The sequence below is a fragment of the Mytilus galloprovincialis genome, chromosome 5 (assembly GCF_965363235.1).
Source record: "Mytilus galloprovincialis chromosome 5, xbMytGall1.hap1.1, whole genome shotgun sequence".
NCBI lineage: Eukaryota > Metazoa > Mollusca > Bivalvia > Mytilida > Mytilidae > Mytilus > Mytilus galloprovincialis.
Genome location: NC_134842.1, coordinates 87436328 through 87508416, shown reverse-complemented (window position 1 = coordinate 87508416; position 72089 = coordinate 87436328). Strand labels below are relative to the sequence as shown.

Genomic DNA, 72089 nt, shown 5'->3' with positions numbered 1-72089 from the left:
CGCAAGTTCTTAACAGTGATCTTTACATAAAGACGAAAAAGAGACAATCCATTTAAAACCAAACAATTTTTTATTTACCAAACCGAATATCGGAATGTAACATGTGTTAAAGCAGAACAGAAACGCAACGAAGAAAGAATTGGTATTTTTTTTTACTTTCGCTTTTAACTGTATCAACCCATGTTTGCTCTTTGTCAAAATAAATTACTTCAAAACTAAGAAAACATACCTGATTGATTTTAGGACGGTCTACGAATTCAGAATAAACCACGAATGTTCTACTGATTAACTTATAATACTTGTTCTGGAAGACAAAACTACGTCAACAACTGTGTGGTGTATGACGATTTTAAACACTACGTGGCGCTGTTATCCGCCTAGTTACACTTCCTGGTTAAAAATAAATCACACAAATTGAATAATTCATGCAAAACGATTTTGAAATATTAAAATCAAATTGTTTATTGCTAGAGTTGTATATAGAAAAATCATAATGAAAATTACAATAGATAATTATGCTGGCTACAGAGCCTGAGGAATATTTTTCGATTTTATGATTCAAGGATTTTAATATTGACACAGACAGCTTATTATATCTTTCTATTAAGAATCATGTGGACTGCAAAATTTAATTAGAATTTTAATTTTCCAAAACAACAAGAATTTTATATATCTAGGACATGCTATGCCTTAAAACTTTTCCTGATGAACAGGTTGGTTTGTACTCAGAGTAAATTTGGAAGTGAAAAGGCAGACATTTTAATTAAGCCAAGGGTCCATATATGAACCTTAAGGGACCGGTCATTATTTATCTCCAGGGGGCGGCAAAAAAGTAGGGGTGGGTCATGAAAAAAATTGAATCTAATAGAGGGGGGTCATTCGTTTTCATGTTGATCAAGTAGGGGGCAGGATTTTATTGGCCATATATTCATTGATCGCCATATAGTCTAGTCAATCTAGCATAGATTTGACCCCAACTTTGAAGTAATTGCAACAGACGATTTTTGAGTTTTAATCTTTAGCATTATACCCCAAATATACAAAGAAAGAAGTCGAACAAAATCTACCTTGAAGAAAACTAAAAAATAACTATTTTAAAATTCCTATGGAGATTTGCATTGAAATGTGAGATAACTCTGCAAAAAAGCAGAAATAGTAATATTAATTGATACAAAATTATAACTTTACCCCTTCTATTCAACAGAATGTATTGATTCTTGATATTTTAAGACGTCTTTAGAGTATAACAAACAACTCTACATGTGTTTTCATATCTTTTATCAAGCTACAACATAAGATTCATAATACATTAGTTGACATTTTATTAGATTTTTCTGCATATCAAGGTAAAGAATCTCAAATTTAATAAAACTAATTAAGCATATATTCATTCTTTTCTTTTTGTGGTTTAAAGTTTCATTAAAACGGTAGATGCTGAACAAATTTAATTTACAGATATAACCAATACCAAATATTCACATTATTTTTTTAATGGTCACAAAGCCATAAATTTGCAATTTCTTTAATGAAAAATGTGCAAAACAAAAATACCCATAACACTTTGGTTTCGTACATTTCAGGAGGTGAATATTCAATACTAGTAATATAGTCAAATACAAACTCCATCCAAGTATCATGCTTTACACGAATTTTAAGAAAATCAACCGAAAACTGACCCCAAAAAAAATTCTCTTAAGAAATTAAAAATGCTGATTTTGAGTTTACCTCAAGTAAAGATTTTATGGGACTTTTTTCTGTGTATATTTGTGGCTAAATGCTATAGATGAGAACTAAAACATTTTCTGTTGCAATTAGTTTGAGGTTCAAACTAAGTTGGACTGGACTAATATACTATGACCAAAGACTGTTTGGGCCCTTCAGAGCTAACTTGTCTCCTAGTTTGACTCTTTAACAAATATCAAACTGTCACTATCAGTGATCCAGCTATAGCTAGTCACTTTACTCTTTGACTAAATTTATTGTCAAGTGAGTAATGACTATTACCAACAAATGTGAAAAATTTGTAACTTTTCTTATGTTTTTCTTAGCCATAATGTTGTAGGACTATGAAACTAGGAATAGAGACTATAAAATTTGTTTCATAATCTTGGATTCGCCACAGCAAAAGTAGACTTTGCTTTTTGAAGGTAACACCATTTTTATTTTTCAAGATGAACTCATATATTTTACAAACTGTTGTTTTATGTGTACAAAAAATATTCTTAAAGACATTTTCAAAGCATTTTCTTCTTATTTTTATTCCATATCTGAAATATACCTCATATAGATTTCTAATATAAATAAATATATGAACGATTTGTTCATTGTTGAAGACCCTCCGTCTTCTGTCAAAGTGGAGAGGGACAATGTGGAAATGCATCATTTATAATACAAGATCTTGTATTGAAAGGCCAAGAAAAGCTTCATTTCAACATCTCTAACTTGAGAAAAGACATCCTGACATTCTGTATCAATACAATAAAAAGTTATGCTCAGATATCAATCAAAGTTCAAATTTTTTACTCTTTAAAACTGAAAATGACGAAATCATAATTGAAAACCAGTAACCAACTTAAACTCCAATTAGTTTTGAGTTTGACGAGATGGTGCATACCATTGGCTGAATACCCAGCTAAATATGCCACATTTTAAAATCTGATTTTATATAATATATTTTGTAAATTTTGACATTTTGAAAATACTTTTAGTCTAAGATACTGTATTCATTTAATTGCTTTGGAAAAAAAACTTTGGTGTTGGAATCTTCACGATAAATGAATATTTTGTTTAACTTTATAAGAATTGCACTTCACATATATGATATACTGTCTCATGATGTTTTAGAGCAATTTTATCATATTAAAGGGTATTTTCCATAAAAAATACAAAATTTGCGATTTGAAATAGTAATCAAAATGCTGATTTGAGATAACTATGGTTTTATTGTTTTATAATAATATCTTAATATAAACTAATTGTTGATATTATAGTAAATTGCATTTGTATTTATGGGAAAAAGTTCTTGACACTTTATTTTTTTCAAACAATGGGCATGTTGTCCTCAAGGCTCAATGCATTCTCTGTGTATGTGTATTAAAATACCTTACTCGGAATATTAGCAACATATGATAATTGAATCATTTGAAACCTTTCAATTATAATCTGAAAAGAGGGGGGTCAAAGTTTTTATGTAGTTGAAAGAGGGGGGTTAAATTTTTTAACACATTTTGAAAAGGGGGGGTCAATCATATTTTATCATTTCAAATTTACATTTTGCCATACCCCCCCCCCCCTTTAGAGATAAATAATGACCGGTCCCTAAGTGCAGAAAAAAAGTATATGATTTTGTGTATTACATAGGTAGATTTTATATTCACTTTACAATTATTAATTTTTCATTTGTCATTAATACGAAATGATGGACATACAATTACAAACTTCAGTAACAGACGAGGGTTAAAGACAGACAAATATCAAAATAGCCAATAAAACAATTTTTAAAAATCCAATTAACTTTCACTTAGAAAATTAACAATACTGAAAGATAAACGACGCAAGATGATACCAAAGACCGTGAATAAACGTAGCCGGTTTTCTTTTGACAACATATTTATTGCATTTGGAGGTAGAATTTTTCATCAAATTGTCGAACTATGAGACTCTCCTTGTCAACCTCTTCTGATATGAGCGCCACTGATTTCTTATGTAGACGAAACGCGCGTCTGGCGTACTAAATTATAATCCTTGTACCTTTGATAACTAATTTCATTCTAATCGGATATACGTCCGGCACTTGTCAAAAAACAAGAATTTCATATGAGAGAATTTATCTTCCACCAAAATAAAATACTGCTTGTTAATCAGTAAATATTCAATATAATATAAATGTAATTTCATGGTAAGTATATTTAATTAAATTCATATAAAATGTTTATTTTTGAAATCTCAAGAAGAGATTTTATATGAATTATTTGGGTTAAATATACTTACCACAATCCACCACCACCCCTGGCATAAATTCAGTTTTTCGTTCACATAATTGAAATTATGCAATTAAACGACAAATTAAAACTAAAGTTACTATATCTTTCTCAGGTAATTTATGACGTAGCTGAGTACATCTTATGGATGTAATTTTTAATCACCTAGTTAATTGCGATGAGACCATGTTGTGAAACATATCATATCTCTCTATATGATATGTTAAAACGAAATAGTTAAACCACACATCATTTGCGGTCAAGCGGTTTTGTTGTATGTCAGGTCTTCCTTTTATTCCTAAATAACTCAATTCTTGCTACTACATAAAAAACTACTCGTTTACAAGCTACTGTGTGTTCTTTTAATTTCATCAATTAAATAATTTGGTATGTTAATTTTTTCATCAATACGAAATGATTGACTATTTGGTAGTACTATTGATGTTTGTTTACATTCGACCTTATATTCCAGGCATAGCCAGAATAAAAACACAATAAAAATCCAATAAGATTAATGAAAAATTACAAATTCAACGAAACGAAAATTTCGTAGGCGGGAATCTTCTGGAAATCACGATAGAAAGCGCCACATCTGAAATATCGTGCCAAGTAAATACTCTGTCCATGTCACTCATGCACTAGTTGATTAAATGAAATGTTGCTCTAGATCTGTCGTTAGTTTTCCTATGGTTTTTTTTGTGTAGTGTTGTTTGCCTGATGGGATTTTCTTTTTTAGTCATTGTGTTATCAGTTTATTTGCGACTTATGAGATTATCCCTCTATTATCTTTCGTTTCTCTCGTAATACAATTTCATATATAGTTTTATGTAATTTTTGGTTTTTTTGATTTTTTTTAGGGGGTGTTATTTTTTTTTTTATCGTTGTTAATTACTCTTAATGTTACCTTCAGTGCTTTACAGACTCCTAACTTGCATGAAATGATATAAATTTAAATAACTATATTAGTTGCCATGTTAACTTTAAACCATAGGTTTGTATCAGTATACATTAATTGACAATTTACACACTTATATATATGCACATACCATTTATTACAGCAAATAGTACACAAATCAACCAGTTGAATACAGTGACTCTTATTTCTCTAAAATAGTAGCCAATTTCTCACATATCAGTCTTACACTTATGGCATGACACGGGTTATGTTCTTCTCATATATGTTATGATGGTATGATACTAAACCCCTAACGGGAAGGATTGTGCCTGATGTTCATATGATGAAATCATAATCTTTCAGTCAGTTTAATTGAAGTCTGGAGCTGGCATGTCAGTTAACTGCTAGTAGTCTGTTGTTATTTATGTATTATTGTCATTTTGTTTATTTTCTTTGGTTACATCTTCTGACATCAGACTCGGATTTCTCTTGAACTGAATTTTAATGTGCGTATTGTTATGCGTTTACTTTACTACATTGGTTAGAGGTATAGGGGGAGGGTTGAGATCTCACAAACATGTTTAACCCCGCCGCATTTTTGCGCCTGTCCCAAGTCAGGAGCCTCTGGCCTTTGTTAGTCTTGTATTATTTTAATTTTAGTTTCTTGTGTACAATTTGGAAATTAGTATGGCGTTCATTATCACTGGACTAGTATATATTTGTTTAGGGGCCAGTTGCTACATTGAAGACCTGTTGGTGACCCTCTGCTGTTGTTTTTTATTTGGTCGGGTTGTTGTCTCTTTGACACATTCCCCATTTCCATTCTCAATTTTACTTAGGGTTTCATTTAGGGACGGAAAGCTCGTTAAAATTTGATGGCTTTGAATATAGTCACTTTTGCTGCAGTACAAAAGAAAATTTATTGAATTGAAAAAGCAAAAGATTTAGTTTTAACAAAGTTGTTTACAATAATCTATTGAGAAATTAATATTCAAACGTTTTTAGTATTTTTTATATATAATTAGATATCTAGCTTCAACATATATATTTGTATTCAATTAAACACTTCAAAATCCAAGCATTTCGATTCACACGCTTAATTGTAGTATGAATTTATTAAATAAATGTTATTAGATATCTAGCTTCAATTTATATATTTGTATTCAATTAAACATTTCAAACTCCAAGCATTTCAATTCAAACATTTGTAGTATGATTGTATTAAATAAATATAATTTAATATCCAGCTTCAAGATATATATGTGTATTCAATTAAACACTTCAAAATCATAGCATTTCAATTCAAACGTTTGTAGTTTGACTGTATTAAATAAAAATAATTAGATATCCAGCTTCCAGATATATATTTGTGTATAAGTAAACACTTCAAAATCCAAGCATTTCAATTTGAAAGCAGAGTGACTGAAATATGTAAGTATCAATATGCATCTAAAGTGATTATCATTTTTTATATACATTAACAAGGGTACACATAATTATATCAAGTTCATTTACTTCTTAATCTTAATAATAGTCATTTCAATGTACGTAAATAAAGGCAACAGTAGTATACCGATGTTCAAACTCATAAATCCATGGACAAAAAACAAAATCGGGGTAACAAACTAAAACTGAGGGAAACGCATTAAATATAAGAGGAGAACAACGACACAACACTACAATGTAACCCACACAGAAACGGACCAAGCAACAGACAAAATCCCACGAGAATAACAAATATAACATGTATAACATCAAAACCAAATACATGAATTTGGGATAGACAAGTACCGTGACACGTCTTATCGCAATGTGAATTTACACTAAAAAAGAAGAGAAAACAAACGACGCAACGTTAAAATGTAACACATACAGAAACGAACTATAATATAACAATGGCCATATTCCTGACTTGGTACAGGACATTTTAAAGAAAAAAATGGCGGGTTGAACCTGGTTTTGTGGCATGCCAAACCTCCCTCTTTTATAGCCATGTGAAATATAACATTAAAAAGACAACTCAACACCACACGACTACAATATAAATAAATTGGAGAACACAATTGACAAAGAAACACACGAACAACAGCCAACAAAAGGCAACAAGTTGAAAATGTTAATACGCCAGAAGTGCATTTTATCCACACAAGATCTACTAGTGACGCCCAGATTCAAAAGTTTGAAAGCCGAAACAAGCACAAAGTCAAACAGCATCGAGGACCAAAAGATAAAAAAAAGCTGTGCCAAAAACGGCTAGGGTTTTTTGTTAGTTACCAGAACATCCCTATTATTTAGAATAATTTATACTTTTGCAAACAGTAAATTTATAAAATTACTAAACAAAAGCTGTACATGATAAAACTGAAATATTAACTAATTACAGGAAACAACTGATATACATTACATAACCAGACATTTGATACAATTTATTTTTTTCAATGAACGGTTCTGATCAAACTATTCATAGAGACCAGGATTAAAATTTGAAATACTTAAATTGATAACTATTCTACAAACTAACAAACTGGCGATGTTTCAAATCATTAAATGGAGATACCACACCGATGTGTATATGCTACAGAGGTATAGAAAATATAACCTGTCATTAATTTGGTTTAGTAAGAAAAATTTTTACAAATCATATGTAATATGCAAATTGATCATGTTTGCATTCATCCCACATCTTCCAATTTTACATGTAAAAAGTAAATCCTAAAAATACTGAACTCCGATGAAAATTCAAACGTAAAAACGGAAAGACCCTAATCAAATGGAGAAAACGGTAAAATTCCTGACTTGGTACAGGTATATTCTTATGTAGACATTGTTGATTGAACCTGGATTTATATATATAGCTAGCTAAACCTCTCACTTGCATGACAGTTGAATAAAATTCCATTATATTGACAACAATGTGTGAAAAAAACCCAGACATAATAGGTTAAAATATCGAAATAGGGGTACAGCAATCAACATTGGGTTATAATCTTTATCACTATAAAAAAAATAGTAACAAAGAAACAAAAACGGCATGTAGACAAAGCACAAAAATGAAAGGCAAGATTACCAAAAATTTACAATAACACAATAACACAATGTTAAAGACGGGATGTTAAAGTACAGCACCACGTCTTATGGTTCAAAGAAACACACAAAAAATGTAAATAAAACTTAAGCATATATCGCATATGCAACCTTTTGATTATGATTGTATTTGTACCTTTTTCAATACCAATTGATATAACATTAATTATGTCGTTGAATACAATAGGATGATAACTACAAGAAATATAAAAATACATAATACACATGTACACTTGAAACACAAATTTTCATCACCTCTACCGTCTTTAATATATCCATTTGATCCTGATTCTGTTTTTTCAATCAATTCTTGTGTTGAATAATTTGGCAATCCGGGATAATATTCATCAGAGTTTTCGGTATCAGAATTGTCTGATAAGGTAGGAGTAGATCGACTTGGTTTTACATCATTCATAATATTATGTGTGCTACCATAGTTTTCATTTTGATTAATAGATATTTCCGTACTGCGCTGACGCCACACAAATCCGCCAGTATTACCTCGTACACGCACGCTTGATCCCCCATTGTGTGTGGTAAACTTATTGGAATTAATACCATAAGTTTCATACACTGGAATTGAATCCAATATCCGAAGTTCTTCCGCTGTTCGAAATACCCAAAGCCTGCGATTATCCTGGGTGAACCACTTGTCATCCCGCCAAACAACGCTGATTGCAGGAATACTTGTAACTTTGGCAGATCCATTTATAAGTTCATCTAATGTGTCTCCAATATACACATTTCTATGGCGTGTTGATCGTCCAAATGTATTTGCAATTGAATCCTGTGAATAGAATATCTCTGTTGGCCTAAGATACATATTCACTTCTATTCACGAGTAGGTTTCACTGTTGAAATACGATTTTCAGAAAATACATTGTGTTTTTCTATTAATACATGTTCATCATGTAGTAACCACCAAGAAAATACATCAAAGTGCAAATAACGTTATGAATAGTACCACAATTGATGTTAACAATCGAATTAGTAAGGAGAGCAACACTGAAAAGCAGTTCAAATCCTTGTATTAGTTATAAAGAAAGCTGTCTTTACAATACAAATACTTGTAAATTATAACGACTTGATGCAAATTGGTTCGATCCATATGTATCAATATCTCTTTGATTATAACGCTCAGAGTTAAAACGATCCGAAGGACATTGTTGTATTTTGGAAAATAATAAATAATACAATCCGAAAGTAATTTAACACGGAATTGCCAAACTATAACTTTTAGAAACGAAAGTGTTGTACTTTTGCTTTTGGTTTTTGTGTAATCTACGTGTAGTGATGTTACGTCATGTACTTACTATATGTTTAGACGAGTTGTATATACATTATGTACACAGCCATGTATCACCATCATTGATGGCGATCCGATGGATACATCTGTTGTAGGGTTGTCACTGACTCAGACGTACTTATGAATATAATTATTTTCTGTGACTGTATCTTACATTAATTTGTAGGATCCTTTACTATAGATAATTTAGCTGATCTGTAACAATAACATCTTCATGCCTTATATATCATGTACTGTAGTACGCCGCTAGATTAAAACTGACGTGGAAAGGTAACACATGCCCACCGAAAGCTCTTTTTTTGAGAGCCCAGGTGGTCGTGTGGTCTAGCGGGACGGCTGCAGTGCAGGCGATTTGGTGTCACGATATTACAGTAGCATGGGTTCGAATCCCGGCGAGGGAAGAACCAAAAATTTGCGAAAGCAAATTTACAGATCTAACATTGTTGGGTTGATGTTTAGACGAGTTGTATATACATTATGTACACAGCCATGTATCACCATCATTGATGGCGATCCGATGGATACATCTGTTGTAGGGTTGTCACTGACTCAGACGTACTTATGAATATAATTATTTTCTGTGACTGTATCTTACATTAATTTGTAGGATCCTTTACTATAGATAATTTAGCTGATCTGTAACAATAACATCTTCATGCCTTATATATCATGTACTGTAGTACGCCGCTAGATTAAAACTGACGTGGAAAGGTAACACATGCCCACCGAAAGCTCTTTTTTTGAGAGCCCAGGTGGTCGTGTGGTCTAGCGGGACGGCTGCAGTGCAGGCGATTTGGTGTCACGATATTACAGTAGCATGGGTTCGAATCCCGGCGAGGGAAGAACCAAAAATTTGCGAAAGCAAATTTACAGATCTAACATTGTTGGGTTGATGTTTAGACGAGTTGTATATACATTATGTACACAGCCATGTATCACCATCATTGATGGCGATCCGATGGATACATCTGTTGTAGGGTTGTCACTGACTCAGACGTACTTATGAATATAATTATTTTCTGTGACTGTATCTTACATTAATTTGTAGGATCCTTTACTATAGATAATTTAGCTGATCTGTAACAATAACATCTTCATGCCTTATATATCATGTACTGTAGTACGCCGCTAGATTAAAACTGACGTGGAAAGGTAACACATGCCCACCGAAAGCTCTTTTTTTGAGAGCCCAGGTGGTCGTGTGGTCTAGCGGGACGGCTGCAGTGCAGGCGATTTGGTGTCACGATATTACAGTAGCATGGGTTCGAATCCCGGCGAGGGAAGAACCAAAAATTTGCGAAAGCAAATTTACAGATCTAACATTGTTGGGTTGATGTTTAGACGAGTTGTATATACATTATGTACACAGCCATGTATCACCATCATTGATGGCGATCCGATGGATACATCTGTTGTAGGGTTGTCACTGACTCAGACGTACTTATGAATATAATTATTTTCTGTGACTGTATCTTACATTAATTTGTAGGATCCTTTACTATAGATAATTTAGCTGATCTGTAACAATAACATCTTCATGCCTTATATATCATGTACTGTAGTACGCCGCTAGATTAAAACTGACGTGGAAAGGTAACACATGCCCACCGAAAGCTCTTTTTTTGAGAGCCCAGGTGGTCGTGTGGTCTAGCGGGACGGCTGCAGTGCAGGCGATTTGGTGTCACGATATTACAGTAGCATGGGTTCGAATCCCGGCGAGGGAAGAACCAAAAATTTGCGAAAGCAAATTTACAGATCTAACATTGTTGGGTTGATGTTTAGACGAGTTGTATATACATTATGTACACAGCCATGTATCACCATCATTGATGGCGATCCGATGGATACATCTGTTGTAGGGTTGTCACTGACTCAGACGTACTTATGAATATAATTATTTTCTGTGACTGTATCTTACATTAATTTGTAGGATCCTTTACTATAGATAATTTAGCTGATCTGTAACAATAACATCTTCATGCCTTATATATCATGTACTGTAGTACGCCGCTAGATTAAAACTGACGTGGAAAGGTAACACATGCCCACCGAAAGCTCTTTTTTTGAGAGCCCAGGTGGTCGTGTGGTCTAGCGGGACGGCTGCAGTGCAGGCGATTTGGTGTCACGATATTACAGTAGCATGGGTTCGAATCCCGGCGAGGGAAGAACCAAAAATTTGCGAAAGCAAATTTACAGATCTAACATTGTTGGGTTGATGTTTAGACGAGTTGTATATACATTATGTACACAGCCATGTATCACCATCATTGATGGCGATCCGATGGATACATCTGTTGTAGGGTTGTCACTGACTCAGACGTACTTATGAATATAATTATTTTCTGTGACTGTATCTTACATTAATTTGTAGGATCCTTTACTATAGATAATTTAGCTGATCTGTAACAATAACATCTTCATGCCTTATATATCATGTACTGTAGTACGCCGCTAGATTAAAACTGACGTGGAAAGGTAACACATGCCCACCGAAAGCTCTTTTTTTGAGAGCCCAGGTGGTCGTGTGGTCTAGCGGGACGGCTGCAGTGCAGGCGATTTGGTGTCACGATATTACAGTAGCATGGGTTCGAATCCCGGCGAGGGAAGAACCAAAAATTTGCGAAAGCAAATTTACAGATCTAACATTGTTGGGTTGATGTTTAGACGAGTTATATATATATATATATATATATTTTATTTCGTTTGAAATAGGGTTTTTCCCGTTTGCTATTTGTAGTTAATATTTACAGATGGGAACTAGTATAACTAGTTTGGATACTGGTTTTGTAACAGTATGTACTATTTATATATAAGTTTGATGTTAGGTGCAGGAGGCACGAGGAAAGTTTTGGCGGTTTTTATGGGTGGGGTTTAAAGGTACTATATAAAGTGTGGGATTTAAATGTATTAGTATCGAAGGTGCTCGCAGTTACGTCGGATTGAAGTTGGTCACATAGGTATATGTGCAGTTGCTGCTATGTTTATTGTACGTACAGGCGTTAAAGGCATTAGCCGGGGGAAAAGAAACGATGCGAAAGAGGAACAATGTTATATGTCATGTGTTTATATAATGTTTCGATTGAAGAAATATGTACAATTCAGTAAAATAAAATATTGTATCGCAAGAGAAAATAAGATGTTACTGCGAGCAACTAATCCTATATCTGTGTTTGTCTTGTTTATAGCCTATGAATTAGAAATTAAATGCATTCAAAATTTATCACAGATATATGAAGATTACGTTATGTTAAGCTTTGAGATTGACAAAACAGTTTAAAAATCAATTTGCTTTCCCTTCAAATATATAATGTTTGACATATCTTATTAATGTTCGAAGTATCAAGTTTTGATTTCATGTCTGCATTATCTCAACCAAACGAGTAAAACAAATGTAATGATAGTTGTGCATATTTATATATTCAACATTTTGATTCTCTCCTTTATATTGGTGACTTTGTGCAAACACTTTGTCGGTGTTACCATAGGTTTAGGTTATAACAAACCAGTATTTGCAAAAGCCATGAAATCAAATATCCACGAATATGCAAATTTCTCTTAAACCACTAAAATTGGTACCCACGAAAATAAATGACGTATTGTCGAAGGACTAATGAGAACGTACATTTCATTGTTTAATGTCCTCTTGTTGATAGTGTATCATTGTCAATCATATAACAGCACTTTGTTTTCATATAGTTCTATTTAACCTTTAATTACCCTTCCATCCATACACCCTAGATATACCTTAACCAAGTCACATTATTTTATTCGAACAACATTCATGTATTGAAATAACTATGTCATCATGTACTCAATGTTAAAGATCACAGGTTTCTTTTTGTATTTGTGATAAAAACATATCTGTGGTATTTAACTTAAATACAAACTTAAATCTACTATTTGTATTAAACATAACATTTATGAATAGATTACATGCTTACTATTATACACAGTTTTTTTCTACCTGATATATTGTTCCATATACACATGATACAGTTTTAGTTATTTTTTGGCAAAGTTTTAGCCCAATATTATGTTTATTCAAACGAAGTACGCCATACTTCAAGTTGATTCAGTTAAAGTGTTAATTGATTGTTTTTCTTATATGTCCAGTCATAATATATAATACATTTTCAAAACTCTGTTAACAGTCTGATCCCCCTCCCCTTGTATGGAAGGAAATGTGACGAAAAACTTTAAAAACTTGATACGATTGAACACCACTGTCATGGAAACAGCCGTTTAAGTTTGACTGCTTGTTACACAGAACTTTCTTTTGAATAACATGGTGAAACAAAACAAGATTGATTTGTTGTTTTGACGAATGTGAACGGTTCCATGATTATAGTTTGTGTATTGATTTCTAGATCTTCTCTTTACTGAGCTTATGCCATTTTAATGAACTAGTATCATCACATCGTACATGTAAACCTGATCCACGATGATTAAACGTTGTCAACTTGATTTGATTCACCTCTGGAATTTTTATTCCCAAATTTGATTTACTATAGCAAGTTCTGTCGTTCTTCGGAAAACCAAAATACCTCGATTCTCCTTTGACAAAATCTTGACCTAGAAGAGTAAGTGGATCCTGTCGACACCAAACTAGAACTTGGAGATGGTGAATGACTACATCTCAAAATATTTTAAAAAAGAAACTGAAAACATTTAATGATATCATTCGAAGTTTACATGGTTACCAAACTGCAAATCTAACTCCCAAGCTGTTTGCCATCGTTATAAAGATGTCGTTTTAAATAGGTTTCTTAAAACGATTTATTATCAAAATTAAAATCATAAAAATATTTATAGATAAAGTATTATCGTTTCAATAGAAAAAAGGCAAGGGCGCCGATTGTTGCAACACTTAGCAAAACACGCCATGTACTCGATTCTTCTTTCTTCCTATCGTCCCTGATCTGGTCATAATCTGGACTCTTTTTCCTTTCATGATATGAATTATCCTTGATAAAAGTTGATGGTCTAGAATAAGATTGTTGGGGTTTTTCGGATTTGGTTACCATTCCGGAAAGAGGATGATTCGCCATCGTATAAGAACTTGGTGAACTTTTTGTCGATGAATTTGTAAGGCTTGAAATATTTCTTTCACACATATTCACTCGGTTTGAAGTATAAGTATTATTTTGTAATTGGTTTCTAACCTGTCTCATACTAAGACGACGCCATGTCTGTCCACCCGGGTTATTTCTTCTTACGCGTACATTTAATCCACCATTTGTTGTGGTTAATTTAGATGAAACTATGCACAAGTTTTGATAAACTGGAATAGAATGTAATATCCCAAGTTCTTCTGCCTTTCGGAACACCCACAATCTGCGATTGTCTGTAGTGAACCATTTATTGTTGTGTATAAACACACTTATTGTTGGTATATCCTTTACATTTATCGTTCTATTTATAAGATCATCTAGTGTCTCACCGATATATTTATTCGAATGAACTGTTGACTTACCAAATGTATTCGAAATAGAATCCTGACTATAATGAATATTGGAAGGCTTCAGATACAAGCCCATTTCTGTTCAACATTGGGTGATACAAACTTGTACTTTCGCTTTCGATAAAGGATTTCCAAAAAATCAAATAACATATCTAAAATTATATACGATAAATCAATATTCTGGGTTTTTTACTTTTATTTATAGAAACTGTTTGTTTACAAAGTATATTACAATTTGGGGAAGAGGTTTGAGAACCTTCTAATAGAGAGGAGCAGTATTGGTTGTATTTAACAATAGAAGCACAATAGATACCTGACAATAATTGGTGATTTATTTTATCATCTTCTGAAGGGACAAAAAAAGTGCACTGCAAAATCCAAAAAAGTTTTTAATTTTTTAAAACATACAATGCATTTGAAATTTATTTACCTAGAGCATGCTTTGCCTTAAACATGTTAAAAGAGTTCCTGATGCGCAGGTTTGTCTGTACTCGGGAAACAAGTGACCAAATCGGTTGAGCGCTCAAACCCGTGTTAAATACGCAATATCCATTATGTGCCAGTCTTAAGTCACGAACCTGTATTTCAGTGGTTGTCATTGGTTCATGTCTTTCATAGATGTGTTTCGTAAATTGCTTTGTAAAAAAAATAATAATTGTTCTCAATTGAATTGTTTAATACTTTTTATTTATAGATTAATGTGTGTTGATATCAATACGTTACTTAAATTGTAGAAAATGCCATTTGAGTTGCTGTTATATTTTTTTCTAATTAATATATGTTTAGTTTTATTTAAAATATTCATACCTAATAATCATATCAACTCTAACAATGAACTTCATAGGTGAATCATGTCTATAGCATATTCATATCAAACATACTATTGACAATATGAATGTTTTGTTCAGTAATTTTGGATACATATATTTCTTTTCATCGAGCCAAAAGCAGAGCCTTAACTTCAGGAAAAGAAATTAATCAACTTGATTTTATAGACAAAACCCCCATAGAAAATATGCATCTTAAATTTTGTAAATCTACTCTTGGGATAAGAAAAAATGCATCCAATTTAGGAGCAAGAGTTGAATTAGGAAGATTGCCTATAGAATGTTTTATTAAAACACAAACCCTTTTATATTTAGCTAGACTATATAATAATAATATTAATCCATTGTTAAAGGAAGCTTTTTCTCTAGCACAGTCTCTAGATTTGACAGGAACTTACTCATGGTATACATATGCTAAAAATATTGTTGAAGAGACTAAAGTTGACCTCAATATTCTTTCTACTTGTAAGGACATAAAGATGTAAATAAAATAAAAAACGATATAAAGTTAAAAATGAAAAATAGATATGAAGATTTAATTCAAAATAAATTTCAAAACATCGATGATAAAAGTAAATTTTTTCTCTATAAAAAACTTAAAAAAGATTACAAACTAGAATATTATCTAAATACATCTAATTTTCAGATAAGGAGATTAATCACTAAATTTAGAATAAGTGATCACTCCCTCTTGATTGAAAAGGGGAGATATTTTAAAATCCCAAGAGAGGAACGTCTTTGCCATAAATGTAAAATACTAGAGGATGAGAAACATTTTTTACTATATTGTGAGTATAATAAAACTCTAAGAAATGACTTTTTTCATCACATATGTACAGAAAATAATAACTTTAATAATTTAAATGAAGAAGAAAAAATTCATTATTTACTAAATCCATCATCGCCTTTACAAACAAATAAGTTAGGATCCTTCTTGAAAAAGTCATTAGAACTGAGGGCAGGGGACTCTTAACAACTTGTTTGTTGTTATAAATTTAAATGCTGTTGATATTTTGTATGTTTAATATGTATGTATATATGTTTATTGTGTTTATTGTATTAATATCAGGGGCGTAGCTAGGCCAAAAGGATGTGTACGCAATGCCGGGGAAAGAAGTCATATGGCGAGGGGTCTGAGGGCCGCTCAAGACCCAAAGAAGCTCTAGAGTAAATGGTGCAAAATCCTGAATTCTCGCGATTTCCTGGGACTGAAAATGACCGCACAGAAATCTTATTTTCATGAGTAACAAGTCAACTTTTGAAAATAATTAAATTTGAAAAAAAAAACTTCTAATGTGTAGTGGGTAGAGCTTATTTTTATATTAGGTAATAATTAAAATATATAGTGCCACCACCATATATTTTAATTGCTACCTAATCAGTCTCAACCCACTATACATTCACTGAGAAAATCCAAATTTCTAAGCCTTAAAGGGTATTTTTTATTAAGAGATTACATAAATAAATCGAATCACATTTCTCTGTTTTATCTTATAAGAGAACAAGCAGTCTTTCTTTTAGCTTTTAATTCTCAAAGTTAGTTCTGAAAGTCAATGACCATTTCCTTTCCAGTTATCCAAAACCGTGTCTTTTGAAATTTGTTTTTCGTGTTATATGTTCAATAGAACAAGCCCAGATAAACTAATGGATTTCATTGTATTTCTTTAGTCGTCTCATGGTACTAAAGAGTGTTCTATCGTTGTCGTCCAGACCGACATACATGCATATTATATGTTAAGTATTTTAAAGATTCCCGGGTATAAATCCTTGTTTATACCATCATGGTTTGGAAACCTTTAACTATACATTTGTATATAAATACTTTTGAAGTACCAAAATCTACAAGGAAAAGCTTCAAAACTAAATCTGAATTCTTTTTATCAACTTCCAAAAACGAGTCTTTTATTTTTACAAAGCAAGGAAAACGTCAAGCACTTTAAATTTTGCACATGGAGAATAAGCACTTTTAATCTCGAAACACGTATAATTAAATGAACGAGGCACCCATCTTGCACGACCGAACGTAAAATAAAAAAGTAAAAAGCACGTTGATCGTAAAAAAAAAACGGCGAATAGGTTGCAAAAATATTACCCTTATATTAATAGAACATCACGTTTTATTTCATCAGTCATTTTGAAATCTTCAGAAAAGATGTCAGGGTAAGGAGGCATAGTAGACGCACTTATTGTATTCTGAAACCCCGAGGACTCAGCTATTTTAATTGTTTGCATCAGCAGCACAATCACGTTGCTGGTCCCGAAAATGTAAAGAGAAAACTAGTTTCCGGAACGGAATATAGTTACAAAGTGACTATTAACATATTTTTATAACACTTTATAATTAATTCTATCACTTAAGTTTTATTCTAACTAGATTTACCATATTTTTATTTTTGTCAAATTTTCGATGTGTACGCAACTGCGTTTTTGCGTACGGGTTGCTACGCGCCTGAATATATGTTGGTCACAAACTGTAAAGTTTATATGACAATAAAATATTTGATTTGATTTGATTTGATTAGTAATACTTTTGACCTCAAAATGTTAACTTATAAACTAATAAATCAAACTATTTGGTTATAGTTAACACCATAAAAATAAGAAATAGGATAATAAATGAAGTGTTCAAGCTGATTCTGTAAATGTTACCGACTACAAGGAGGTTTTCATCTTTCGTTAGTTCTTCCGTAAACAAGATATGTAAAACCTCAATGATGTAGTATGATTGCCAATAAGACAAATTTCCCCCCGGAGACCAAAGACAAAAATTAAGTTGGCATTGCAGAGAAAGACACATTAAGTATTTATTAAAGATTTACTTAGAAGAAGTAATGATTGTATATTCTAATCTTAATACTAAAGAGAAAGGGTGGGAAAACAATACTTAAATGTCTTTCTCTGCTCATCATCATCATGCTGCGTGGAATAGTCAGATTTTCCTAAAAATGTATTTTGAGACTCAATCCTGAGAAGGCACTCAGTATGTGAATAAAAGTGATGAGCTGCTGGAATATGTCACGTTTGCAAGGTTCGTGATATATGACAATGTAGTTAAGGTGATATATATGATTAAATAAAAAGTATCTGAAAATTCTCAAATGTCTATTTATTAACAGATAGAAGCCATTAATATCAAAGATAAAATGCATCAAATATTTGTCAAATACATGTATCTCTCAATGAAATAGTGTGATCATGAAAGCTGTAGGTATATTCTTGGTAAAAAGGTAAATGTGTTTGCTATTCAAAATATATAAACTGATGTAAGTTTTTTTTCCATTTTGAGGACTCAGTCCACTCAGTATGATTCATGTTTGCAAATTTTCACTGAAATAGTAAAAATAAGTTTAAACAAAAAAAGAATAAACAAGCTCAAAATTTCATTTTCTACTAAATAATGAAAAGAATAATATAAAGGTTGACAAAATGTAGTTTATATCATACTTTTTCACCAACAAGTCAACAAATCATTTATTTATAAAATAGTAACTCACGTTCATGTAGGATAAATTTGAGTAGACAGTTCCCATTCAATTATTCCAAACAATATAAAAGAAATTTATAATATATAATTATGTGTATGCGGCGATGGGTTCTTGCACATGAAAAAAAAATACAAATCAATTGCATTACTATATAAAAATTACAAAATTTAGTTGAAATTAAACAAACCGTTGATTAACATCGGGAATTGGAGCAATGATTCGTTTCCATCTGACAATGTTGTACTTCTTTCAGTTCCCCCATTTCATCGGATTGTAGATTTTGTAGACGAAACGCGCGTCTGGCGTATATATAAAATTTAGTCCTGGTATCTATGATGAGTTTATTTACAACCAATGGGTCGATGCCACTGCTGGTGGAGATGTATTTCCCCGAGGGTATCACAAGCCCAGTAGTCAGCACTGTATGTGCTGACATGAATTATCATTGATATTGTTATATTTATAAATTAACTGTTTACAAAATTTTGAATTTTTTGAAAGACTAAGGCTTTTCTACCTCAGGCATAGGTTATCTTAGCTGTATTTGTCAACACTTTCAGGAATTTTGGATGTCAATGCTCTTCAACTTCGTACTTTATTTGGCTTTTTTTTTTTTACTTTTTTTGGATTCGAGCGTCACTGATGAGTCTTTTGTAGACGAAACGCGCGTCTGGCGTATATATAAAATTTAGTCCTGGTATCTATGATGAGTTTCTTTACAACCACTGGGTCAATGCCACTGCTGGTTGAGATTTATTTCCCCGAGGGTATCACAAGCCCAGTAGTCAGCACTTTTTGTGCTGACATGAATTATCATGGATATTGTTATATTTATAAATTAACTGTTTACAAAATTTTATTTAAATTTTTTTGAATTCTAAGGCGTTTCTACCACAGTCATAGATTACCTTAGCTGTATTTGGCAACACTTTTAGGAATTTTGGATCTCAATGCTCTTCAACTTCGTACTTTATTTGACTTTTTTGTTTACTTTTTTGAATTCGAGCGTCACTGATGAGTCTTTTGTAGACGAAACGCGCGTCTGGCGTATATATAAACTTTAGTCCTGGTATCTATGAGAAGTCTATCAGGACATATATCATATGGCCATATTTGTGAACCATTTTAATATTTCAAATGGTAGTATAAGCCTGGTATAATTGGTGAGTTTTTACCTTTGGAAAAAATAAAAAGATTCTGCCATGTCCCTTGTCAAATCATATTTAACCTTTTAATGTCGAAATAATAATTAAAAAAGTAATTATGTTTGTGTATAAAGTGCAAAAAGTATAATGAGTATAAGGATAAACTTTCCGAACAATGCACAGTTCAAACACGCATTTCTCTTTCTCCTCGGTCCTAGGCATATTCCTTTGATTTTTGTATTGAATGATTCATCGATCGATCCAGAATTTGATTGATAGGATTTTCGACAAAGGAATAATCCGGTAGTGTAGAAAAAAGTTGTTTAATTGAGTAGAATACGGAAACATCAAGAATGACTTGTTGTTCCAGACTCATTTTAATTCAAATTCGTGATGTTCAAGGATTGATTTAGTTTATTAGTTTATGCGTAACATATCCACCAACATTACCTCGTACACGCACACTTGATCCCCCATTGCATGGTGCGAACTTTCTTGACTCTCAATCCCCCCCCCCCCCCCAAAAAAAAAAACAACAACAAACAACTCCTATATTGGAGTTCAACTAAATATTCCAAGTTATTTCGCTGTGCACTTGTCATTCAACCAAAACACGATGATTCTTTTGTAAGATACTTGTAACTGTGACTGATGCATGTATAAGTTCAACCAATGTGTCTCCAATATAAAATATACATGTAACAGTGTCTCATAGCTTTTCCAAGTGTATTCGAAATTGAATCGTGGGGGGTCAAATATTTCAGATGGCCTCAAGTTTTTTCGGAAATCAGTAATACCCGGATTGTCTTATCAATTTGAATATTACGTTACAAAATGTATTCATTTTGTCTTTATTTTAAAATATAATCAGTCCTATTAATTAAAATCAAATATGCAGTTCAAATCCTTGGGATAGTACTTAAACATTGTCTGATATTATATGACATATACTATAAATCATAAATAGGCATGAATTGAACTAATCATATCGAATTTGCTGGACATTTCTAAATTTGCCTTCATGAAAAAAAATCTTACTTCCTCAATAATTTTGATTCAAATATGACTTTTTGTCTTAAAGCACGTGCCTGGCGTAGAAATCTGCAAGCCTGATATATTTGATGAGTTATATTTTCTCACTCGATATCGTTATGAAACCTAACAGTAGCAAAAAATATTCCCAAAACGTTAATAATAAGAACATACCGAGTGTTTGACAACAAAAAAAGACTACTATAATTCAAACAAGATGAAAAGAGCAGCAACAGCTGCAACACCAATAACATGAATAAAAACAAGCCACATCCTCGATTCTTCATTGCTGTTATAATGAATTTGGTATTCATCAACTGAACTTGTTTTCCTTTTTTCAACTGGGTGGTCATTGTTATAAGTTGATGGTCTAGAATACGATTGTCTGGATTTTTCTAAAGAGCTTTCAAATTCTGAATAAGGACAAAATTCATTGAAAGACATACCACAATTTGATGAATCATCGTCATATTTATATCTTAAAACGTTTGGTTCCCGCCTATAAGTCGTCAGGTTCGATGAAAATGATTCAGTACTGATTTGATGTGGGTTTGTATACCTTTCACCACTGAGACGACGCCATGTCTGTCCACCGGGGTTATTTCTCCGGACAAGGACAGTTAGTCCATCATTTGTTGTAGTTAATTTGATTGAATTTGGGTATTGAACTTGTGAAACAAAAATATAACTTAATATTCCAAGTTCTTCCGCTTTTCGGAACACCCACAATCTGCGATTGTCTGTAGTGTACCAGTTATTGTTGTATATAAACACACCAATGGTTGGTATACAGTTTAACTTTACTGTTCCATTTATAAGGTCATCTAATGTTTCGCCGATGTATTTATCCGAATGAATTGTTGACTTTCCAAATGTATTTGAAATGGAGTCCTGACTATAATGAATATCGGAAGGCTTCAGAAACAGAAGTTTTCCCATTTCTGTTCAATTTCAGGTAATGACAACATGAACAACGTGTACATGGTGTACTTGATCTTTCATACACTTCTGAATTATCCAATCTCAGAGATGTCGTAACCTATAACAAAAGTTTCTGGATATTTACTTGGTTATTTATTAATTGAAAAATAATGATGCACCTTTTTGATTTTCATATTATGGAAATAGCTTCAGTTGCATGTTAAACTATCATATACCTGTAGCTAGCTACATAACTGTTTTAAAATCACCATTTCCTGCGTAAGAAAATGTCTGTATCAAGTCAGAAATATGACAGTTGTTATCCATTCGTTTGGTGTGTTTCAGCTTTGGATTTTTCCTTTTGTTTACGGACCTTCCGTTTTGAATATTCCTCGGAGTTCGATATTTTTGTTAATTTACTTTCTATCAAATATTGATATATTTAAAGCAATCGTTTAACAAACATCTTGCCTGATTGTTGTTTAGCTACATCGAATGTACCGAAACAAAGTAGATACACTCTCATGTGCACTAAAGATGAGAATTTCAAGGACGCACAAATGTATAAATAGAAAAAAGTTAGTCATCATTTAACATGTTTAACAATGCGAATGGAATGCTTGAAGCTGTTTAAATTTAATGTGCATTAAGATATTTCTTAAGAAAAATAATTAACATACAGAGTCTGATAAACACAGAAGAGAATTTCCGTATCATTGCCAAAAAAATGTATGTCGAGGCATATCATGTAATGTCTATTTGTCCTGATTATATAACTCATTGTACGTAATTTTCATCGACTATCTGGAAGATATGATTTTTTGTTTGCCAATTAAATCAAATAACTGTATGGGAGACAACTATTACAAATGTGTTAGAAGCTATGTATGCTCTCCTAGCACTCTTAAATGAAACTGTGATCAAGCATTTATGTTGTGTACATAAAGATATGTGAATAATGCAGGAGCTTCTACGAAAATTGGACAACACTAGTATGGGTGAAACTCACCATACAATGGTTTTGACTAAAAAAAACTTATCAACACACTATTTCGGCAACGTTATGAGAATTGGATCTGTTTACAATTTTCAGTTTCTGTAACATTGAGAAACACGCACAAATCGGTTAAAAAGGGCAAGGGCAATACTTTATAAAAGATCTAATCAGTTTTACTTAAAAGACTCAAATATTATCTTGTTTCAATCAGAACACACTTATGACGTGAGTACATAATTATTCGAGAATAACTTTTACAAGGAGCAACCAGAAGACTTCGACATAGATCTTGTCCTGATAATCATTTTTAGTTCACGCTATTTACTTTGGATTCCGCAAAGCAAACACTATAACACAATTGCGGGTCACAACTAATATCCAAGTGCCAGAGCTTCTATACAGAGCAGACTGACGCGTTCGACCATGTCATACTTTGTAAATCGTGTGCTGCTTATATTTAGTCTTAGCTATTTACTATACAAGTAATAGTTTCCACACGAAAAAACAAAAATATAGGCAAACAAGTTGTCTTTCAGGGGCTATTGTCGCAATGAGAAGTAGAACTTTAATTGTCTTTCTGTGATAATTGGTAAAAGTAATTTAAAGGAATAATTCCTATAAGGAGTCGTCTGACAGTCTTAGTTAAAATGGACAGTAAAAAATAACATCACAAAATGTTTGTCCTGTCCCAGTTTTAACGTTTTACAAAGTAAAAAATACAACACTCCATTTATATCTTATATTCCTATTTAAAGCATTTTGGCCATGCTAGTTGGCAGGTGGGATTATCTGTCACATTTTATAAAATATGATAATAATAGTAAATAAGTAATACATAATCTTTATTTCGAGTCGGCATAGTATACAAACAAGGACATAACATCCAACATACAAGACATGATACAAAACATTATACCCCAAGAACAAGTTCTGATGTCGTTTTGGTCCAGTTGTTTCAGCAGAGGAGGAGATATTTGTGAAAATTAAGGGATTACGACCAGGCTAATGTGTTCCTATAAATTAAATCAATCAGAAGTAATTTTTAGTAGTTCCTCAATGTGACCAAGAAAACAGAAGTAAAAATTCTTGATATTGTACAAATTAACTTTTGTTTGATGATGAAATGCTTTAAAATGTGATAAAAAGATGAACTACTCACACCGTTAAGCCACAGGATAAGAATAAGTTTAGAATGATGATTACATCGAGAGAATTTTTCGTCAATGAATTTTGACCTCATTGAAATTTTCAACACATTTCCTATATTACAGATCTTGCATCAACATAAAATTTCATCATAACCTTTGAAATATGTACTGATTATATGTAGTTTGATGCTATAAAAATTATCAGATGAGGGTCACAATATGAACTTTTTGGTTGAGTAAGCCCATTATCAATATGATGAAAATTTGACAATTTTTTTTTAATCAGATTGCATTTGTGTGTTTTCATGGTGTAGCTATTTATAAACAATCATAGATTTTCCCAACAAACCAGATGAGTTCAGATCAAGCTTATCAACATTCATTCAACATAGATGATAGGGCTGGATCACCGTATTTGAGTAAAATAACTGTGATATACATTTTTTTAAGAACTGAGGCAAAGACTGAAAAATATACACATATGGTGACTTATAGTTTTTTTATATCCTAGTCCTATGATATCTGGTGCATAGTTGTCTCCGTGGCAATCATACTACATCCCCTTATTCTCGTGTAATATAAAAAAAAGTGTGGAAACTGAACACTCAAACTTTAATTAATTCTCATCAGAAACACAAAAAATATATAGTTTGACCAGCTTTGACATCCATGTTGACTTCAAACTTCAATAGCAATTTATAGTATTTATATAGTAACTGACAAATTCAAAACATTGTATCAAAATAAAACAGAAGAAAAAAATCTCTATGAAGCTTGTTCATACTTTATTGAAAACAATAAAATCACACAATATTTTGATCAAACATATCAATATAAGGGAGATAATCATAATTTTCTCTGTGGCGAGAGCAAATTCATCATATTAATTCAGTGTCATTTTACTTTTGACTCAAGGCTCAATTTTGATTTGTCTGCTTGGTTACTGTCCTTTATATTGTGACTAATACAGATACAAAGTCAATATGGAAACATGTCAACCAAAATGTCATTGCCTCTGAAAATGACATTGCCACTGTATATGTATCGGTTTATTTTTTTTATCACAAAATTAAAAAGGTTGAACACTTTTTTTACCTCATTTTCTTAATCTGATCATCTTTACACTGTTTACATATCAAATTGACATTTTATAGTACAAAGATATGAATATAGACAACATTTTACAACAAATCCATTCCATTTATTTTGTTTTATAATTATCAAATAAATATTATATGATTTGTCTATTAATCCTGAAATTTATACAATACAATATGCAATTAATCCTGAACTTAATACAAAATCCTATCTCCAATTAATCAATATCATGATCAGTTAATAACTTGAATAAAGTACTTATATAATAATTAATTAAAACTGGCAAATAATTCAATGTTATGATAACTGGCAAACAATACAATGTATCACTAAAACCTATTTACAACTATTAAAGAACTGTCTTTATAATAAAACAAGGGTTCGACAGAAGTAATAAATTTCATGAACCAACATGCACAACATATAAATTGCTTAACTCTTTAGCACCTGGAGGCCAATAAAAATACCACATTTCCCACAAAATTATATTTGAAAGTCCTTTTCCTTTAATAAATTATTTATGAAATATCTTATTTAGAATCTAGCATTGAAGAACTTAATTCACAACCAGAAAACCAGATGTGCACCAAATCTAATATGGATAAGGGCTTTTGATTACCCATCCACAATAGGCAGCACATGCATGTACACTCCATGGCATTGGCACCCTAGACAAGCAAACTATTTTGTCCATCCTTTGACCCCTACAACCTTATATGGACATGGTAAAGTGCAGAAATAATTACACTTTAAGATGTATTATTACCTTAAAGTATTAATTTTACCGATTTATCTAATTCTGTGAAATAATTCTCCTTTGGTGAATGTTTTTTTATATACTTTGCTTTTTGCTTGACCCCAATTTTACAACCTGACCATTATTGTGCAATTGTAACATAGTATTTATTATGAATCCCCCTCCTCTGATCCCTTTTATTTTTTGTTAAAAAACGACATAATAAAAAAATTGTTAATGAAATATTATAAAACAAGTTTTTAAATCCAAGATAAAGGTTTTATATCTTATGAATGTTTAAAGGGTTTTAATAGAAATTCAAACTGAACTTATAATATGTGAGGAAAACACTTAACTCTGGTATGTGTTGGAGGAATTTAACAGATTAAAACAAAGGCCCTTTTATTGCTAGACTCTTAATGTTCAGCAATATCAATAATTTGAATATATATTTATCATTTAGATTAATGGTCACAAATAAATGTTTTACAATCTAAATTATAATGTGTAAATTCATTGTTTATATAATAGTATGTCACTGGTTGGATACCAATTGTTTAACAGTTAACCATTCAAATTTTTTTTAAATTAAAGCCAAATTGTCCTATGAATATAAGTTATATATATATATAATTATAATTTATGTGTATATTTTCCTATCCTAACCTTACTGTTACCCAAATTACTATAAATTCAGAAATTATTGTTTGTATTATTAGTAACTTTTTTTTTCAAATGAACAAAAAAATGTCAGCTTTGGGAGAATCTTAATGTAACTATCTGTATCAGAGATAATAACATGAGTTCTTAGTATTAAAATATGCAATCAGTCCCATTATTATAGTTAATAAAATCCTTGATTAATTATTTCTGTATTAAAAATATCTGAATTCCTTTACAACATAACAGCTTTCCTTTGATCTTTGAATATAAGTTAAATAAAAATCTTCTTTTACCTAGAATTAAAGCTTTGAAATGAAAATGCAATAATTATAATCAAACCCATCCCACCACATCATATTTCATAATATAAATCTCAAATTCACATTACTTTAGCAAATTCTAATTATGCAAGCATATTAATAAGGAGACTGAATAACAAAATTTGAATAAAAATTACATTAATCGACAAAGAACAACATAGGAAAATATTCCATTTATAGAGGAGATGCCTATAAAATGCTCCAACGAAAACACAATAAAACAAAACATAAGACAGGATTTACACAAACAACAGTATAATGAAATTTCACAACACAAATTGTGAAAAACTAGTATATTCATTTAAAAGAAATAACTGATTAAAATTTATCCGATTGAACTAACTGATCAATGTATATATATTAAGAATGATTTATTGATGAATATTCATTTGGTGAAAGTAGCTGATGCATTTGTCTGTATATAGAGTGATAAATTTATGAATATTCATTTGGTGAAGTAACTGATGAATATGTATGTATTTAGAGTGATTAACTGATGAATATTCATGAGTTGAAAGTAACTGATGAATATGTATGTATTTAGTGTGAATAACTGATGAAAATTTGATTGGTGTTACAATTTTTTAAATTATGTAAATCAAAATGACACTTCAATGTTAATTATTGTATAATTAACTCTGTATTATTTTCTTTTACACAAATTAATCTATAAAAGTAATGATAAATAACTTATTATGATAAAAATTCAGCTTCATTGCCAATTATTAAAAATAATCAACTCAGTTATGAATTTTTCTACATTTCATTTTTTTTTTATTAAAATCAAATAATAAGAAAAATTATGATAATAAAATGTTTTAAAAATCTATGGTAATAGCTGATTTCTCTTTTTTTTTTTTTTTTGATTTTCACGCATACACATATATATATAGCAGAGACATGAGCACTGCTATTAATAGCACTATATCAACAAAATAATTCAGGATATTTCATCTTAAATGACTGGAAGGGTAAGAAAATACTTCTCAAAAACAAACATGCTTTCTTTGACTAATCTTAATTATCAATGTAATCTTAACATCATACGGATATTCCACTATGAATGACCCTTGACCCCAAGTCCAAAAATTGTACTTATATATATTCCTACCCTCTCATATTCATTTTAATGAAATAGCCCTCACATGCCTTTGTATGAATCCTGCGCATAAACATATTTATAACATTTTGCATAACAACAAGACAAACGAACAAGTTAACCACAAAATTGCATTGTTTTAACATGAGGTTTAATTTCAACCTGATCTAATTTCGTCATTGAACATTTACCGAACATCAGAAAAAAGACAGGCTGATCAGATCTGAGAGCTGTCGTCATATCACAGAGTGACCTCATTATTTCATCCGTGATCAGACAGGCAAGTGATCATTCCTAGCTCAGAAAGTCATATAATCCAATCAAATTTACAGTTAAATTTCATAAAATCCGCCCAATCAAAATTGCAATACAAATTTTCAAGTCAAGCTCATAAGTATAGTATTGGAATAATCATGCTAAAATAAAAATTTAGATTTTTATACCATGTTTTGATATCAAATGAAATATGAGAGCAGTTATAGCACCAAAATATTTTTGTAAGCAATGTTTTGCTACTATTCTTTGATAAAGCTATTACAAGAAATAATTTGCAAATCATTTTTTTTTTAAACATTCACCAAATATTGCCCAAAGATTTATTTAGGCCTATAATGGGTCGTAACAGGCATTCATAGATGTCACAAGGGACCAGTGAAAAACTCGTAAATTATGCACCTATTCCTTGCAAAGTCCATAAATTGCAACAAAATATCCCCCAAAAAAATTTGGACCTAACAAATTAAATTAAATGAAATGCATTTATAAAGGCATTATAAGGTAAAGATTCTGAAATTTTATTTTGTCAAATTTTGACAAGGAGTTTGCACTATGTGTGTACTATGGTGTGAAGATCGGAAAAAAGTTCATATTTTGTGATCCAAAAATAATAAGATTTTAAAGAAATCAATTAGGAATTGCAAAAGTACAACATTTCATTATAATGATTCTGTTAATCTGAAGAAACAAAAGAGGGACAGAGGGATGAAAGAAAAAACAAATCAAACGGACAAACAAACAAACAAACAGATTGAATATTCTAATATTATATACCACTACTTTTAAAACAGGCGGCATGATATAACTACGCATCTAATACATAAGTTTGACACTTGATAATGAACTTGACTTGAAACTATACAATAAAATTATCTTCCATAACATATACCTAACAGATTATAACATATACATTTCTCTTTAAACATATTCTCCATTAACATATCAATAACAGACTATAATATCTCTTTAAACATATTCTATTGTAAAACTTTGAGACTGGCAAGAAAACAATTGAACACTGAGAAAGTTGCATGGCAATTTAACTCAAGGCTTTCGATGAGTTTCTGCAACTCTCTACAATCTAATAACAAAATTAAATACTTTTGAATGTTTCACAATTTACATAAAACCATTGCGTTAACTTTTTTTCACAATCATGACACTGAATTGTATAAATTCTTTCTGTGATGTGTAGTATTTGATCCTGCATTTGAGGTACCTTAAATTAAACTACATCAAAAATTTAAAATAGAAAACATCAAAAAGTAAAATGGTTCTGGTGTTATCTAGAGGAAACTCTTCACGATCTTTAAATTATAAAATACACATGTAATAAGGAATTTCAAAATAAAATATTTTCAACAATAAAGATAAACAAATAACCTTCATCATGATAAAAACATTTTCTACCCTTTTTTTTGACAAAAAGTTGCGAAACAGTTAAAAATTTACCCTGTAAAATATTTTTTCCTGAATAAAATTTACATCGTTAAAAACAACATAATCTGATAAAAACTGTAAACTCAAAGCTATGAACAAGAAAAAATGTATTATACAAAAACGCAGGTTGAAATTTGACTAGAGTGTAATACAAATTTACAGTAATTTAAAAATTACACAAATGATCTACAATTTATAAATTCATTCTGACGGATAAACTACTATAAAAAATTCAATGATAGAAATAATTTGGCATTAAAAGAAACACACAAAACAATTTACGCTGTGACAACAAAGAGCACCTTGTATAGATAGCACACAATAATGTTTACCGCATAACCAACAACTTGTTAAGATGTACCAAACTAATAGTCAGTTCTTAGAATTTCACCATGAATTAACGAAAAAATATATTTCCAATTTAATACAGTTGTACATCATATGAAATTGCTGTTTGTGTCTTTTCCTAAATCGTGGAGGATGTCAAATTCAACCAAATATTTTCTACTTTTAAAAAGATTCAAGATCAAAAATTGCATCCAACTCATAAAATTTGTTGGTATTTTTTTAAAAGATAAATTTTAATAAATAAAAAAAGAAATACTAAATTTCAAAATTCCATCTAGTTTTTTTTAAATATGCTTTCCAGATAATATTAAGAGTTAAAAGTCATCTGAAGTCTTATCAATTATTTTTTGCAAAAAATAAAGAAAGAACTGAATATCGATTTGGTACAGCAAAAACAAACACACACTATAGCAACAATAATCTTTATGAATCTTAAGGAATTTAAAGTAATTCACTTATCAATAGGCTTCTTCACGCATGCATCACTAATAATTACATGTAGAGGAGCAATTTCTTGCTCTACAATTCATCATATTATTTCTTGATCACTGTCACCTTGATGCTCATGCTTTCATGAAGTACCCAGTTATATAAAACACATAACTGACTTGAGCGTAGGACTGAATGCACTAAATATAAAAAAGACGATTTCTAGCACTATGATATATTCTGTTTCCTTAGTGCTTATGAACGAACTTTGATGACATGGCGACCCCCATGTGACTTGTGATGACTCGACTGGTAAATACGTCTATACTTCTTCAATCTTTCCACCCCAGTTCAGTTTATATTGTTTATGTCTCCATTTGACAATAGTGTTTCTATGAGATTGTAATGTTAAAAATAAAGCTAGTGTCTCTCTCATCAGCCAGGCTACCACAAATTCAAATTTGGAAAAAGGCAAAGGACCATTCTGAAAAAGACAAAGAAATGAATTTATTAAATTTAATTGTATTTTTTCCATCATTATGAAGTCTTACATGTTGAAATTCAATAATAAAATCTTAATTGTTTAAATATGCTTCATACACAGTCAGAGCTCTGACATAAACAAGTCAGAATAAAATGACTTCCATAGGTCAGATATAATTTGATGTAAGTGTTGTCTCCCTTCTTGCACTCAACAGAATATGACTTGTACAGGTCAGTTTATGTCAGACTTTAATTTATCATAAAATGACTTCCACAGGTCAGCTTTTGCATAAAATATTGTGACTTAATATCTTCATATTCTAATAAGATTTATGTCCCTTTTTAATGCATTTTGACTTAGAGAGGTCATTTTTGTTCTGACTTGAAGCAGTCATTACTACCACTTTGTTATCAATCTCCATAAAATATAGTGATTACTAGTTTCGAATCAAAGAGTTTAAAAAGTGGGCTCATCATACCTTCTTCTTTCCAGAATCTTAACATAATATTTTTTTCTTATCAAATTCAATCATTTCAAAATACAAACAAAAACCAAAGCAGAAAAAATGGATCATACAATTTTCTGTCAATATCAAAAGATTTATAAAATACAATATTGGATACATTTACTAGAACCATGACAATACTTCAAATCTTCCAAGGAAAAAATAAGGGATCGATTCTCATCCACTTTTAGCTAAATTTATCAAGAGCAAAACATTTATTATTTTAATATTTCATTGAGGTAAATACTGTTGTGCAAACTAACTCAAACAAGTCACACTATGTTCTGACTTCAAAGAGTCAGTCAAAACTAAACTTATTTCAACCTTTAAGTCTAGTACCGTCATATTGATTTAAAAATGTATGGGAAAGCCAGATATAGGACAGAGAAAATATTAAAGGTCCCCTAAAGTCACAATGAGGACTATAAAAAAAAATATTTGGTATATTCAATATTTAAATGCATTTTCTTTTAAACAGGTCAAATCATGTTTTGACTTAAAGCAGTCAGCCTAAAACTAAATTTATTGAAATTTTTAGAGTGGGGCACTGACATGATATTAAATGAAAGTATGGGAACCTCAGACATAAGAAATATATGTAAGATCCCCTAAAATAAATAACCATTTGACTTAATTGTTTCTAAACATTTATCAAATAAATTCACAAATGGCAGATTCAGAAGCAAGGCTTAAAGGAAGTACACCTAGCTATGATTGGAAAATTTGTTCTGCCATCTGACTTGAACAGGTCAAATCATGTTCAGACAAATTGACTTAAACAGGTCAAATGGGCATGTTCGGACAAATTGACTTAAACAGGTCAAATCATGTTCTGACTTAAAAGAGTCTGTCAAAAACTAAATGGCTTGCAAAGTTCTGTAAAAGTCGTGCATTATCATGATTGTGATGTGATTGTTAAAATTGAGAATGGAAATGGGGAATGTGTCAAAGAGACAACAACCCGACCATAGAAAAAACAACAGCAGAAGGTCACTATCAGGTCTTCAATGTAGCGAGACATTCCCGCACCCGGAGGCATCCTTCAGCTGGCCCCTAAACAAATATTTGCTAGTTCAGTGATAATGAACGCCATGCTAATTTCCGAATTGTACACAAGAAACTAAAATTAAAAAAATACAAGACTAACAAAGGCCAGAGGCTCCTGACTTGGGACAGGCGCAAAAATGTGATGGGGTTAAACATGTTTATGAGATCTCAACCCTCCCCTATACCTCTAGCCTGTATGGATACAAGTAGGAAAAAAAAACACAAAAAATTAAGTCACAATTATAAGAACTATATATATAAAAGATAATTTGGTATATTTTTGATATCTTAATATTTCATTGAGGTAAATCCTGTTGTGCAAACTGACTTGAACAAGTCACATTATGTTCTGACTTCAAGGAGTCATTAAAAGACTATACTTTAATTAAGTATTGCAACTTTAAGTCTGGGATTGTGACATATGCATTTAAGAATGTATAAGAAACTCAGATAAAAGACACCCTATAATAAAGTCACAAAAATGTGGACTATAAAAAAGTGTATTTGGTATACTATTATTTAATATTCAAATGTATTTTGTTAACAAATTTCTCCAAATTATTTTAAAATTTTATTATATTTCTGTATTTTCATGACTTTTTTTCTGTTAAATTAACATTTGGAACTTTCGGTTTTAAAAAACATTATTTTAAAAACCATTTGACTAAATTGTTTCTTAAAAAAAATTATGAATTAATTAACTCAACAGTAGCAGATTCAGATATGGAGGGGGCGTAAAGGAAGAAGACTTAGTTTTGATTGGACATTTTTTTTCTGTCAACTGACTTTAACAGGTCAAATCGTGTTCTGACTTCAAAGAGTCAGTCCCAACTAAACTATTTCAACTTTTAAGTCTAGTTTTTTCATATTGATTTTAAAATGTAGTGAAAAGCCAGATAAAAGACAGAGAAAATAAGGTCCCCATACGGCGCAATAATGAGGACTATAAAAAAGTTTATTTTGCATATTCATTATTTAAATGTATTTTGTTTTAAACCGGTCAAATTATGTTCTGACTTCAAAGAGTCAGTCAAAAACTTCACTTTAGCTAATTATTACAACTTCTTAGTCTGGCATTGTCATATGCATTTAAGAATGTATGGGAAAATCAGATAAAAGACACCCACTAATAAAGTCACAATAATGAGGACTATAAAAAAATGTGTTTGGTATATTTTTTATTCAAATAAATTTTGTTTACAAATTTCATCAAATCATCTTTAAATTTTATTATATTTTTGTATTTTCATGACCTTTCTTTTCTGTTAAGTTAACACATGGAACTTTTGGTTGTAAAATATATTATTTTAAACCATTTGGCTGCTGAATTGTTTCTAATAAACCTATCAATTAATTAACTCAACAGTAGCAGATTCAGATAAGGGAAAAAGGGGGAGAGGGGGGCTTAGAAGAAGAATACCTAGTTTTGATTGGATTTAATTTTCTCTGTAAACTGACTTTAACAGGTCAAATCATGTTCTGACTTCAAAGAGTCAGTCAAAACTAAACTTATTTCAACTTTTAAGTCTAGGATTTTCATATTAATTTTAAAATGTATGGGAAACCAGATAAAAGACTGATGAAATAAGGTCCCCTCAAGTCGCAATAATGAGGACTATACAAAAATGTATTTGGTATATTTTATATTCAAATGTATTTTGTTAACAAATTTCATCAAATTAATATCTTAAAAATTTATTCTATTTCCGTATTTTCATGACTTTTTTTCTGTTAAGTTAACAAATAGAACTTTTGGTTGTAAAAAACATTATTCTAAAAACCATTTGACTGAATTGTTTCATAATTGTTTTTTAACTCAACAGTAGCAGATTCAAATAAGGGAAAAAAAAAGGGGGGGCTAAGATGAAGAAACCTAGTTTTTATTGGATTTTTTTTTCTGTAAACTGACTTTAACAGGTCAAATCATGCTCTGACTTCAAAGAGTCTGTCAAAACTAAACTTATTTCAACCTTTAAGTCCAGGATTTTCACATTGATTTAGAAATGGATGGAACATTTTTATTTGATATATTCAATATTCAAATGCATTTTGTTTTTTAGAGATTTTCATCAAATTATCTAAAAAAAAATATATTGTATTATTTCTGTATTTTCATGACTTTTCTTTTCTGTTAAGTTAACACATGGAACTTGTGGTTGCAAAAATTTTTTATATTTTGATAACCATTTGACTGAATTGTTTCTAAAAAACTCAGTAATTAATTAACTCAACAGTAGCAGATTGATATTTAGTGGGGAGGGGGATTAGAGGAAGAACACCTAGCTTTGATAGGACATTTTTTTCCTGTCAACTGACTTTAACAGGTCAAATCGTGTTCTGACTTCAAAAAGTCAGTCCCATCTAAACTTATTTCAACTTTTAAGTCTAGTTTTTTCATATTGATTTAAAAATGTACGGAAAAGCCAGATAAAAGACAGAGGAAATAAGGTCCCCATACAGCGCAATAATGAGGACTATAAAAAAGTTTATTTTGCATATTGATTATTCAATATTTAAATGTATTTTGTTTTAAACTGGTCAAATTATGTTCTGACTTCAAAGAGTCAGTCAAAAACTTCACTTTAACTTATTATTACAACTGTTAAGTCTGGCATTGTCATAAATATATGCATTTAAGAACGTATGGGAAAACTAGGTAAAAGACACCCAATAATAAAGTCACAATAATGAGAACTAATATTTTATATTGAAATATATTTTGTTTACAAATTTCATCAAATCATCTTTAAATTTTATTATATTTCTGTATTTTCATGACCTTTCTTTTCTGTTAAGTTAACACATGGAACTTTTGGTTGTAAAATATGTTATTTTAAACCATTTGACTGAATTGTTTCTAATAAACTTATCAATTAATTAACTCAACAGTAGCAGATTCAGATAAAAGGGAAAAAAGGAGGGGGGGGGGGGCTTAGAAGAAGAAGACCTAGTTTTGATTGGATTTAATTTTCTCTGTAAACTGACTTTAACAGGTCAAATCATGTTCTGACTTCAAAGAGTCAGTCAAAACTAAACTTATGTCAACTTATAAGTCTAGGATTTTCATATTGATTTTAAAATGTATGACAAACCAGATAAAAGACTGATGAAATATGGTCCCCTCAAGTCACAATATTGAGGACTATAAAAAAAATGTATTTGGTATATTTTATATTCAAATGTATTTTTTTAAACAAATTTCATCAAATTTATATCTTAAAAATTTATTTTATTTCTGTATTTTCATGACTTTTTTTTCTGTAAAGTTAACATATAGAACTTTTGGTTGTAAAAAACATTATTCTAAAAACCATTTGACTGAATTGTTTCTTAAAAAAAAATTAATTATCCCAACAGTAGCAGATTCAGATAAGGAGAAAAAGGGGGGAGGGGGGCTAAGATGAAGAAACCTAGTTTGATCGGATTTTTTTTCTGTAAACTGACTTAAACAGGTCAAATCATGTTCTGTTAAAAAAATGTTGAGGAGAAAATACTTAGAAAATCAGACTAAGTTTGGTGACTTTGTTGTCCTTCAAGAAGTGGTACATGTACATATAAATACATAATATTTTCACTACAACTATCTATTGGGTGTTTTTTAAATAGATTTTTTAGCAACATTTATAACTTTGTAATTTATGTTCAATTGTACACTTGTTATTCTTAATATATATTTTTTTTTGTCAGGGTTTCTTATGGTACTAGCATGACAAGAGCATTCATATTCTTAAATACTCTAAACATTAAAAGCAAGTCATTATCTTCAGATCATTCTGAGTCTTTCTGGCCTTATTAAATTAAAGTCAGAACATTGAGACTTTCATAAGTCAGAACATTCAGACTTTTATAAGTCAGAACATACTGACTTTCAATATTTCAAATAAAAGGTTAATGCTTTATGTGGCTAAGCATCTGGGGTAAGAATTATAGATGTGTAACTTCATAGGAAAACATATATGCCATATAATTAGGGATTGACCCTGTATGTCATTCAAATCTTCTTGAAATGACGAACAGGAATATTATATGGTCTAGTGGTGGTGATCCAGACCATTTCAAAAAGGGGGATGGGGATGACCCCCATGGACTTTCCCTTTATTTCATTTGATTCGTTGTATTGTCCCATATAATAATATATAGGCTTAAGGGGTGGGGCTCTCAACCGTTTACAAGTTTTCAAACATGAGGGGGTGGGGTGACCCCAAGGGACTTTATCTTTATTTCATTTGAATTGTCTTGTTGTCCCTTACACTAATATATATGGTTCAGGGGTGGGGATCTTGACCATTTACATGTTTTCACACAGTAGGGGTGAACCCCCCCCCCCCCCCCAAGGGACTTCCCCTATATTACATTGGGTTTGTTTTATTTTCCCATACAAGAATATATATAGTTTAGGGGTGGGGATCTCGAACGTTTACAAAATATAAGAACATTCGCAAATGGCAGGGGAGGGGGTAAACCCAGAGACTAGCCCGGTATAATTCATTCAAATCAATTTGACATTATAAAAAGGAATATATATGGTTTACAGGTGGGGATCTCGACCATTTTCAAGATATAAGATCATTCTCAAATGACAAGGGGTGGGGCGACCCATAGAGACTAGCCTGGTATATTTCATTATACTTTACAGAGAGAACAAATTGAGTTTAGGGGGCAGGGATCTCGACTGTTCAACATTGTCAAATGACAGGGGTAGGGTGATCCCTGGAGACTTACCCTACATTTCATTTGATTTGTTTTTAATATCATATTCCATGTTCATAATTGAAAAACCCGTTTTGTGAATCTCTTTATAATGTTCTCAAGTTAAAATCATTTTTAAAATAAAAATAAAAAAATATTTCGGTTCTTTAGTTAAACCATCCCTTCCCTTTTCCTTTATTAAAATTATTCCGATTTCATTTCATTTTCATTAATATCAATATTCAAAAGATCGTTTTCTCATTGGGAGAAACGAAAAAACAAATATATTTATAAGTCGCAAACTCGGAAAGGTTAAAAAGTCACTTCATGATTGAGTTTAAAAATAGAACAATCACGTGATGATGTTCAGCTCGAAGCAATAATTTTACTTTTAAAATTGCACCGACTGGTTATTAATGTTAATACTGTTTAAGACAACAGGAGTTGTCTCCCGAAAATAACAGTTCATTATCATAACAACATTTTCTGACCTGAACAAGTCAGAATTGTCAGACACCAGGTCATCTCAAAGGCCACGCGTCCGTATTTACAGGTCACGCGCCTTCATGAAACAGCAAAAAAATCACTTGCAAAGACCTTCTTCACACGCAAAAAATATTAAAATGGCCATGAAAATACGGAGGTAATATGTATTACCTTCTGAAAATGACCACATTGACCTAGATTTTCACTAAAAAAACGTAAATAATCACTATATTTTCAATAACTTCTCGTTCGAGAAACTCCCAAAACAACGACTCTCAAAAACGTGATCTCTTGCAGAAAACCACGTGATCGTATGTGTCTTAGATCGGCGGCAAATTCAAAATATCTTCTGGTTTGACGGACTCGATGGAAAACTACTCAAAACAAAAATTGACCCGTACAGGTCAGAATTTCAAAACATTTTCTGACTTGAAGAAGTCATTTTATTCTGACTTGTTTATGTCAGAGCTCTGACTGATACATTCAAACAAGCCTTAACAATGCTTGCAATCTGTGTTTTTTTATGCCTGGTCTCTAATGCACACCTATAAAAGAAGGAGATGCTAGAGTTTTTGAGTATCCATAAAGGTTGTATATCCTTCAGCGGTGGTCACATTAACTTGAAACTTGGTACAAATATTGATTACAATTTTGTTGTGTATCTGTGTCCATCTGTCAGTCTGTCTGTCTATCCACCTGTAGAGTTTTAATATCAATTAGTGGTAGTCACATCATCTTAAAACTTGGAATGGAAATATGTTTTCAGTAAAATATCAGCCATTTACTGAGAATAATTTTTCATATTATTTGAACTTTTATCTTTATCATGTATATAGAAAATGTCAAATATTATGTATTTATTATAATGACATTGTGTATTATTACATGTATTATGATGTATGTATGTCATGTATATCTTTTAATTGTTGGAAATAAAAAATAGAAATTCATTGCCTTTACAATACATACCTCAACTATTCTCAACAGTGTATAATCTAACAAGAACCATAATAAAATATGCATTAAAAACACGCCCATTGAACTTATTCCAAATAAGTATTCTATAGCCCACGAGGCACAAGCACCCATCAGCATACATTCTGACAAAGGCTCTAAAATAATCAGATGTGGCAAGAGAGCAATCCTTAATTGAGACCACCTGGAATTAAAAACAAAAGACAAATTTTAATCTTTCCTAGAGATTGTGTGAAAAAATATTTAAACAGAGCCTTAAGATTGTACAAAACATTGGAGTAAAATATATATTATAGGAAATCTCAAGAACACTGTATAGCCTTATACTTTACACAATCATTCATAACACTTTTCTATATTGTTCTGTGTACTGTTGTTTATCTTTTTGTCTCTTTTTAGCCTGTGCATTGTCAGTTTATTTTTTTGTCTCTTTTGAGCCAGTGCATTGTCGGTTTATCTTTTTGTCTCTTTTGAGCCAGTGCATTGTCAGTTTATCTTTTTGTCTCTTTTGAGCCAGTGCATTGTCAGTTTATTGTTTTTGTCTCTTTTGAGCCAGTGCATTGTCAGTTTATTTTCCAATTATGAGTTTGAATGTGTCTTTGGTATCCTCGCCTCTCTTTTCTAGGAAATCTAAAGAAATTGTATAGAATTCTACTTTGCATTATTTAGGAGATAACTGTATTGTATTTTAAGCTCCGACGGCATCAATTGGGGATTTGATGGTTGCAAATTAAGTTTACTGGCGACGCGTTAGCGGAGACAGTAAACGGGTATTTGCGACCATCAAATCCAAAATTGATGCCGTCGGAGCTTAAAATACAATATTGTTATCTCCATTCTAATGAAACTGACAGAAAACAACGTTAAAACATGTATTTAAAATCTGTCATATGCCATCTGCGCTTGCGCGTACGTCCCATAGCATCAATTGTCAATTGATGCCATGTAAGAAAGTGACGTTATCCAATCAAAATGAACGTTACAAACGTTGTTGCATTAGAATATTCATTATACTTTCAGGTATGTTTCTGCAATAGCGTGCTCTTCACAAATATATATTCATTGAGTTTAAACGGTATCCCTGCAGTATTAAAGATAATGGAGTACCAATTTTATCCTGCATATGATCAACTTTCTTCAATTTCTAACCAAAACCAGTTAACCACTAACATGACTAAATAGTCTAAGGCTCTATAATTGTCATTTAATTGCTTAAAATATCTGTTGTTGTAATTTTGTCAGTATATATAATAAGATGTAAACAAACCTGATTATCCTTTTATGGAAAGAGCTAACTGATGAACATCCACTATTTTGTTGAGCTGTTGATGTACAAAGTACTGATTTGTAACCACTACAAAGTATAACCATCAGGTTAATTAGGAATAATATATATATACTGATGTCCACTACAAAAATAGTTGCAGGTTATTTTTTTACTAAGGAAATCTACATACAACTATGTTGAAAATAGACAGGCAACATAAATAATATATAAATGTAAAAATTTATATTTCTTACCAAAATAGGGACCCCCCTTATAAAAATAATAAAAGACTAGATTGCTACCCCATACCAGTGAAACCAGGTGGACAATTAATATTTCAATGGAGTGATTTTTTTTCTACAAACTGAAATAAAATTTAGGTTCCCATAAATGAATTGTAAGATTGTTAAATAATGGACAAATACATCAGTTTCAGGAAAGCTGCCAGCAATAGAGATGTCAAATGTCAAATGTGAGCTCTTATTTTTGTAAAAAAACCTTCCCACTGCATTTTTCAAAATAACAAAAAAAAAATTGCAAAAGTTTCAGAATTTACCGTAAATGTGTATACCATTTGTTTATTTTGTGTATATTTATGTTGGTTATATAAACTTTTTTCACTTTTTCCTACACGTTTTATCTCATAAATAAAGTTATGTCATCAAATTTATACCACAGGGAGAACATGTTTTCAATAGCCTTGAATGCATTACAACCTGTTCTCAGCCACTCACCTACATATATAATCTATCTCTATTTACATGATAGAGGATCTGAATGGGATCTACAGAATAGAGAATTATGGGCAAAAAGTGCAAAATAAATGGCAAAAAACAAGAATGTGTCCTCAGTACACGAATGCCCCACTCGCACTATCATTTTCTATGTTCAGTGGACCGTGAAATTGGGGTAAAATCTCTAATTTGGCATTAAAATTAGAAAGATCATATCATAGGGAACATGTGTACCAAGTTTGAAGTCGATTGGACTTCAACTTCATCAAAAACTACCTCGACCAAAAACTTTAACCTGAAGCGGGACAGACGGACGAACGAACGAACGGACGGACGGACGAACAAACGAACGGACGCACAGACCAGAAAACATAATGCCCCTCTACTATCGTAGGTGGGGCATAATAATAATAAAGAATAGAGAATGGGGTGGTAAATTATAAAGAATAGAAAATAATAGGCAAAATAAATTAAGTAGAGGATTTTTTTTTTTTAAATTTAAGGTTAAAGAAATGAAGGACCACCCATATGGACCCTGTGGATAGATGGTAGTATATATTACCTATCTATCAATGATACATTTTATCAACAAGCTGTTTCCTCTACATTAATTATATCAATTATGTTTACAATTGCATATTTTTTATAACAAATTGAGCTTCACAAAAAAACCTGTTATTTCATTGATCAATATATCAGTAGTTATTGGCTAATATAATCATGTGAACAACACCAACATTTAAAATTGCCCTTAGTGTTTGTTTGTTATGACCCTGAACAACTCATGATCATGCACTAATAATTGTAAATACAAAGAACTGACTGATGAGAGCTTTCTAATCAAATTTGATCCAATTTAGTGAAGAGGCTTCTTAAATCCCCCAACAAACAATTTTCTTTCTTTAAAAAATTTGCATAAATAAAAAAAACATACAACCATTAATGGTACATAATGCATCCCCCATTTACCTTCCTACTCTCCCCTATTCTTTTAAATGGAATAGCTCTAATGTATGTCACTACTTATTATCTAAATTACAAATTACAACTACTGTGGATACCAGTTTTTGAGATTTAAGGAATTCAGAGATTTAAGAGATCCACAAATGCTTGTACCAAGACTTTGGTAAAACCACAAAATCAAATATCTGTAAAAAAGATTTTTTTCTCAATTCGTACCAATGAACATAAATGAATCCACAGTAAAAAAGCCATATGTGACTTTTTTAAAAATACTTACGCTTGTGTAATAGTGTGATTAAGAATATAATCTTCAGAGAGATATTGTCCTAAGGGAGCTAATCCACCAGCTTTGTCGACAGGTTCTCTACGAAATAAACAGGACATTCCAGTACAGGCATTTATTCCGGTGGCAAAACCACCAAGTGTACTCCTGGCGTTGAAAGTTGCAAAGTAAACCTAAGAAAATATAAAATCTGATGGTCAACACTAAATACAATCAAAAATCTGAACTGGATTAACTTTTTTCATGTTTTTATATTGTAAGTCACCATAGTTGCTCCTCGGGACAATAAACGTACTATTCCACTCATACCCAGTCAATATGTATACATTATGCAAAGCATACTAAAATGACTTAACATGAATTATTCTTTAAAGAATTAAATATTTCTTTATTGTTTACTTTTAAAATTACAAACCTTTTCATAAACACTGGCAAATCCCAGTTTTGGCCGATTTTCAAAGAACGGCATCTGGACAACCATTCCAACATCAGGTTTCAAACAGCAAACCATTTCCATTAAAGTATTCTCGTTCACTGAAAAAAGATACATAAAATTCAGGATAATGATGGTTCTATATACTTAAAATATGCAATATTGATTTTTATGATGAGCAACATCATATTTTATATAGAATGTGACCAAAAGATAGTGTGCAATATCGGCTTCAGCTGTTGTCTGAGCACTCTTTAGTCGGGTTGTTTTGACTTTGATAAATTGATGCATGAATTTTCACTCAGCATGAAAAGTTTTTGTATTAAAATTGATGCATGGATTTTGACCCAGCACGAAAAAAATTTGTTTCAAAATTGCAAAAAAAATCCAAGTTAGCAGTATGCAAATACTACTTACTGGTCGAAAATATCTAATTGAACATTTTTATTTTCAAAATATCTAATTGAGCATTTTTATTTTCTTCGGTGTAATTTTAATAAATGAACTGCGTAGGATAGAAATCGACCATTTGTTAACCTTTTTTGGGTTGAAATTTTTTTTTAAAGTTAAGTCTGTAACTTAATTTTGTACTTTTAAGAACCCTACATAACAAACCAAAATCCTTATTTTTATATGAAACTGTTCCAAAATAAATCAAAATCTATACATTTACAACGTTTATGTACACTTGCACGAGGTCAATTTCTATCCAATGCAGCTCAGATCTTAAATATATAAGCCTACTGTATAAACTGCAACCTATGAAATTTGAAACTGGGGGACAAGAAAAAATGGCCGATTAAGCAGTGTGTTGGAATACTCAGTTTTTATCTGCAGGGATTGGCATTTTTTTGGACCATGCAAATGTGTCGATTAAAGTAGGATTTTTTAATACTCAGGTATCATATTAGGCAGGTTTCACTATACCAACCATTAAATTTACTTACTTTTAATACAACTGTCTGAGATCAATAGATTCTCATTCTTTGCTGCTTCGTATGCTTTGATCATGTTGTTAATTTTTCCATTTGGACAAATGTATTTAATTCCTGAAAATAAGCAAAAATGTTCAGAATGACTTTGAGAGATTTATGAAGATCAACTTATAATAATGATGCTGTCGCTATATGATAAAAGTACTAACATGCTATGTGCAGTATAATACAATTCCTTATCATACTTATTATTATTATTTCTTTCCAACTAAGGACATGAAAGAAATATGTGTTTACTGTACCCTGACAACCTTTAAAATATTTGAGGGCTTACTCATTAACATTTTTCACTAAAAAGTAGGGCAAAGTATATATTCAGTATTATTGTTTTTTAACAGCAATATTCTCCTTGTTAAACCACTAGCTAAATGCTGCTGAGAACAACTTCAACAAATTACCATTAACCTTGAATATAGTTGAACTAAATATACTGAATCTGATTCCGATACCAGATAAATCTATTTAGAGTTTACCGATTTAATTTTTTAAAAGTTATTCTGTTCAAAAATAAACATAAAACAGCTGTAAAACTGGACAACACATTTTGACAGGGTAGATCAAGAAGCAAGTATTGTATAATCATATATATTTATACCAAGGATTAGTTATACACACAGAAATTAACATGATTAAAGCCAAAAATATGTATTTGGATTAGTAAAACACAGACATACATCTACTTAAATAAATTATAGTCTTCAGTGGTCTTAAAACAAAAAAGTTTCACCCATCTGTATCAGAAACTCCTCTTTTATTTCATACAAAAACACATTTTTGATCAAGATTTAACTCAATATATTTCTTGTTTAAATTGAAAGATTCCACTCCTCCTATACCCCCCCCCCCCCCCCAAACCAAATTTGTCTGTTATTTCTTGCATATGATAACGAAATATATTCATGATTTATGTATATAACCTACTTCCATATAACTATTACAAAATGAACATGTATGTATATTTAAGACTTTAGTCTAACAGATCACAAAAGGTTAAATTGTTATGGTATATTGTCTGTTAACACCATGTTTCTATAAATTTAATTCTTCCCAAAATGTTCCAAGTTACACAACTTGGCAAATGTGGGTTGGGTGTCCAAAATGCATTCATTATTTTTTTTTTCCTTAAAATTTTCTAATTTCCTTTTGCCAACAACAGAGGTTAACTTCTTAAAGTTTTTTTCCCAAATTTATCCGTTTCAATATGATAAAACAGTTTGCAATAACAAAATTCTTTAGAATTTATATTTTTTTATCATTTGGTTTATTCCACACAGTAATTTCAAGGCTTACTTGGTTCAACCCCATTTTTCTATGATTCAATATGGATTCAATTTTAATTTTCTGAAATTATATATAGTAATTTAGGATACATTTACAAAATAAACACAGAATGGAAAATTTTGTCTGGATCTTAAATATAAAAAAAAGTCAAACCAGATGCTCTGTAGGGCGCAGCTTTATACGACCGCAGAGGTTGAACCCTGAACGGTTGGGGCAAGTATGGACACAACATTCAAGCTGGATTCAGCTCTAAATTTGGATTGTGATTAAATAGTTGACACAGCATAGGTTTCGAACACAGAATGAATGTGGTCTAATGAACTTAAAATATTTTGTTTGCCTTTGAGCAATTCACTATGCTGTTGAATATTAATCCTCTCAAAAAAATGTTTGAAGAAATTTTCTGTTTATTTATGAAATCTGAAATGAGAAAAATTTAACCCCCTCCCCCATTTTTTTTTCACATTCCCCTTTCCCTTTTTCCAAAACTGATCTCAATTCAAATTTCTAATGGAGTTTGAAACAATAACTACTCATTTAAATACATCATAAAATATTAAAATGTAACAAAAGGTGCTTGTTATCACTGAATGGTAAAGATTGTTTTAATTTATCAGTTGGTAGTAAAAGTGAATATACATTGTGTATTGTATAAAACAATGATTTAAGTTGATTCAACTACTATTCTGGACAAAGAAAGATAACTACAATCAATTGAAAATTTCTTGCTATTGCACAATATTGTGCAATTAGATATTTCTTGCTATTGCGCAATACTGTGCAATTGAAAATATTTGCTATTGCACAATACTGTGCAATTGAAGATTTCTTGCTATTGCACAATACTGTGCAATTGAAAATTTCTTGCTATTGCGCAATACTGTGCAATTGAAGATTTCTTGCTATTGCTGAATACTGTGCAATTGAAAATTTCTTGCTATTGCACAATACTTGATATAATAATTTTGGATCCTGTTTTGAACCAACTTAAAAACTGGGCCCATAATCAAAAATCTAAGTACATGTTTAGATTCAGCATATCAAAAAAGCCCTAGAATTCAATTTTTGTTAAAATCAAACTTAGTTTAATTTTGGACCCTTTGGACCTTCATATACATGATCTAGATCAATTTGAAAACGGGACCAAAAATTAAGAATCTACATACACAGTTAGATTTGGCATATCAAAGAACCTCAATTATTCAATTTTTGATGAAATCGAACAAAGTTTAATTTTGGACCCTTTGGGCCCCTTATTCCTAAACTGTTGGGACCAAAACTCCCAAAATCAAACCCAACCTTCCTTTAGTGATCATTAACCTTGTGATAATATTTCATAGATTTCTATTTACTTATACTAAAGAAATGGTGCGAAAACCAAGAATTATGCTTACTGGGGCCCCTTTTTGGACCTTAATTCCTAAACTGTTCACTCCTCAACTCCCAAAATCAATCCCAACCTTCCTTTTGTGGTCATAAACCTTGTGTTTAAATTTCATTGATTTCTATTAACTTATACTAAAGTTATTGTGCGAAAACCAAGAATAATGCTTATTTTGGCCCTTTTTTGGCCCCTAATTCCTAAACTGTTTGAACTAAAACTCCTTAAATCAATCCCAACCTTTCTTTTGTGGTCATAAACCTTGTGTCAAAATTTCATATATTTCTATTTACTTAAACTAAAGTTATAGTGCGAAAACCAAGAAAATGCTTATTTGGGCCCTTTTTGGCCCCTAATTCCTAAAATGTTGGGACCAAAACTCCCAAAATCAATCCCAACCTTCCTTTTGTGGTCATAAACCTTGTGTTAAAATTTCATAGATTTCTGTTCTTTTTTACTGAAGTTAGAGTGCAAAAACTAAAAGTATTTGGACGACGACGACGATGACGACAACGACGCAGACGAAGACGCCAACATGATACCAATATACGACCAAAATTTTTTTTAATTTTGTGGTCGTATAAAAAGGTGCAATTTGGGTACTTCACATTAAATTAACAACAATATTTACAACACAAGATATATTTCACAACAGCTTTTAATTTTAAGTATGAATTCTTAAAGGGGGATAGTAGCTACGATTTTGACAAAATTATGAACAAGTTTTAAAGCTGCTAAAATCAAAGATAGGTACTAAATATAAGCAATAAGATCGCTAAAATGTTTTCATAAACTACAGAAGTGTTAATAATTGATAATTCATATCGTGTTGTGTGCCTATTCACCTCATTAATTATGCATCGGGTTTACTTCCCGAATTTTGCCGACATAGCGAGTGAGCTAACCAAGATATATATAGATACGAACACGTGCTTTTTGTTTACTTACATAGTTGATAATTACTCTTTATTAAACGTACATATTTGACGCTATTTATCAAATTATGTAAATAAAAAATATAACAAATACCGGCATATTATTCCAACCCAAGATTCTCCAACAATGGCGATATTATACACTTGTTATTACATTTGTATGACCAAACCATGCCCATAATGTATACACGTGTTTGTGTGTTAAATCGGGCCTCCATGAAGGATACACTCGAAGAATAATACTTAAGTTAAGGAAGTTGATTTCTAATTTCTTCTAAGGTGGGAGATTACTGCCCGTAAATTTATAAACATATTTTTGACAATTATGAACACGTTGAGATTTTTTTTCATGTGATCTGGAAAATTTAAGAAATGTAAACATTACGCAAACCTTTGGCTACTTTTGTTTGACTTTGCCTGCGTTGCAGGTGTTTCGAGTGATTTTAATGACCGATGTGATCGACGGTATTTTAATTTTTAATTTACAATAACTTGCATTGTATTCACCTCTTTTTTGTTTCTTTTCCCGCTGAAACTGTTAATTCGCGTACCATTTCCGCGATAATATTCCCCTGTTCGACCATTTTCCCTTCGAGGCACAATGTGCGATTGCGCATTGGGAACTGAAGAGTAAAGGTCATATGAATAAGTGTTGGGCTTAACATCGAATTATTATCTATAGACAATAAATAAATGTAGGTGTTAAACGTTAATTAGCTTCTAAACGCTTAATGGAACGTAACCAGTAATTGTTTTAATCATAATTATTTTACTTTTTGCACAAAATCCGGCATATAGATTAAAAAAGCAATTTTAACGAAAATCGTAACTACTATCCGTTTAAGAATCGGAATCTGATAATCATTAAATTTCCAAATGCACATTTCCCTTTGCTGCAAAAAGTTATAAATTGATGCCACTGCTCAAACTCCTGATGTACATGATGTAAGTGAATAATGTTATAGTGTGCAAAGAAAAAAACTACAAATAGTATGTGTATTATGTGTAAATTTTCACCATTAAAAGCACCTGAAAAGATGAACACAATGAGAGTAGCTTACCATCATGTGGACCATGTTTACTGGAATATTATATAGCCTGTCAAAAGTTTCAACAAATTATATTTTTACTGTGACATTCTACATGTTTCTCTATACAGTGGAGTTTTTTGTATAATCAAATAATAAATGGAGAATGAGTCCATTCACTCCAGGATACAGATGAGGATCAGGACCTCGCTAGCACATAACGTTATAACGGGACACATCTCAAAATAGTTAAAAGATGCAATCAAAAATTCAACCTTGATCTGACTTTTGTGATACTATAAGACTTTACATCATAAGTTTGATAACATTTGGTTGAGGCAAACTTAAGTAAGAAAATGGAAACAGAATACAGCATTTTTTCCATTTGTAAATAGGCATAACTCTAGAACAGAAAGTAAAGTCACCAAAATTCATAAACTGTATAAGTTTGATAACATTTGGTTTTAATGCAAACTAAAGTTAGAGAATGGAAACCAATTTCTAGATGTATGTACATGCAATGACATATATGAACAAAAAAGGGAAACTGCTGCTGCTGCGGAGGCCTTAAAGTATTCAGCCAACTGTTGGATTTCCGAATGACAACTTGACAAGACTGGCCAAGCATTGGCAGGTCCACAATAACTAATGAAAAAGGAATATACATGCTAGATAATTATATTAATACAACGTTAACATGTGCCATTATCACATAGCTGGAGCACTGTACAAGCAAGCAAAGATTTTTAAATGTAGAATTTTTGTGTAAATTATAGTTCAACTGTTTAATATGGTATTTCATATTCATGTACATTGATACTACACAACATTACTTGCATCACACACAATTTTAACTGATTGCATTTCTATGACGTCTAGGAAATGATTGTTATTAAATTCTTATTTCATATGCATTTCTGATATATATATATATATGTTTATAATAAAGATATAAACAACACATACATGTCATGCATGTAGATACAAATTTAAACATTTACAATTCTTAACAACCATGATCACTGAAGCCTAAAAGCAGCTTACATACTCAGCGTGATAAAGAGTATGTATAATTACCTATAAATAATTTAGCGTCTACTTTAGGATAAAGTTCCATCAATTTCTGAACAATCATTATAGCAGGATCACTTTCTTCTTGCACACAAAATAAAATTTCAAACTGAAAAAGAAAAAAAACATAAAAACTAAAATTACTAGAACATTTTGTGTGCTTATTCAAATAACCCATCTGCACTGTTAGCCTTTAAAATCTTTTTAAACTTTTAAAACTGGTATTTGGACAAGTATGTATTTAATTGCAAACTTTTGTTTAGACACATAAGAAAAATATCTGAATACATGTATATATCTCTTAGTGGTTTGAAAAATTTTGGTGCAGATAACTACTGTGCTCTGTACCTTGTCAAATAATCAAGGGGAGTTAACCCTCAGTTTATACCTTTCACAATTAGTAATTCCCTCATGCTTGTGTTGAGTGAATTATTGTGAAGTAAGATGACCAGTGGTGATTAGAGGCCACATTCTCATGATAATGATGGATGTTTAACATCCAGTGGAAAATTTTCCATGTTCAGAATGAGAACTTATTATTAGGATATGAATATTTACATGATGAACCCTGCTTTGAACAGACCAAGGATTTGTATAGTTAGAATCCTTGACTAGACTTACAAGCTATATTGACTTTTTAACTTTCCAGTTCACAAGGTAACGTCAACAGGAAGACATGTCACACTACTCAGACACATTATTAGTGTATTAAGTTTCAAGGCGACGTGACCAAAACTTCATCAAATACTACCTTATTAAAGGAAAACGCTGATATGATTCATGATAGATAGACTAATAGAGGTACAGACTCGACAACATAACAAATATACTATCTAAGCTGGGTAGTCAAGGTTGTTTATCATAGCTAGTAGTAGGTTAAAAAAAAAATCCATAAACAAAACAGTAAACAAATTTATTTAAAATATCAGTACATGTACATTATATTTTATTCATGTATAATGAATGCATTTGTATATAATACATGTTTATACATGTACACAAACAATGACCTAAATATAGATAGCTGTACATGTTTTTCAGATGATGGATGTGAAAAATATGTAATCTACATGTAAACATTGGAAAAATACGATAAACATTCGTCAGACAGTACGTAAAGTTAAACTGTCATGCATTAAGGTGATAGATAGTGTAGTTCATGTGTCATACTATAGAAATTATTATCATTATTTATCCTTTATGTGATAAAATTATTTTCTATTGACTTAAATAGGACATTGCACAAATTCGGTGAAATATTACTTTAAATAGGACATAAACATAATATGATGTACATGTATATTAATTTGCACATATAAGATTTGAACTTTCGGAATTTTTTTTAATTAGTCAACATGTTTAATTTTGTGCTTTGAGGGATATAAATTATAAATATATTTTTTATGTATATATGTGTTTTAATAATAGTGTCTTACAACTCTTTTTGGAGTGGCTTATGTATAAGCTGTTGTTTATATATTTATATGTTTTAGATGTATGTACTTAAGGTGAGACTTAAATAAAGTATCTGTCTTGTCTAGATTAATTTTTCTCCAGGGTTCTCACTAAGGCGAGTCCATGAGTCCTGGACTCATCAAAATCTGTCTGGACTCACCATTTCCAAAACTGGTGAGTCCACAGATGCATCAAGATTGAAATATTTTATAAACTGAATACAGTAAAGCACAAATATCATCATTTTAAAGGAAAAGTTTAAAAGTGATCTTAATTAAATGTCATGTCATTGCTCTGTAAGGAAATGGAGACTTAAATATTACATTATATTACAATAAAATATTTGGGGTGAATTTCTCATTGTCTCAGTAAGAATCCAACAGTCAATACATTTTCTCCTAATTTATGAAATAACAATATAAAACATGTATTTTACTAATTTTGAAGAGAGTTGTCTAATTGACACTCATACCACAACTTCTTATATCTTTACACAGTACTAATCAATTTTCCCAATGTATATTTTTTAAGTTTATGATTTTTAAACTCTGAGGAGACCCAATGTTTTCCACACAGCCTTATGAGCATCATGCTAATGTGATACTACATAACTTAAACGTCTTTAAGATATTGTATGCATGTTATTGTTTATTCTTTAGTTTTCTATGTTGTTTCATGTGTACTATTATTTGTCTGTTTGTCCTTTTCATTTTTAGCCATGGCATTGTCAATTTATTTTCGATTTATGAGTTTGACTGTCCCTCTGGTACCTTTCGTCCCTCTTTATCATGTTTATAGATGTGAAGCTATAATTTCAAAACACATGGCATTTTAAAATTCATTGTTTACCAGGATTCTATTTGAAATTTGCAAGGAGAACAGAGAAGTACTCCTGTATCACCTTAACAGTAATATAAACACCACATGATCTATATACTTACGTTAGGATATTGTAATTTGAAGAAAGATTCTAAGTTTGCATACAGGTGAGGGTCAACACCAACAAGAGGCTTAATGATAGATACTCCCGGGAGGTCTTCCGGGGAAGGTGTAGGTAATTGTCGATGTAAACGTCGGATTCTAAAAATAAAAATATTTAATGAAGTAAACATTTTCATAATGCATGTAATGAATTACAATTCTTTTTGCATAATTTCAACAACAAAAAATATTGGATTACATTTAATATTGAATCCAACATGTATATCCATCAACAACACAAATCTTTGTTTACAACATGTACAACTGACAGATACATGTTTATATATATATTATAAGTAAAACCCTGCCAGAAATATTTGGATTGCCAAGTGAAACGATTGGTATACATTCAATCTATACCAATAATTTATAATTCTTATACCACTGAAAGATAAATTTCTAATGTAAAAAAAAATAGAATTTTGTATATTATTTTCTTTACCATGTTTCTATGTGCCTTTAGCATGTTGAGCATGTTTAGTGACCATGGTGACATGCAATTAGTTTTAAAACAATATTCTAAGATAGATTCTTTATCATGTTTATTTATATATATACAGACTACATGCATGACATGTGAAGGTCCATATATATATCAAAATCTATTTAGAATTTTAGACTAGGAATCAGTAAATATTTATTAATCAAAACAGCACTTCAACTTGTAAGCTTATAATAATAAAGATAAAAGAATCCAAAATAACATGAATAAGATGACCAGGGGTTAGCACTATTATTAGGTTACGAGGTACACATGGGAACACCTTAGACAGATAAACATATATCTACAATGTTATTTTCTTAGCTCCTTCCATTCAAAAGTATACATGTACCCATGTTGAATATTTGAATTAAATCATGATAAACAAGTGAAACTGCGAGCTACTGCTCACTGATGATACCCCCGCCGCAAGTGGATAATATTAATAGTGTAAAAATATGCAAGTGTTCGGTAAACAGGAAGTTGTCGAGTGATGAATCTGAAAACGCATCACACGGTATAGCTGACTTATAAAAATCCTGAAACCAAATTTCAGAAATCCTTGTATTGTAGTTCCTGAGAAAAATGTGACGAAAATTTTTAACTTGGTTATCATGTGTAAAATCATACAAGTGTTCGGTAAACAGGAAGTTGTCGAGTGATGAATCTGAAAACGCATCACACGGTATAGCTGACTTATATAAATCCTGAAACCAAATTTCAGAAATCCTTGTATTGTAGTTCCTGAGAAAAATGTGACGAAAATTTTCAACTTGGCTATCATATGTAAAATCATACAAGTGTTCGGTAAACAGGAAGTTGTCGAGTGATGAATCTGAAAACGCATCACACGGTATAGCTGACTTATATAAATCCTGAAACCAAATTTCAGAAATCCTTGTATTGTAGTTCCTGAGAAAAATGTGACGAAAATTTTCAACTTGGCTATCATGTGTAAAATCAGACAAGTGTTCGGTAAACAGGAAGTTGTCAAGTGATGAATCTGAAAACGCATCACACGGTATGGCTGACATATATAAATGTTGATACCAAATTACAGAAGGGGTGGATGTGTAGTTCCTGAGAAAAATGTGACGAAAGTTTCATGGGACGGACTGACTGACGGACTGACTGACAGACAGAGGTAAAACAGTATACCCCCCCTTTTTTAAAGCGGGGGTATAATTTACCATAATTACAATGTATGTTATAAATTGGTTTCTATGGATCTACATGTACAAAAAATGTATGTTATCCAAACCCTTTAACACCTTCTTCTTTCTTATACATTATATGACAATGATTAATTCATCGTTTTAAAAGCAATAATGGTAATTTTAAAGTGATAATTTATATCCATTTTCTGAGGCATAAGTTAAATAGATGATAAACATAAAATATCTTCTGTCCCTGTCTCTCAAGCATTAAGTTAAATCTATAATATACATGATAAAAATCATTCGTTCCGCCATACCAAAAAAATTTGTAAGGGTTCCGCAGAACCCAGTGTCTAGCCTACTCTTTCTGTTAATCACAGGCTCAACAAAAATGAGGAAATAAATCAATAAAATATTCCTGTTGATATTATCTTAAATTGTAAGAAGCTTCTGTCCAAGTTTGGTAAAAATCCAGGATAGTTTATGAATCTAATACTGTTTAAAAACTTTTAACTGCAGACTAAATGTAATGTCAACTGGAAGAAAACTAAATTTCCTTCTAGATACTAGCTTTTGATCATAAACAAGCTTCTGTCCAAGTTTGGTACAAATACAAAATAGTATAAGAAAGTTAAATTTTAAAAAGCTCAACTACAGAGTGAATGTGTCGTTTCCTGGCAGAAAATCTTAAGTCCATTTAAAAGTAAAATACGAAAAAAATACGAATTTTATTTTTACAAAATTTCTTTCTAGATATTAAACTAGCTTTTTATCATTAACAAGCATCTGTCCAAGTTTGGTACAAATCCAAAATAGTATAAGAAAGTTATTTAAATTTTAAAAAGTTTAACCACAGAGTGAATGTGTTGTTTAAATTTCCTCATGTTCCTGGCAGAAAATCTTAAGTCCATTTAAAAGTAAAATACGAAAAAAATGGAATTTTATTATTACAAAATTTCCTTCTAGATACTAGCTTTTGATCATTAACAAGCTTCTGTCCAAGTATGGTACAAATCCAAATAGTATAAGAAAGTTATTAAAATTTTAAAAACTTTAACCACAGAGTGAATGTAATATTTCCTGGCAGAAAAACTAAGTCCATTTAAAACATGTAAAAGTAAAATACAGAAAAAATGGAATTTTATTTTTAAAAAATTTACTTCTGGATACTACATGTATCTTATGATCTTAAATAAGCTTCTGTCCAAGTTTGGTAGAAATCCAGGATAGTTTATGAAAGTTATTTAAAATTTAAAAAACTTTAACCACAGAGTGAATATTTATGGACGCCGCCGTCGACGGAATGTAGGATCGCTTAGTCTCCTTTTTCGACTAAAGTCGAAGGCTCGACAACCAGTCCCATCCCAAACACAAGAAGATTTATCCTTGCATTTAAATAGTTTTAATGGATCAAAAGTTGATTCATGGAACAGTGAAACACAACCATGACAACAGCAGGACGAGACTCAGTGCTGGACCTGTCAGACCAGGAGAGGATTTTTCTGAGGGCCTGTAACTTTTTCTGAAAATGTCAGTACAAAAGTAGAAACGCTATATCATGTTTATAGTCATGATAGTACAAAAATGTAATACTTTAACTCTGGGCCTGTAAATTATAAAAATTTAAATTTTTTTCAACTGGGTTTAATATGTTTAACCAGTTCTTAAAACAGTGATCATGAACATTTAAAAATACATGTGGGTCGTTTAGCAATCGGTGTCAAATGCCTATGATTACAGACCGGTAAAAAAGAAAATATTGCAAGCAAAATGAAAAAGAAAAGTTGCAGATTGACATATGAAAAGTTAAGAAGGAATGTTGATAGTGATCTTCCTGATTTAACATTAGATTTTGTAAATCATTTAATTACCGTATTTATTTTCTACATGTATTAAAATCAAACTGAAAAGTAAGTGAAATGTTGTGTGTTTGTTTTGGCTGTGTGGAAAAGCAGCATACATGTAGGTTTGCTTCAACTCCCTATATTTGGTATTTGGTACTAGACAACTGCCCCCTATTATGCTGCTTTGTATGTGGCAGTGTTCTCTAAAAGTGGTGGTTATATTGGTCCATATCATTTAAATTCACACAGGTCTTCCAATTTTAGTTCAGTGCCAGTGGTGGTTGTTACATGTACATGTACATGTATGCCCACCTAAAAGATTGTGTTGGTTTTATTCTTTTGGGGGCTTTCTGATATTTAGTAGCTCCTGATCACTATGAAAAGATAAAAAGTTGGCCATGGCCTAATATAACTTCTGGATAATTGATTTAACATAAACTTTACTTCAAACCTCTACCAGACCACTTGACATGCTTGATTAGTAGTTGTGGTGGTCCTTAAAAACACCAAGCTTTAAAAAAAAATCTGATAAGGCATGTGCACTGTCATTTTGAATTTATTCCCAATTGACAGGACTCACACACTCAAAAATTAATGATGATGAATATATACCAGTAATCCACAAATTGATTTATAGAATTCTGATATACATGTATTAATAAAATCGTGACTTAAAAGAGTCTAGTCCTTGTAAAAATGTATTACAAAGTACAAATCTATAAAAGCTGCATGTGTTTTGATAAACACATGTCTACGTTCCTAGAGACATAAGTAAAACCAAAACAAGAATCCTTAAATGTATTGTATTGGAAATTTTAAATACTTGATCGCCCAAGAAAATTCCATTATCACTTGTTATGTTTTTTTTATTCTTCTGTATTTAATCAAAAACATGATAAATGTGTCATCGCATTTTAAGATAAATAGATGCATATTGAGAGGCAATAATCGTTTTACCTGAATAATGTTTCAATAAAATTATAATAACCACAAACATCATTTGCATTTATTACCATACCATTGCACACAAGAGAAAATGTATACAAATTTTATCTACAGTGCGAAAGTTCTTTAAATTCACAGAGTCATAATTTTTCTATGTACATTGTTTTTCTGAATATCATTGTTCAGGGTCCAGGATCCAGCCATTCTTAGAAGGGGGTTCCCAACCAAGGATAAAAAAGGGTGATTTAAACCAATGTCCCCAATCAATACATTGATCATCATCGTAACAAAAAGGGGGTTCAAACCCATGGAACCTCCCTGGATGGGCCACTGATGTTAAACTTCTTTATCGTATGTTTCAAAAGATATGAAGATTGGTATTTGGGGTCCTTAATGTCTTTATTTATTTATTTCTGAAGTCATTTTCTCTAAACCTTAATTTTTTGCCCATTCTTCCTTTTTCTTTATAATAAAGAAACCTATTATTTTGTTTGGTATTTTTACCCATAATTCCCTATTCTGTATAAAACCCCATCCAGACCCTTCCTGTTTCCCTGACCATTCAAAATTTACATGTATTAAAAGATCAAATTTCAAGCCAATCTTCAACAGACAATGACCATGATGGCAGGGTACATTTATAATTTGCAATTATTTAAAATTTTAAAATAGAACTGAAAATTTTCTAAAAAAAATATTTTCAACTTCCTTCATCCTGCATTTGTCCTGTACACACTTGAATTAAAATTACAAACTATTTCCTTCATTTAGAAATACTCTTGATGACTTTGTCCTTTAATGCTCAATGAACACCCTTGTACTGTATAATATATGTGGTCTAATATATAAGGTCATGAAGGTCATCCTTTATCATGTTGTTGTTAGATACATCTGTCATTATATTAAAATTACTTTCACTTGTTTAAATAAATTGTTAACTTAAAATTCTGATTTTTTTATTAATTAAGTGATAGATTCACTTTCAGCATTATTTCTTATTTTAATGGCCAGTTATTATTGGAGGAGGAAGCTGAGTGACTGTAGTGAATGGACTTATGACCATTAATTATTAGACCATTGGTTTTCCCGTTTGAATGGTTTTACACTAGTAATTTTGAGGCCCTTTATAGCTTGTTGTTTGGTGTGAGCCAAGGCTCCATGTTGAAGGCCATACATTGACCTATAATGGTTTACCTTTTTTAAATTGTTATTTGGATGGAGAGTTGTCTCATTGGCACTCACACCACATCTCCCTATATCTAATATAATCATGGCAGTAAAACTGATAATCATAGTCCATTGTCCATTTTCGGATTTTTACTAGTTTGGGTAGCTCAAACATATACATGTACATCGTACAAATGTACAGTGATTATGAAATCTTATGTTGTATTTTTGTACCCAATCTTATTTCCCTAATCTTCTACATCTTTAGATACTTAATTTGATAAAATTTCAATATATACTGTCATGACTGGATTCATTTATTTTCGTGTTTCACAATTTTCCGGGATTGAGAAAAACTTGCATTTTGGTTGATTTTTGATTTTGTGGTTTTGCGGCTTTGCCAATCGCTGCCTAAAAAGCCTATAGCAAATTTGTAGTTTGTTGAACATTTAAATTTGTGATAGGCCTGTATTGCCCACGAAAATTGGTATCCAACAAATAATAATGAATCCACAGTATATAAATATGAAGAGCATATTATTATATTCAATTCCTTTGAATCATAATGTACTCACGATTAAAAAATAACTGCATCAGCAGATATCTATCATGTTGAAAAAATGAAAAATTCAATTACCATTTGATTAAATTAATTTTAATTACATGTAAATTGACAAGTTGTGTGGTTTTAAAAGTGAATAGGAGAGCAAGGTATGCAGATCAGATAAAAACACCTACAAGTCAACATACATGTATTATTTATGTACGTTTCTTTGATTGTATTGTTACCAACCTAACACACACTGTACAGTCAAAATAGTGACATTAAGTTTGATAAGTAATGTTCAAATCAATTACATTTTTATGACCGACTTGAATTTTATTAAATGTTTGTGTTGGTTACGATCTATTGATGTTGATAAAGTTCATGATGTTACTTTACCTTGAATATATCATATGAAATAACACAGATGAAAAAGGATTTAACTGTTACTATTTATGATTATATTTGACCAACCTTGTCATGATGACTGTATACCATTCACGTCATAGAAGTCAATTCTTACGTATTATAAGCATAATTTATTTATGACTTTAATCATAATATTAAAACATAAAAAAAATTAAAAGACAGTTTAAACCCTTGATGTTTCAAGTATTATAATGACTTTCAGCCGACTTATTATGAGCAAAATTTTCACGGCCCTTTTTAAAGGAGTAGGTTCAGTAAGACCCCTTTTTGGCCCCAAAATATAGCAGTTTTACAAAATTGTTAAAATGTAAATTTTTAGTTATTCATTAGACAGTAGAATGCTTCTGCTACATAAATATGGGCTGTTTTTGACAATACAATGCAAATTTATCCGGTACTAGCACCATTAAGTCTTGCTAAATTACTGAAATCTTCATAATTCTAGCATTTTAGTTAAATTTTAGACGGTTTTTGTGTAAAACGAAAGTGGCCGCATTCGTGTTCATCCTTAATATTAAAACGTAAGTTGTATTTGATGATAATACATAACATATATAAAGGTTGAGGATGAACACGGATGCGGCCACTTTCATTTTTACCAAAAACCAACTGAAAAATTACATTTTTCGGCATATTTGGTAGATTTTTCATGTTTGAGCTTGAATCGGATGGTTTTTAATGACTAAATCTGTTAAAATCTTCCACATAAACTAATCAATTCAAATAAAATAGACACTTAAGTGTTTAAAAAGTGGTCAAAGTCTTTTGTCAGATGAACCTGAAATTTGAGGCCAAAATCGGTCCTTACCGGACCTACTCCTTTAACTGGAACCGCCAACACTTGCTTAAATTGTGATGTAAAAAAAGTGGGGTTTCTAAAATAAACTAGCCTTCACAGTATACATTATGACAAAGGTACACTAAAATCTCACTAGGCCCCTTTGTTATTTGCAACATTTGTCATACATGTTCATTTTCTTACCAAAAATTAGAAATTAGGAATCAGTATAAATTTATCCTTCAAAATGTTTAACAAAGATTATTAGTAATTACAAGATCTGCATGGTATCATTTCATCCAATCATCTTCAGTTGTAAATTTATCTGATGATGATTTTTTTTATGTTTAGAAAATGGTTAAGTATTGTTTATCGTGGTATTGCAATTAGAAATAATATATGCTTTAACTAGTCGATTTTATTATTTTTATGTCCCTTTGGAAGATTTAAACAATTACAAAACTATTTTGTTAGTGTTTACTGTTTATACATTGTGAAAATGATGAAATTAGGTAATGCAAGATATCACCAGCCATACAGACACAGGGGATTCCACTGTAAATAAGAATTTATTTGAACTTATGTATCTGCTTTAGCAAAATGAAACTTTGGTCAATTAATGAATATTTGTGGTAAAAAGATGACATTAGTGATTTGATCCCTTAGGACACTTGGAAAGATATAAATCAACCAGTCTGAAGTTTCTTTTCATGTCAGATAAATACATCTTTAAACAATATTAAATTAAATCATTGAAATGTCAGTTACATTACTGTCATTGAAGGTGTAAAACATGTAGTTATAGGGTGAGGTGCATGAAACATATATATATACAAATACAAAAGGTAGAAAATATACATGTATATTAGGTGTAAAAAAATATACATAGCGTAAAAAAGTATCAATGTATATTAGGTGTAAAAAAATATATATAATTTATACATTTAATATCATCTGAAGCCAGAAATTGACAATGTCACATTGTATTTATAAGGTAAAAAACATGTAACATAACATTTATAGCTTCACACCTTGATAATGATGTAAATCAAGAAAAAAGACCCTCTGGCTCTGGGAAAAACAGGTTTTTACAAGTAAATCTGGAGATGTTATTATCACTTTGTTAAATTTTGTGTGGGAAAATATAGATTATCTACATTATCATTATCTATATCATCGTATATGATGTCATGAATGTATATGATCTGTTACAATCAATTCAGTAAAAGCAATAATAATGCATTTATTTGGTCAATACATATATCAAAAGTGAGAATACCAAATGACACAGAAATTAATAACTAAAGGTTAATCAGTCTTCACAAATTCACAATAGACCTTTGAATCTAAACATGCTAAAGGCCCAGAGCTGAATTTTATAAATTTTAGTTAAAATTATTGTACATGTTTTAGATGATTTTTACAGACAGAAGTCTTACACACTTGGGGTGATGGGCCTGTTGTTGAGCACAAAGACTGGGTCCCTACAGTACATATATGTATCTAGTTTTTAAATTAACTTAATAATTTTCCCTTTGTGTTTAACGTCTTAAGATTTTCCCTTTCCTTTTTTTGTGGTCCCCTATCATGATTATCATGTCTTTTTCAAAAAGCTGGTATAAAATATACGTCTAAAGTTGGAAAACAATGTACATGTAAATAGTCGTCATGTTCTTATCACTCAATCAAACGGTAATTTAAAGTCCTGTTTATAGTACTAGTTCAAACTGCAAGTATTGAACAATCAAATAAAAGTGATAACCATAAAGTACTTCCTCAATATTTACAGTGCCCTTTGAATATTCATTTAATTTATTTCCTCATATTAGGTGAACTTGACCAATCTGTTTACATTGTAAATAAAATTTAAAGGACCCATTGAAATGAGAAATTCTTTAGATATGCTTTAACTATGTCATGTATGTTTAAAAGTTAACTGAACATGTTATTATCAATATTTTTTTGCAAATCACTTTTGGCCAGTGTTGTCATGCTTGTCAGCATGGTCAGAATTCTGTTCATAAATCACTCTGACAACATTTGGATATTTTTTCCAAACATGACAATGTACATGTAAATGTTTCATAGCAAAAGAATTTCTCATTTTCTTTCTTTGATACATGTATTTTCTTCTGGACTCATCACTATACATGTATACATGTAGCTACATGTAAACTTCCAAAAATCTCTCGCTTTCTGCAACTCCTACATGTATCGAGTTAAAGGGTTGAAAATTTAAATTTAAATTGATGAAATTCATATATTTCCTGTATTTCAGAGATATTTAACCAAGAAAAGTACAATTCATATCTTTGTCAGTTTGGGCATCTACATGTACAAAATGTACGTACATGTAGACAGTCTTCACGCTGAATGGCAGCCCAGGCTTGTAAAATTGCTCTGGGGCCTGTAAAAATCATATCTACAGGCCAACAGAATCTAACTATAAAATTTCAAAAACTGAGCTCTGGGCCTGTAGATTTAGCATTTCATCGCAAATCGTGAAGACTGTGTTAAATGTTTTTTGCCTAGAAATATATATTCAAAGTGTGAAATAGATATTTTATGGAGGTTCCTTTTATTTTCATACAGCAATCCTCACATTTACAAAGGTGCTAATATTTACATGAAGGTTTCCATAAAACAGATCAGATATACACGTATATATATTTTTTTATATACCATTATAAGTCCATATAAAGTGACATGACATGTCAATCAACAATTCCAGATTGATCTATTTCAAATAAAGCAAGATGTGAAAATATATATATATAATTGTCAATTTGTGTTCACTCTTTGTTTATGTGCATGCATGTTACATCAATTTGGATTTTTTTCTAGCAAGAACTGAATTACCATACATTTGTATCTGCCAGTCAAGGGTGTGGAAATATAAACAAATTCTTCATTGAGATATTTGTCCTGAGGCTGAGACTACAGTACTATATGTCAAATGTATGTAGTACTATAATAAGAATACTTGCAGCTTTGTCCAAGGACAAGTACTGTATGTATACAAAATTCTAAATGGCCTGGATTGGATATGTTTGACTTGTACATTTGTACCACCCATAACCATGTATTCTGAAGATATTTTCTTATAGATCTGGAGCAGGAGCCTGTGCTGGGAGCCCAATGACAAGGTCATAATTTCAGAGGCCGATTTAGGGGGGGGCCCTTTTTGGGAAAAAATTTGGTTGCTTATATAGGGAATCACTGAAGCGTGACTGGAGCGGGACCCCTCTTAGGTCAGTCAGTGGGCCCCCACTTATGAAAATTTCTGGATCCGCTACTGAATTTTAACAGCCTCTGACTAATATTATAAACCTCAATATTATAGTGATTAGTCAGCACCATTTGATAGCAAAAATTACTACATAACAAGAACTACAATATAAAACGCTGTTCAGGTAATTGCAGACCATTTGTTGACTTATTTTAGATGTTAGGCCCTACAGCCTACAGGGGTAGGGCCGGGGGATAAAGATTTATTTAAAAAAATATTCTGTTATCAACCTTTCCATGAATATGTTGTATCCATTTCTCTTTTGAACATTAGAATTATTCAGTTCAGCTTGACAATCAAAATATCTGAAAACTAGCCTAAACTACTGCATGGTTATTTGTATAAACATGATATTTAAAAAGCTGAGACTGAGAGGAGGGCGGAGTCGCACCGGCATGATATGTTTCTGTCTGGAATATAAGGTCTTACCCATATATAATAGCTACTGTGTGCATAAGCCAATCGAAAAGCCATCCTCCTACAATAGCAATGGCTAATCCTACAGCAAAATATTGCTCTACGCTCATATTAAGTTCATTTTGACGATAGATGTTAACCCCGTCTGTTTAAAGAGGAAATGCACAACGAAATGACGTCAGCGCATGCGTAACAAAAGGCTCTAAAAGGGAATTTTACATCTATAAATAGATTATGAACAGTGAATCATCTGGGATCAACAGACTACGGGACATGTAACAGTATTTATTAGTTGAATTAACATGTAAATGACTGTGTTTGGGGGACAGTTATCTCTTCATTAAATAGGTCAAATTATTGTTCAGGCCAGAAAACACATTAAAGTTCAAATTATTAAAGCAGGGAGGACCAAAACACTTCTAGAATTAAAAACTTTTCAATATAACCTGATCTAGGGACTTATACTATGGAACTTCCCTGTCTGATTTTTGGATTGAAATGACTGAAAAAATAATTAGCGAAGAAAAGACATGAGATGGTGCACTCCTTTTTTCTACGCTCATTCGAATATTTCCTATTCTGCTGATTTCCCCATTTTTCATCAATTTTTACCCAGTTTATGATCAGTTCATAGGCTAGCCCATATCATCATGAAAAAAAATCGCACGGTTTCAGTCACAATCAGGCTTTTTAATTAATACCTTCAATAAAGATAATATATTGGACCAAAATGCATAAATTTAACTCTAGAAACTATAAATAGTTGGTACATGTAGTATTTATATAGTAAGTCTTACGGCTATACAAATCCTTGGTATTTATATAACAATTGAACATGTTGAAGTTCTATAAAAAAAATGTTGCTTTTTCGCGTCAAAAACGGTTATATTATAATTGACATGTTATCCCCCCTCTTTTTTTTTTAACAAAACTACTGTTATATTTCAACTTCTTTTTTATAAATGACTGAAAAACTAGATATCTAATAAATTCGAACAGAAAACTATTAATTGATATTGGATGTACATATGTTTCTCTGACAGAGTCAGTAGAAAAATCATTTCCCCATACCCAATTTTTCAACATTTTGGCTGATGAAAATTTTATTACTAAAAAACTACTTATTGTAAATACACAATTTTTTCGGCATGTGGTGTTGAGTCTGATTATACGCGGCAGGGTGGGCGGTTCCAAGGGAAGGGTTCCAGGGGTTGCCCGGCCCTCCCTATTTTTGTGACGATCAATGCATTTGAATAGGGACATATGATTTGGAACCTCCGGCCCTTTCTACTGGGTTGGGAACCCCCTTTTTAGAAATGACTGGACCCGCCCCTGTACTGATATTCGAAATCATCGATATTTTACACTTGTATCCGGCCCACATATTTTAGAAATAATATTAGAACGAGATTTCGACGATACTGAAACGCCAGCAAAATACACCTTTATTTCCATAATTTCATTGTTTCAAGATGGAATCTCGATTTTTCATCAAATTAATAGCACAACATTAAAATGCTAAATGTAAAGATGAAGGTGCAAATTTTTTCGACCTGCCTTTTTCATCTCCCTTCTTAAAAGAATGTTTAATGTTAATGCGGCGTTAACACAGTGCTGATATGGCATTTAGTTCGAGATCACACAGCGATAAGATACAAAAGTGAAAAAGTAGGATTACTATCCTCAATGATCTATCAGTGTCTAAATGCAGTCATATACGTTCGTAACAGATTCCTATGTATCGGGAATGATCAAAATCGTAACAAAGTTTTGTGTTTTCTTGACGATTTCCTGCATGTGAAATGGGCATGACTGGAGAAATTTCTCTTATTTATTTATTATTATGAGGCTGACTTCATACAAGAACTTCTTAGGAAGAAAAATAAGAAGTTAGCAATATCCTTAAACTTCACTTTCCGCTATATGAATATTGTTCCTCTAAATAATTCAAAATTTGGTGACTATGTTGAATGAATCTATCCCATCGAACTAGAATTAAAGAATACTACAGATACAGTTAATTCTACCTCATATCTTGACTTAAATCTAGAAATTAACATTGAGGCGCGTTTCTTCTATTATGTATAGACTCTTCAGTGACGCTCCAATAAAAAAAGGGTTAAAAGGGACAAATAAAGTACGAGATTTGAGGAGCATTGACTGAGGACCACAAATTCCTAAAAGTTTTGCAAAATATAACCAAGGTAATCTATTTCTGGTAGAAAAATCTTAGTATTTCAAAATTTCAAATACAAATCTGCTTTGAATTGATCGATGATTTTAGCCATGATGACATTTGTGTAGTTCAAACTAAAAGACAAATTGAAAGAGTTGGACTTACTTTGTTTCATAAAAAAATAAGTATGGCGAACGTAGATACAAGTATCATGTCTTGGGGAGGGATAAATCCTACTTTGTAAAGAATCACTCTAGCTGATTCAAAAAAAAAAATCTCTGAAACTGACTTTATCAAGATGCTTGATTTCTCGATTGACAACATATTTATTACGTTTGGAGGACGTGTTTTTCAACAGACTGTCGGAATTCACATGGGAACCAATTGTGCCCCTCTTATTGCCGACTTGTTTCTGTATTATTATTAGGCTGACGTCTTACAGGAACTTCTTAGGAAGAAAGATAATGAGTTAGCAATATCCTTTAACTTTACGTTTCGCTATATAGATGATGTTCTCTCACTAGATAATACAAAATTTGGTGACTATTTGTCGAACGCATTTATCCCATCGAACTAGAGAAAAAGGATACTACAGATACAGTTAAGTCTGCCTCATATCTTGACTTACATCTAGAAATTGACAATGAGGGCCTGTTGAAAACAAAAATTTACGACAAAAGAGATGATTTCAAATTGTGAACTTTCCATTTCTATGTATCAACATTCCAGCAGCGTCTGCATACGGAGTATATATCTCCCAATTGAAACGATATTCCCGGGCTTGTATTTCCTATCATCATAGCCTTGATAGAGGGTTGCTGCTCACAAGGAAGCTATTAAACCAAGAGTTCCAAATGATGAAGCTGAAATCATCCCTTCGTAAATTTAGGACAACAAGAGTTGGTTGACCGTTATGGAATAACCGTTTCACAGATGATATCGGATATGTTCCTAATGTCGTAACTACAATCCCCGTCTCTTTTCACGAATATGACCTACCGAATTAAACTATTTACCGGATTTGTAATAACATAAGCAACACGACGGGTGTCACATGTGTTGCAGCATCTGCTTACCTTTCCGGAGCACATGAAATCACCCTCAGTTTTTGGTGGGGTCGGTGTTGCTTAGTCTTTAGTTTTTTATGTTGTGTCTTGTGTACTATTATTTGTCTGTTTGTCGTTTTCGTTTTTAGCCATGGCGTTGTCAGTTCATATTCGATCTAGTTTTTTATGTTGTGTCTTGTGTACTATTATTTGTCTGTTTGTCGTTTTCGTTTTTAGCCATGGCGTTGTCAGTTCATATTCGATCTATGAGTTGACTGTCCATTTGGTATATTTTGCCCCTCCTTTGTCATTGCTGGGTTTTTTTTTTTTGCCGATTGAGTCCAGATGGCAAACAGATTCTTTGTAGTGCCGAATGCGAACGGTCTTTACCGAAACAGTTTCGGAACAGACTCGTTATTACTATGAAATTCGGCAATTGTCCCGGCCACGTCAGAGTCTTTTACAATGCGGTACAGCATGTGATAGGATTGCGTTCCGACAGTACCTTATTATCCTGAAGATGGCGACAGTTTTCTTTCGGATATCTTCCGTCAGCGTCGGACGGTTCACTGTCTGGTTCTTCTCTGAGTTTCCGTCGGATAACATTTGGTATAATCGGGACGCTGTTTCAGTTTGCCGTGAAAAAAAAGTGTTTACAAATTTTTATTAAAATTTCAATCTCTAGCCACGATACACATGCAGGATCTTGATCAGACTTTGACGAATTTGATCGGAAATCAATGGTCCTGTTAAGGACGGCAGTAAAAGTCGTGATAGTGTGACACCGGCTTAAACCCCTTTTTCCCCAGAGCTGTAAAATCATTGATGAGATAAACAATTTATGACGAATAACAATAACCAAATTAAGAAGATATATAAATGCTTGCGATCGGTATCAGTCAAGTTCCGATAAGCGATCGAACTATACACATATACATGTATACTGATTAAACTATTACATGTAGTACGATCAGCAGGATTGAATCACAACACTGATTACAACTGCATGTTAACAGTGTGTAGTGTCATGCGTCCGTTTGTGAACCCCGGAGTCTTTAATCAGAATGAGGATAACCCCAAATGCAACTGATTCGAACAATATTACTTGTACTATTACGGCCCAATCAGGGGCGTAGCTGCCGTTAGGCACTTTAGGCACGTGCCTACACATAATTTGTTCACAAATAGTTTTTTTTATTAAAAAAAATAATAAACAACGTTCTATCATAGATGAAAGCCATTGAAGTTGTCAAAACTCTTTAATTATCGAATGTCATGTGTGCACTAGTCTCTCGTCCTTAGTGAATGGAATATTGGATAGAATTGAATGTTTTTACGATTTTACCTTATATAGAAACTATAAACTAGAACTTTGGTTCAGATCATACTTCTATCAACAAAAGCTTGAATGAACCTCAACTTAGACACATGCGTTTTTTTAATTAGGTGTTGTTAGTTTTCAACTAGCTTTCCACTTTGTACATGTCTTCACCCAACTTGCAACTGTTGGTCTTCCGTTTGGCTGTGCAGGATGTATAAATACGCAGTCACGTCTGGTCAGAATGGGGACATTGAATCCGATGCCTAGTTGTAGAGAGAATGCAAATCTTTGATGAGTTCGTAGTTGGTCTTCTGAAAGGCAAAATTTCTGCTCCTATCCAATAATCCCTCATTTTCCAATGCATGGCATTTTTAAATATCCAGACCTTCGTCCTGGACGACACCTATTACAGGACCTAGCTCTAAGTTGTATTTATTGTTATTTTTTTAACGGTCCTGAACTTGCATAAATATTTGACACTGGATGTAAAAAAAATCAATCAACCAACTGGCTTCCAGTAATTTTTCTGCGTGTAATGGCCACAATTATTCAAAATTCCTAAGCAGGTAGGGATTTTACAGTAGAGGATTTAAAGAAATACGAATTTCTTGAATTTTGTTAGGCATCGACTATGTCTGTATGTCTTTGTGAGGCTAGGGTGATGGTTTAAGATTAAAAAAAATGATGGTTGATGTCTAGCCAAAAGGATAGTTCTATTATATAGTAGTATCAGTTTTTACGTGCCTATTTTTTTTTAATGATCGTCAATATGTACTTTTAATTAAGTTAAACGTATATATCAATCAGAACGGAATAGATATGATAATACCAAACAGGGTGTACTGCTTAATTAAAGGGATACGCTGATCTACGCTGGGCAATGCATATTGTAAATATTTTTTTTATATTACGGATTGTACTGCGTTATTTAATTCACCATTCAGATGTTATATGGTACATTATTTCTGGGAACAGTATATCTAACTGATATATATATATATATATGTTCCTGATTATTTGTAATTCTTCGAACTTTTCATCATGTATATTATAATTATCATGATTAAATAACCAGAAAATTTAATACTTTTGTACATAAAATTTTGTAGCTAAAACGCTTAAAACCGTTTTCCGTGGGGGGCGTCGGCCTCCTGAACTCCCTACAGGGAGCCCTGGACCTGCTGGGGCCTAAAGCGGCCACCAGACCCCCTGCCAATTGGTGCCTACAGATGAATGAATACCTAGCTACGCCCCTGCCAATGAGATCAATTTGAAAAATAAAACATTATGACAAATATCTTCCAATGCGCAAATATAACATGATAATATAACTAGGATTTACACTCGTCTGTACATGCATACTCCGGTCCCATGTTACAAAAACTGAACATAGTAGTCTTTTGATATGATTGGAATGTCTTTTGCATCAACTTACTTCAATTTATATTAATTGTTGTCTGTCAAATGATAACTCTCCACCACAAACCAAATGGCATAGAAGCATTTTGATAACTGTAGACTAACATACAGCCGTCAATATTTACAATGCGCATGCAAAACCCATACTACATAGTCAGCTTTAAAAGGCCATAAATGAACAACTAGTGTAAAACAATTTAAACTAGAAAACTAACGGTCTGGTTTTTGTACTAAACAATGAACGAAAAACAAATATGATATACATGCAGCAACAAGTGACAAATCTGTTGATCTTTCTGATATCATTATCCAAATGCACTTTATTTATTAAGAAATATATACAAGAATCATCGTTTGAAAATTGTTTGGCATACATCATGTATTAAGTTCAAAATTAGGTTCACAGACATCTGTGTACTTTTAAAAGACATGCAAATGTCTATGAACGCATTTTAGTCTTTTTCTTTAGAAATAAAGTGCATCTGTAGTCATGATATAAAAAAATGAATTACGAACACCATTCTTGACGTAATGCTTTTCACTTGGATTGATCTTTGATATTTGAATGCAGGCGAAAAGAAATAGAATCCTAATCTCAACCAGACGCATGACACATCATGCATTATAGCATAACGACATTAATAATTTTATATTTCATTGGAAATAAATTAAAAGTTGATATAAAAAAACAAAAACCGAACGTGTTAATTGCTATGTATATTACAAGTAAAAACAATCTGTGCTGATCAGCATACAATGTGAGAATTAAAGGAAATTACCGTATTTTCGTTTTACTTTATTAAAACGACAGATAAAAGTTTATTTTAACAAAAACATGAATATGACTATATATTTGCAATTTCCGAGACAATATTTTCAAAGGGAATTGCTTAAGGCCAAAATTTTCAATCCCAGTTTGCCAAATGTTCTTTATACAGCAAAGTTAAGTTATGTAATTTCATGTGATATAGAATTGCGTCACTAGTCCAGAACCGTTACAAGAATTAAGCGCGATCTTTTCAGTTAAAAATCTCATCAACAAGAGCATGGTTGATCGTGTAATATTTCTGTATGTCATCGAGATGAACCAGCTGATAAACACATATCTCTGCTGTTTCTATTTCAGTCGAAAAATACTGTAAAATTGTTCTCTTAGATAACTTTATTTGTGCCTGTTAGGATCTGACGGGCTATTTGGTATTATCTTTCAGTGTATCTTTATCAAATGGTTACATCGACATTATTTCACACAAAGTTGTTCTATATCGTCACGCTCCATCCAAAATCTATCGCTAACGTTTCAAAAAATGTTTAAAAAATAACGTTATTCGTCGTGGCTTGGGGTATATATATAAAGGGAGGTTTTGAGATCTCACAACTCACAAATCATTTTTAACACCGCCGCATTTATAATTGCATGCATGCCCCAAGTGCCCCAAGTCAGAAACCCCTATAGCCTTCGATAGTCTTGTGTTTTTTTTAATCAAAAGTTCTGCAATGTTTATTGGTCGTTATGGTTATAAACCAGAGAATCTTGTTGTATATATGCATATGTTATGCAGAAAGAAGCGTTGTGTGGATTTAGATGTTTGGCGGGAAAATTAGTGATCGGGTCGAAAGTTATAGGGGTGATCAAAAGGGACTCTCTATGCTCCGTAAGGGTAACATTTAGAGAACACCCCTATCAAGTAAATAGTGGTATCGACCACGGGTATATAAGAGAGTTAGAAACGGCATTCGATGCTGTCCAGTCACGTCTCAGTAATTACAGCTGAACGGATGTGCTGGGCCAGCTCCTTTACCCGCTATCTTCGATGAGGGGTTACAGTTAGATGATCAACGACTTACTACTTAAGATGACAGAAACCAATCCAAGCCGTACAGATAGACGTAGTAGTTGGCGTACCCGCGTTAACATGCACTCCAAAACCATTGTATCAAGGGGAGTGTTATGCCGATTAACGTCCGAGGGCTGTATCCTAGGTATTGGGTGATACGACCTTCATTTCACTGCCTCACGGCTTTGGTCCTGATAACGCTTCCTGTCATCTTTAGAACTACGTCCACGATTCATCTACCAGTACTCCATCATCGAGGTTAGCGAGCTGCCAAGCTGACCAAACTGGCCCTGAAAGCAGCCGTTGTGAAGTAAAGAAAAACAACAAAATAGTCAACAAAAGAAAAATCAACTCACCAAAACCAAGATGGCGGCCTACATATGGCGTCCTCCACTACTTGTTCCTGACCCACGGCATCAAAATATGTTAAACTACGGCTCACCAAACGCCGGCTCGCACCGAGCCGACCGTGCGAGGGCTGAAAAGCCAGTCAAGGTCGTTAAACACTTCCATATAATATATATTCGATGCTGTCATCACAATTCATCCATTACAGGAGTAACGTCTCAGTCATAACAGCTGAACGGACGTGCTGGGCCAGCTCTCCTTTACCCGCTATCTTCGATGAGGGTTTACAGTTAGATGATCAACGACTTACTACTTTAGATGACAGAAACCAATCCAAGCCGTACAGTAGACGTAGTAGTTGACGTACCTGCGTTAACATGCACACCAAAACCCATTGTATCATGGGGGAGTGTTATGCCGATTAACGTCCGAGGGCTGTATCCTAGGTGTTGGGTGATTGACTTTCAATTCACTGACTCGCGGCTTTGGTCCTGATAACGCTTCCTGTCATCTATAATACTACGTCCGAGACTCATCTACCAGTACTCCTTCATCGAGGTTAGCGGGCTGCCAAGCTGATCAAACTGGCCCTGAAAGCAGCCGTTGTTCTCGACTCCTAGATTAAGAATTGAACGATGGACAGATAGTGCGTGAATTTTTCTTGCTTCCTGATTGGAAGATATTACGAGACGTGAATAATCAAAGTTTATTGATTGGTTAGGACAATCCAAACCAAGTAAATGTCCTTCAATCCCGTAGAGTATCGGATTTGTCCTCTCTATTTTAGCAATTAGATTTTACACAGGTAACCTTTATCTATAAGTAGTCGAGTCTTCTGGAGTAAACAACAACGTTAAACGATAATAATTCATAGCGTGTGACCTCACGTGTGTGGTAAAATTTGCTGATTGATACACGTGGCTAGTAAATGAATTAATCTACAAAGCGAGAGCACTTTCCATTTTCATCAGCTAAGAGTCGAATAGCCTTTTTGAAAGGCTAACGCTTGTGAAGAATATAACATCAAATTAGTAAACAAACCAAATCAAAACAGCTCACAAACCAAGATGGCGACCTCCAAAATGGCGACCACCACTCGTTCCTGACCGATGGCACAAAATTATTTAAATGCTCACCAATCGCCTTCGGGCACCGAGCCGACCGTGCGAGGGCTGTATAGCCAGTCAAGGTCGTTAAACACTTCCAT

At 31.8% G+C, this 72089-nt stretch overlaps 1 protein-coding gene across 1 annotated transcript; it reads right to left on the bottom strand.

The window, feature by feature from the left end:
- Positions 1 to 25049: 25049 nt before the first annotated feature.
- On the bottom strand, positions 25050 to 62905 carry LOC143076628 (ceramide glucosyltransferase-like). Its single transcript, XM_076252459.1, has 9 exons — positions 62747 to 62905; positions 51644 to 51782; positions 49254 to 49356; positions 43504 to 43605; positions 42539 to 42657; positions 42118 to 42296; positions 40144 to 40230; positions 38871 to 39060; positions 25050 to 31174 (listed from the first exon to the last, which is right to left on the bottom strand). The coding sequence occupies exons 1-9, from the start codon at positions 62842 to 62844 to the stop codon at positions 31013 to 31015; spliced, it is 1179 nt and encodes a 392-aa protein (XP_076108574.1). The 5' UTR covers positions 62845 to 62905; the 3' UTR covers positions 25050 to 31012.
- Between the last annotated feature and the right edge of the window lie 9184 nt (positions 62906 to 72089).

Coding starts and splice junctions, on each gene's coding strand:
- LOC143076628 (XM_076252459.1), bottom strand. CDS start 62,844: ATGAGCGTAGAGCAATATTTTGCTGTAGGATTAGCCATTGCTATTGTA. Junction 42,297..42,538: donor TTGCCAGTGTTTATGAAAAG/GTTTGTAATTTT, acceptor ATATTTTCTTAG/GTTTACTTTGCAACTTTCAA. Junction 31,175..38,870: donor CACTGTTGAGAATAGTTGAG/GTATGTATTGTA, acceptor TGTCTTTTTCAG/AATGGTCCTTTGCCTTTTTC.